This window comes from Podarcis pityusensis (genome assembly GCF_964106645.2).
Source record: "Podarcis pityusensis genome assembly, chromosome: 9".
NCBI classification, from domain to species: Eukaryota; Metazoa; Chordata; class Lepidosauria; order Squamata; family Lacertidae; genus Podarcis; species Podarcis pityusensis.
The window spans coordinates 3,866,780-3,938,663 of NC_138034.1; the positions used below are offsets into that span (position 1 = coordinate 3,866,780).

A 71,884-nucleotide genomic window follows, 5' to 3' on the forward strand; every position below is an offset into this window, starting at 1 on the left:
ATAATTTTAGTATTTATACCCTACGCATCTTACTAGGTTGCACCAGCCACTCTGGGCAGCTTCCAACACATATGAAAACACAACAAAACATTACACATTTTAAAAACTTCGCTTTACAGGATTGCCTTCAGACGGACCCAGGGTCGGATAACTCCATACCCTCCAACATTTCTCAAATGAAAATAAGGATGTCCTAAGGAAAAGCGGGACATTCGAGAATCAAATCAGAAACCGGGAAATCAGGGACGCCCCTGGAAAATAGGGACACTTGCAGGGTCTGTATTTCTCGGCCTCACGGGGGAATATCAACCGCGCATATAACTCAACTTGTTTCGGAAGATCAACCTTTTTAATCCGAGCAGACAGCCGAAACACTCGGTACCCAATGAGTTTGTATTTGGGGAAAAACAGCCCGTCCCAATACATAGACACAAATAGATATTGTGCGCCACCTAGAGGCATATGGCTATCACTGCCTTCTGAAGCGGAGTGGGGCGAAGGATAATAGAATCACAGAACTGTAGAGTTTGAAAGGACCCCAAGGGTCATCTAGTCCAACCTTCTGCAATGCGGAAATCTCAGCACACGGCCCCCCACGCAATTTGACCCTACTTAGCTTTTACAAAACATGCTAGCAGTTCTATTGCTGCACCACTAAGATGGGATATTACCTTGCAGCTGATAATTTCTATTTCAACAGCGTTTTAGCTATTAAATAAAGGACTGGGAAACTTAAATGTTCTTTTTCGTTCAACTGGCTGCTTAGTAGCAGAATCCTATCAGTGTCTGTCCCAGTGATGCTTACTCTCAATTAAGAGTCACAACTTCAGTCTCCTGAGGAAATAAATGTGATTTAGAAGTTCTTAAATTTAGCTGGATTGTGCGCTTATTAGTTGGATTTTTAAATAACTTATTGGACTGATTGGACAATGTCAGTTGCTTAATCATCTGCCCCGAAACAGGTTAATTTATCAATTAGATTTAAATACAGCTGCATATTCGTCAACACAACCTTCTTACACATTCTCTATTGCTGACCAGAGTAAGCTCAGTTCTTTGGTATTCCAGGGAGTTGGCAGCAATGAAGAAGTTGTGGGGACAATTGAATATCCAGCTTAATGTAGATTGTGGTTGGTTGTGGGGAAGACCTCAATACAAGTCTGGCTGAACATGGGCAAAGGCCCCTTGAAGGCAAGGCCAATCTGGTCATGATGACGACGACGGCAAAAAAGAATGCCAGTAAAGGCTTATGGTACCTCAAAGACTGCCAGATTTATTTATTTTTTAAAAATAACACATTTTGTTATGGCAGTTTATGTGGACAAGCATATACTTTATAAGATGCAAATAATGAAATTGGTATTTAAAGCGCCATGACATCTTTCGTTGTTTTTGCTGCAACAGACTAATGCAGCTACTGCTCTGGGAACTGTTAGCCAAAAAGAAATACATCACCGCCACTCCTGTGTCTGCTCTGTGCTGCCAAGTAGAGCTTTCCTGGATAGTGAGAAGTCTCCTATATTTAGAGTTCTTGGAGTGTGGTCTAGAACCCTTGGTAGCCTGCTGTGACTTGTTTGCTGAGCATTTTTCTAGAAATCACATCTGCTCTGACCTGGACTCTAGGTTAAATAGTAGCAATCCTTGTGGGTTGCCTGGAAGGAATGGGGGAGGCTGTATAGCTCAGCGGTTCCACTCTAAACTGTCAGATTGCTTCCATGGTGCTGGAGATTTTCAACACTGTGCTATGATGTTCTACAAGCTTCAGTTGTATCCATTATCCTTCATGCTTTTTAACATTTGTGTCAGGGGTCAGGAACCTTTGGTCTGCAGGCTCATCAATGGGTCCAATTTCACCCCAGTTCAAACCATGTTCATCTGCCCATCAGTTGACGTGAGGTTCAAAATTGTGTGGTGCACACCTGCTCCTTGCTTCCTAAAATGCTGAGCACAGGGCTGGTAATGCCCCCTGCACGGCAGCCCCCTTGCCATTGAAATGCTTTATAAATCCATCAAGGCTGTGTTCTGAGCAGGTACCTGGAGGCATTAACTGGATGGACAGGGACCAACAAATTTAAACTGGCTCCAGTGGAAGATGGAGGTACTGTTTGGTCCTCCATAAAGATTTGTTTTATTTTTAAGTATCAGCATGTTGGCCTCTGGGCCTTACAATATGGAAGCTGAAGGGTAACTAATGTTTCCAAGTAGTGGCATATTTCAATGGAGGCATTTGAACATTGTTGTCCTCATTTATATAAAGAACACATCATTGGTACATATATGAAAATGAATATTTATTCATTATCATTGTTTCCCCCCAAAATGAATACCATCATCTATATTTTACAAATAACAATAATAAATTACAAAAGAAAAAAACCCTGACATTCAAAGATGGAAAGTCAATTTTGAGGAATCCATATTGTTCATTCATATTCAGATAGTTGAGATGGCTTGTAGCTCAGGACGTCTAAATGTCCTTTGCTGGTGTGGGTAAGGGACCTGAAACATAAAAGTCCCGAAAGATTGCATAAAAATGTTCCACAGGTTCTTTTCCTTTATGACTCAGAGGTTGTGAGTTATTTTGTTGGCAATTGCTATGTACCAAACAAACATTTTTATACCATAATTCAATAAATATTTGTTTGTTCATCTTCTACTATACCTTAATTTTTCATCAATCACTATGGATCCAATTTGACTGCACCATAAATCCTTATTTAACTCCTCTAAATATTTCATTTTTCTTAATAGAACCATCCTAGCAGCTAACAACAGAGATAGAATCAATTCTCTATCCAATCTGCCTCCATTTGGCCCATCTAATATCCCCAGTAACACTAGTGAAGGGAACAGTATCAATGCTTGTTTTGTTGTTAAATTAATTTCTAGGAACACCATCTCCCAGAAAGCTGTAATTTAAATGATTTTTACCCTACTCTACAGGTGAAAAAGCAAGCAGAGTGGCTCAATTTAAAAAGTCTCTACTTTCAGGTTTACAGTCTGAAATATGCAAGACAAAAGGCAGAAGAGATGGAGGGAGAGAAAAAGCACCCATTTCATAGTTACAGCTACATTTCTTATAACAGTCCAGATGGAAGGGAAACACTCTGGGACTGAAATATTCAATAAAGGGTGGGTGGGTTATAAAACAAGCATCTCAGGTAGCCAGCCTACTAGAGTAGAATGACTGCTGGTGTGTAATATGACAGTCCAAAGAAGAACTGATGGAATATCTGCGTAAAACAGGACGAGGGTGGTTCCACTGTGGCTCAACTGATCTAAATACTGACCACCCATAAATCCCTTATTTTAAGAAAGACAGAGATGACTGAATCAGCCATGGATCTCAGCTGTCCAGAGTCAGAGCTCTTACCGTGCAGAAGCCGTAGAGAGAATCCTTCATTTTCTCCCACTGACACTAATGGCACTTGAAAGTACTGGATTGTTCCCTGTCTTTGAATGGTTAGAATATCAGGATTTCAATCTTTCTCTTCTTATTTTCCTTATTTTTTTAGGGAAAAGATCCATGTTCATTTAAGAGCTGGGGACTCAAATACAAACATTCTTTATAGAGGTTTACAACCTCAGGGAAATAAATGTCTGAATTTTGCTGACTGTGCTGGATAAAACTGTTTTGTCATCTTTAAAAGCTTAAAGCCACAGCTGCTGGGAAGCAAAATAAAAGACATTTTTGTAACCTCATATCTGGAGCTAAAGATTGGGTTCTGGCACTTAGGATACTGAAATATATCCCAGCCAGCCAGCCCTGTAATTCCGCTTTAACACTCTTCTTTTTCAGCTCCCTCTCCCCTTCCATTCTCTTCAACCGTTCCTACTGAAATCTGATTAAAGGAAGTTGCCTATAGATGGCCATTTGGATTAGAATAATAATAATAATAATACATTTTATTTATATCCCGCCCTCCCCAGCTGAAGCCGGGCTCAGGGCGGCTAACAACAATCAAATAATCAAATGATCAAATAATCCAACATTCTAAAGACATTTCATTATAAAAATTAATTAAAATCAAATTAATGGCAACCGTTAAGCAAAATTCTGTGCAGGTTGCCAGAGGCGGGAGTCAGGCTGCACCCTGACCAAAGGCCTGGTGGAACAGCTCTGTCTTGCAGGCCTTGCGGAAAGATGTCAGGTCCCGCAGGGCCCTGGTCTCTTGTGACAGAGTGTTCCACCAGATCGGAGCCACGTCCGAAAAAGCCCTGGCTCTAGTTGAGGCCAGCCTAACCTCTCTGAGGCCTGGGACCTTCAGGATGTTTTTATTTGCAGACCGTAGGTTCCTCTGTGGGGCATACCAGGAGAGTGGAGCACACATCATCATTGTCAGAAAGATGCATTTCCCAGAGGTGAATCATCAGCATCGTGGTGGTTTTCAACACCTTCATATTCTGAGTGTGTTTTCTATGTTTCATATGAAGCTACCATGCTTTGTGTCAGACGAGTCCATACAGTTTTGTCTCTTCTAGTTGGCAGTAGCCATTGGCCATGCTGCCAGGGCAGGGAATGCAGAAAGGCCTAGGTGAGGATGGAGGAGAGAGCAAGCAGGTAAGGACTGGGGAGGAGAACTTAGCAGCAAGCTAAGAGAGGTTGTAGCAGGGCAGTGGAGGCTGCCAGGAAATGAAATATGGGACTCAGCAGAAGGGAGCTTTCCAGAGGGAAATGACAGACGGAGGGAAGAGTCCAAGAAGGGGAAAGGGGGGCAGGGAGGAGGAGGAGGGGGAGAGAGACTGGTCAGAGAGAAAAGCAACACGCTGCAGAGGAGAGGCATCACATTCTGATTTCAGAAAAACAGCCCAAACTCGGTCTGTAGGGTTTCTTCGTAAAACATACAGTGGTACCTCGCAAGACGAATGCCTCGCAAGACGAAAAACGCGCAAGACAAAAGAGTTTTCCGTTTTTTGAGTCGTTCCGCAAGACGAATTTCCCTATGGGCTTGCTTCGCAAGACGAAACGTCTTGCAAGTTCTTGCGAGTTTGTTTCCTTTTTCTTAAAGCCGCTAAGCCGTTAATAGCCGCTAAGCCGCTAATAGCCGTGCTTCGCAAGACGAAAAAACCGCAAGACGAAGAGACTCGCAGAACGGATTAATTTCGTCTTGCGAGGCACCACTGTACTTCACTCAGTTTCCACACCCCGGCAGGGTGATAAAAGCAGGACAACCTACTTTCCTTGCCTGGACTCATATCACCCATGGGTGAGTGTGTGGGGCTCATGTCTCAGAATAATTTTTGTCACCAGCAAACAAGCCTTCCCCCCCCCCTTTTTTTTAAGGTTCAAATAACCAATTTAGTCTCATTACTGGGAGAACTGAATTAAATAAGGACTCTGTTACTCAAGCATTCTGCACTTGTGTTTATATTTAAAGACATCATTGTCTCAAAAGAAAATCTTCCAGCTTTCTGCTTTCTTGGGGCATTGAGCCAGAATTATTTTTTTTAGACTTGAAAATGGTGACAGACTATTACGCATGTGATTGTTAACCATTACCCCTTTCCTGTATTTCTTCTTCCTCACTCACATTAATGAGCTTTGACATTTAGAGAGAAATTATTGCATCACATGTGTGACAAGTCACAATAAAACTCAAAACCTAATTGATCTGGCATTCCCCTGTAGTGTTCAATTGCTTCCTGGCACCTGGGACTGAAAAAAAGAAAGAAGGAAATGTAGATTGCCTGCACTGTTTAAGTGATGCGATACATATGTCTGAGCTTGGATAACCAGTCCTTTCAACTAATTTTCTCAACGGTGTTGAAAGGCAGGTTCTGGCTAAACTGTTTCCTCTCCAGGATAGGTGCATGGGGTATAGAGAACCCAAGTCAAGATACTTCAAAGTAAGTCTGGTGATCTCTTTTTAAGTTGATCCGCCTTTTAACTGATTAGCCAATTAATTGAACTTCATGCAAAATGGTGGGCCATTAAAGTGATTTCCTAGTAGGCCTTGGTTGCTGCTTCTGTGGAATGTTCAAAACTGGAGGTGGAAACTCATCCCTGTCAGTAACTGTCTGAAGGCCTGCTCAGTTGCTGCTGACCTGGGAGTCAGTTACTTCCCTGAGTGTTGAGTTTCACCTGGCTCCACTTCTGCTATCCATGGCTCCTGCCAGGATGGCCCTCCTGACTCTTCTCCCAATTGTTTGTCAGCGGTGGATTCCCCAAAATGAACTTTGCCTGTTTACATGTTACCAAAAATTCAACTCAAGTGCCTTTTTGAGATAAGTAAGCAACACAATAACAGCAAAAAACTACCCCCTCATTGTTGGGGTGGGTGGGAGCTGGGTATTGTTAATGCTTTATTTTTCATTCTCCTTCACTGTAACACACCAGAGCCACAAAGGTATGTGTGCCTTTAAGTCACAGGTAAACCAGCAGAATCCCTAATCAGTTCATATTCCCCAGCACCAGTTACAGACACGCTAGATGCCCACTCAAGTGGACAGAAAGCCCGGAGAGAGATGAATTTCCCACAGACTACAGCAACTCCCAACCCCTCCAACCCTCAAGCCTGCTCTGATGAAGGACTGAGTAACCTGAGGAGGCACAACTGAGCAAGGCCAACCTTGTGGGAGATTGCAGTCAAACATAACTATGCAGGACTGCTAATTAGTGCATGAAGGGGTTAAGGACCACAGAGTTTATTGCTAGAAAGACTCAACTAAGTCATGTTCCCTCTCCTCCAGAGAGGGAGGAAGTGAAGCCTTTCTCATTCCTCTCTCACTTTCTGCATCATGTAATCCATCAAGGAGGACATGTGTAAGCTTGCTCCCAAGCTTAGAGCATGTGTCTGGAGCTATATACTGTATTTTTCTACCCAATAGAACTTTGCCTGTGTTTCTCCTTGCTACTAAATGACTGAGACTTTGAATCTGTAAGTAAAGCATTTTAAATGTACTTAACAGTGTGTGGCCTGCTCATTGCAAGAGGGGTAGAAAGAGGTCGGCTGCTGTGTGCAGCTGAACGGGATAAAGGTAAAGGGACCCCTGACCATTAGGTCCAGTCGTGACCGACTGGGGTTGCGGCGCTCATCTCGCTTTATTGGCCAAGGGAGCTGGTGTACAGCTTCCAGGTCATGTGGCCAGCATGACTAAGCCACTTCTGGAGAACCAGAGCAGCGCACAGAAACGCCGTTTACCTTCCCGCCAGAGGGGTACCTATTTATCTACTTGCACTTTGGGGTGCTTTTGAACTGCTAGGTTGGCAGGAGCAGGGACCGAGCAACAGGAGCTCACCCTGTCACACTGCTGACCTTCTGATCGGCAAGTCCTAGGCTCTGTGGTTTAACCCACAGAGCCACCTGCGTCCCACTGAATGGGATAGAAAGGTTTAATAACCTGCATTCTTAACACTTCACTGTACAGTGGTACCTCGGGTTAAGTACTTAATTCGTTCCTGAGGTCTGTTCTTAACCTGAAACTGTTCTTAACCTGAAGCACCACTTTAGCTAATGGGGCCTCTTGCTGCCGCCGCGCTGCCAGAGCACGATTTCTGTTCTCATCCTGAAGCAAAGTTCTTAACCTGAGGTACTATTTCTGGGTTAGCGGAGTCTGTAACCTGAAGTGTATATAACCCGAGGTACCACTGTACTGCTTATTTTTCTGCTACTGGGGCTCCCTGTGTGCAGGGACCCAGCCATTTTTTTTGTTCTCTCACACATGTGGGTCCACAGGGATTCATGTATTTAATTCCCCACAAATCCACCCTGCTTACCCACCCAGGTCTCAGTAACACTTACCAGGTCAGTCTCCTTAAAGGTAAAGGTACCCCTGCCTGTACAGGCCAGTCGTGTCCGACTCTGGGGTTGCGTGCTCATCTCGCTCTAGAGGCCGTGAGCCGGCGCCGTCCGAAGACACTTCTGGGTCACGTGGCCAGCGTGACGAAGCTGCTCCGGCGAACCGGCACCAGCGCAGCACACGGAAACGCCGTTTACCTTTCCCCTATTTATCTACTTGCACTTAAGAGTGCTTTCGAACTGCTAGGTGGGGAGGAGCTGGGACCGAACGACGGGAGCTCACCCCGCCGCAGGGATTCGAACCGCCGACCATACAATCAGCAAGTCCTAGGCACTGAGGTTTTACCCACAGCGCCACCCGCGTCCCTGTCAGTCTCCTTAACCACAATCAAATCATGAATCAGAGAGCTCTTATTTAAAACCAACCTGGCATTCAAAAGAAGTATCGTCAGGCCTGAGGGCTAATACATCAACCACAACTCCTCTGGCTAGCGGCCACATATGGCACAACCCCCAACTGTGCTGTGTGCCCCTTGCCGGGTTTGCCCCTCTCATACCATACAGCCTTTTACCCAGGACCACTGCATTTGCCCCCCCCCCCCCCGCTTTCTCTGGCTAATCCCATCCCAGAGGCAGAAAGCACTGCAGATGTAGGATAGGCAGCTGAGAAGGTGGAGGCTGAGGCTGCAATAGATTCACAGGAGCCTGCGGGTCATACTGTATTGATTCCCTCCTCCCTTGTCTCCAAGAAAACACAGGTCAGTGCATGTAGCAGAGCAAAGAGCACAGGGGCCTCCTCCCCAATGGAGCTCAAGACTGCTGGGGAAACAGCCGGCCGGGGAGGAGACTTAGGGGGAAGTGAGAGGCACAGATCGTCAGTTCTGGCAACTGCTTTACTGGGGTCAGTCTTGCCCGTAGGTTTCTCTGTTTGTATTTCCTTGAATAAAGAATCAACTTTACTGCTCGAGTCTCTGTGCTGACTTGCATCAGAACCAGCCCAAATCCTGCCATACAATGCAGCAATTGAGTGCCCTGACCCAAGAGACAGGAGCATGCAGCAGTTCTAGGTCATCTCTAAGAGGCCAAACAACTTAGGCACCTGGAGTTTCAGCAGAAGAACAAGAAACAGCAGGCCAGTAGGCAAGAGATGGTAAAGCTCACTTAGTGAAGCTCACCTGGGTAGGTGGGTGTGCTCATTTCCCCGTCTTACTGGGGGCAGGGTTACTTTGTGGCTTTGTACTTGCTTTGCATGTGCATGTATATGTCGGCACCAGGAAACAGTGCTCAGAAATATGCTGGGTCAGATCTTACTTCTCCCAAACTGGTGTGTGGAGGATCTCCTAGCATCTGAACCAATCAAAGGATTAGCAGGGGAGTGATAGATAAGGCCAAGCTGAAAACTGCAGGACTGTCTTAGTCTGAGACTGAGGATGAAACCTGTGGCTGCTCCCCGTAATGTCACTAATCATCTTTATCTGCCATTTTTTTTATTAACAGTGCCGAAGAATCTATGACCATGATGCTCTCTGTTCTTGTCTGTTTGTGCATTTTTACAATAATCTACACATTAAGGGCACAATCCATCCAACACTAAGTGCCACTGAGTCCCTGTGATTTCAACTGAGGAGGGAACACCTTGTGCTTCTCAATTTCCCAATTTTAAAGAGAGTTAAATGTCATTTGGATAGTGTCCTTTGAACATACTGTACTTTTCTCTCTATAACACACAGATTTTTTTCTCCTAAAAAGTAAGGGGAAATGTCTGCGCGTGTTATTGAGCGAATGTGTGGTCCCTGGAGTCGACTGGCCTGAGTGCAGGGGCAAAAATCCAATCGCGCGTCAGGGAGGAGGGACGCCTGAAGAGAGGAAGCTGTTGCTTTCCTGCATTCTGCCTCAGGGTCTTACTGCCCACCCACTTCTGTTTCGGTTGCTGTTAGCTCAAACGGAACAAACAGCAGGGAAATCCCCTCCCCTCCAGGCAAGCAGAGGGAAAAGGAAAGGATCGCGTCCTTCCTTCTAATTCCACTCCGTGCTCCGATGCTGCTGCGTCCAGGGAAGCATTTTAGGGACTCGCAGGCAGCCGGAAAACATTCAGGTGGGAGAGAGAGAGGGCTGGCTTGGGTGGGTGGGGGGAAACTTTTGCCTTCCTTTCCTCCCTCCCGTTAAATCCCTCTCCTGCATTCTTAGCCAGCTGCTTCTCTGCACACCCCTCTCGTGCTCCTTGTCCCTTCTGTGTTTTTCCGTGCTCCTTGTCCCTTCTGTGTTTTTCCTTCCCTCCCCACTTAAAACGTGGTTACAAAGCACGGATCCACATGGATACTCAGGATCGTTGCATTGGGTCACCCCAAATTCATCATCAGATCACATAGCATGTCCATGGCTACAGCCTGCACTAAAAAAATCACGCACCCACTGTTGCCTGGGGCCGCAATGGTGCAAAAACGTGGTTACAAAGCACAGATTCACAGGGATTCTCAGGATTTTTGCATTGGGTCACCCCAAATTCACCATCAGATCACATGTCTGTGGCCACAGCACGAGGCACAAAAATGATACATCCACTGTTTCATTCAGAATCCCCCCCCCCTTTGTTTTCCTCCTCTAAAAACGATGTGCGTGTTATGGTCAGGTGCGTGTTATAGAGCGAAAAATACGGGTAACAAAATTTTCTTACCCATTGAAAAAGTTAATCTAGCGACTTAAAAAAAATACAGGACTCTAGTTTTGGGAAACGTTTTATAATTTATATATAAAAATTCAGTAAGAAACAAAGTAGAATATTTGACAGAAAAAATCACATTACAACAATAAAAGTCCCCAAAACAAAAAGAAAACAAATTAAAAAACATAGAATGCTGAATTTGGTTATAAAACATGAATATGAACATTTTAAAATAATCTCAGGTTATTTGGCAACTTACCACATCTTTGCAAGAGACAAATTCTGATAATAATAAAAAAAACCCCCAAAACTTTACATGAAACCGAACTTGAAGATTTGTTTTTGTGAGAGTAAAATGTAAGTATACTAATGATTCTGGCAGCAGGGCCAGGCGCTACATTCTCTTTTAATACTAGCATATAAAGTGTGAGATAAATGGTGAAGATCTTTAAATCCTGAAGGTGATACTTTAATTTCAGTGTTTCAATTGAAAAAGAGAAATACTGAGAGAAAAACATTTAGAAGCTTCAAAATGAGACAGTTTCCACTGTTTCAGCTGAAGGGGTCTAGTTCTATCTGAATGAACTCTAACTACTTTGACGCTGGGATAAAATTTACAGATGATAATATATTTCCAAGTGAATAGGGTGCCTTTACTAAGCACTGTAAATGCAGTTTTAAAACTTTTACCATACAGAAAGCCACGAGTGTGAGGAAAGAAAGTAAAGTCTCCTCCTTATACTAATTCTACTTGACTTGAATACATGCAGGAAAGTACTTTGCCAGTTAATTAGAGATTTGTTGAGTTCACTGAAAAGGAGTCCCTTCCCGCGCCCTAGACAATGCTAATGATGGCTGCACAACATTTAAGAATCCAGTTAAAATGACCAACGTAAGATAACATCAGAACAGCCCGCAGAACAGTCCTTGCTGTTTGATTAAGTTCATACGCAGTAAAATACATTCTTCTTTAAAATATGTGGCTTATGTACAAAGGGTGTCATTAAGAGGCCACTGGTGATGAGCAGATTGGAAGCATCAGCGAGTCACTCTCGACCATCTCTACTTGAGGTTCAAAGTAAACTTTTGCAATGCTTATAGACTTCTGCATAAACAAATAGTGTATAAAGCTGTTTAAATATGTTACATAGGTAACATGTTATACCTTGGAAACAAGCGCATGCAAAGCCTCTTTGTTTTACAAAGAAGCAGAGGAGAGTTTGTTTGTTTTCCCTTCCCCATTTGTCTGGCGTGGGGCAAAACTATCGCTTGGACTTCTTCGCCTCAGGTTCATCGCCCCTCTGGTGACTTTTCTTAGGCGACACCATGGGACTGGCTTCTCTTTTGCGCTTGGTGGGCTGTAACCTTGAACTGAAAAACAAACCAAAAAGCACGGTGAAATTACTCTGGAGAAGACGGCGTAGAGATATTCACAAACTAGAAGTGGCTTTCATTTCCATACTTACTGTGCCCCAGGAGATTTATTGGATTTTGCAACGGCAGGTGACTGCTTTTTCCCTGCTAACTTTCGATGGTTTGGAGGAGGAACTGCGCCAGGGCTTTGATTTTTAGATGTGGCTCGTGTTGTGGGCTTGCTGGGCTGCTTTCTGAAAAAATGAGCAGATAAGCATATGTAAACAGGACGGGTTACCTAGCAAATATAATAAAGTAGCACAAAAATTAAAAATGAATCTGTGCTTTCAGAGACACTCTTACACTGGCCGTTCCAAAGCAAGTAGCAATACTCGGCAGTCTCATGTTGGGATTGAGGTATTCTGCTTTCTGAAGTTAAATGTGCCAGTCGGACTGCTAAGTCTCTGTTTCGATCACAAGCAAGGACCTGAATCCTAGCAGAGGGAGAAACAGCAGGGGTGGTGGTGGTGGTTTGGAGTGGGGAAGTGGCAGGCAGGCAGAGTTGAGCTTGCACAGCCCACTGCTTCTAAATTGGTCCCTTATGCTAACATAGGAAGCTGCCTTAAACAGATTCCGTCCACTAGTCCATTTAACTCAGTACAGGCACTGACTCTCTCAGGTCTGAGCTGAGCTGACCATCTTGGCTATAAGTCCTGGAAGACCGGATTCCTGCCTTGCTGGCCCTTTTGCCACCTGGCCTGGGAAGGCAGGGCCCGGACTGAGTCCAGCTGCAAAAGCTGAGTCTGCTGAACAGACTCTTGGGCTGGGGTATTGTTTAGGGGGCTTCTGTTGCTGTTATTGATATTATTTTTAGTATCTTTATTTTTAGACCTGATGATTTATGTGGAAATGGCTCAATTTTATTGTGTACTTTTTGATGTTTTTTTTTATGACTCCTTTTGTAACTGTAAATATTTTCATGTATTAAGCTGCCTTGAGCATGGTTTTAACTATAGAAAGATGGCATACAAATAAAATGATGATCGTGACTTTGTAAGCCTTGTTGCTAGAGATCCTTTTAATTGAAGCTGCTGGGGACTGAGCCTGAGACCTTCAGGTGCAAAAGATGTGATCTCCAGGCCTTTTCTTTTGACCTAACAGAACTGCCATCAGAGTTTTGTTATATACATTTCCTATTATACAACATGGTCCATTCCTACTGTGGAGTAGGAATGATTTTAATGTGGAACTGCTGATACTGGGCACCACAATTTAAGAAGGATATTGATAAGCTGGAATGTGTGCAGAGGAGAGCAACCAAGATGAACAGGGGTCTGGAAACCAAGCCTTAGGAGGAACGGTTGATGGAGCTGAGCATGTTTAGCCTTGATATATTTGAAGATGGCGATCATATCTCCTCTCAGTCTCCTCTAATCAAGGGCTGTCCCATAAAAGATGGAACAAAGCTTGTTTTCTCCTGCTCTGGAGGGTAGGCCCCCAAACAAATGGCTTCAAGTTATAAGAAAAGGAGATTCTAACTAAACATCAGGAAGAACTTTCTGACGGTAAGCACTGTTTGAAAGTGGAACGAACTCTCTCGGGAGGTGGTGGGCTCTCATTCACTGGAGGTTTTTAAGCAGAGATTGGATGGCCATCTGTTATGCATGCTTTGGTAGAGATTCCCGCATTGCAGGGGGTTGGACTAGATGACCCTTGGGTCCCTTAGCTACTGTATCCTCCAGTGTGTGCATCCACACATGGAAGTGAGACAGAGAGGTGGGGAAAGAGACACATTATTAGTCAAAAACTAATGATGTAGCAAAACCTCTCTGACTCCTACCCAGGGAGTCAGTTTCTGCAATAAAGTTTGGATTGCTAGACGTGAAGCCTTCATGGGTCTAGAATACATTTATTTATTTCAAAAAAATTATACACCACTTAACTGTAAAAATATATGCACCCAAGATGCTAAGAGATCACCAAGGGAGGGAAGGTTATAAGACAAATTTGCTTCCTGAAGAAGCAGGTTGGCTAGAGTAATTTAGCAATAAAATGAAAGTATGAATATGGAATATATAGAAAGTCTCATCATTTTTTCCATAAGCAACAGCTGAGCAAAAGTTTTGGTAGGTAGGGATCACAAACAAAATGCCTTTATTATATTTTTATACAGAAAGATGAGGCAGAACTGGATTTGGGATGGATTCATTAATGACTGGAGTCAGAGGCCAGGATTCAAAGAAGTACAAGGTTGTGTCTGCTCATCCACTGGCGCTCTGGACTTCTTCCATTCCCACCACAGCCCTCCATGCTTGGTGACGCATCTAGCCCACTGCCCAAGTCTCTGGTGAGCCAACGTTACCTTTGTGCTTCCAATCTTGAGGCTGACCGTGTTGTGGCCCCTGAATGTATTTCGTCAGCATCATCACTGTTGTCACTGTCCTCCCCTCCGTTATCGCCACTCTCCTTGTTTTCATCCTTTTCATCTTTGTCTTTTGTCTCCTCTTCAACAGCAAGTGTTAGTTTCTGACGTTTTTTGTCTGGCTCAAGTGTGTCCTTCCCTACAAAATTTTATAAACACACTCAAATTTCCACCCAAGCCTCCAGAAGGGATATGGATACTTACTTTAGAAGGTGAATTCTAAATGGACCCCGTGAGTGGAGTAAGTAATTTTCCATTTCCGTAGCATTTTAATGCATACTTGTTTAAAATCTCTCCAAAAACATTTACAATAGTTTACTTCTTTAGTTCACAGCCAGAATTCATAGAAAACCCAAGAGGTTGTAGGCAAGCAGCTGGGATGTACCATTCCTGACATGAGATTACAGCAATTTGCACATTTCCCCATAATATTTACTTTAGCCATAACCCAATGATTTTCCCCTCGATGAATAAAGGATAATAAAACTGATATTTGTATAAGCTAACATGCACCTTAAACAATAGAAAAAGTTAAGAGAAGCAGAACCTCCATGTTTTACCTGTTTCCTCTGGTGGAATTAGAGGTCGTTTGGGCTTCCTTCCCCTTCGACGCACAGCCACCTCTGCCTCCCCTTCTTTAGCTTCCTAAAAGTTGGAAGTAAAGGGGGAAACAGTAAAGAAATTGAAAGCATACAGGGCTTCTGGCTGAGAAAAAAAAGACAAGGGGAACTCATAAGAGGGCTTATAAATTTATTGACAGTACGGAGAGGAGAGGAACATATTGCAGCACACTCTATGTACTTGTTCACAAAATACATACGTCACTTAGGGGAAACATGCAACAAGATGCGGATTTTTAATTTTTTTTTAAAGAATTTGAAAAGCTTATAGATGACAAACTGCTGAATGACTGCTACCCATGATCAGGTGTATAGTAAGGCATACAGTGGTACCTTGGTACTCAAACGCCTTGGTTCCCAAATGTCAAAAACCCGGAAGTAAGCATTCTGGTTTGCAAACGTTTTTCGGAAGCCAAACATCTAATGCGGCTGTCAGCTATTGTTTCTGGGGCGCCTGCACCAATCAGAAGCTGCGCCTTGGTTTTCAAACATTTCACAAGTCAAACGCACTTCCAGACTGGATTAAATTTGGCGCTTTTGTTTTTGCTATTTGTTTTGAGTTTTGGTTTTTGAGGCTTTTTTGGTTAATTTGTTTTTGTGACTGTGTGGAACCCAGTTCAGCTACTGATCGATTGTGTGATTGTGGAAATGAATAAAAGCCCCCCCCCTCCAAACAATGACTATCATCAGTGCAGGTAAGAAAAAATTGTAATTTAAATTTTTATCATCTACAAAACTGTCTTATTTATTTTATAGTACAGTACATTGATTATTGCTTTCATTTTATGGATCCATGGTCTCGTTAAGATAGTAAAATTCATGTTAAATTGCTGTTTTAGGGGTTGTTTTAAAAGTCTGGAACAGATTAATCCATTTTGCATTACTTTATATGGGAAAGCTTGTCTTGGTTTTCGAACGGACTTCCGGAATGGATTAAGTTTGAGAACCAAGGTGCCACTGTATTGCAAAACCTAGGAACGAGCAAGATTTTATAGGAGCAAGGTAAAAGAAATGTTGTCTCCTGATCTCCAAGGAACCAAGACTCCATTTGCCTCATCTATATTTTTTCAGGTGTCAGTGTGAGCACTGATATTGCCAGCAACTTAATTTGAGCCTTTACATTCAGACGCAATGTATCAAGGATTGAAAAATTCTAAGGACTGAGGATGGAGGATGCCTTCCTTTTATGCCCTACTCATAAGCACCCAGAGGCATATTGTTTCATTATGCTGGAAGACAGAAACCTGGAAACGATGGACCTTGGTTTCATTCAGTAACTCAATTCCAATGAAACAGTTTTCATTAGAGAAATGACCCTAAGCTAAATTATACAACTCCACAAAAATCAAACATTTTTAGGATCAAAGTGGAAAACAATTTGCACTAAAAGATCTTGAACTTACTTTGTGTCTCTCATTCAATGAACCTTTGACTAAAAAAGGAAGAAAAAAATGTGTTAAGAACTCTACATAAACTGCAACTCTGAACACACAAACTGTTATAACCGTCACTTTTCGTATGAAGTTAAAATTAAACTTAAATGACCAAGGAACTTAAAAAAAAAAAAAAAAGGGATTTCTTTCTAAAATTCGCCACAGCATAATAAAGCAAAAATTAAGTTATTTCTCACAGAGATGTCAACCAATGGCAAACAGAAGGCAGCTCAGGATTGCAGAAATGCTTGATGTTAGTTGTAAATGCTAGTCTGGTAAAAAGGTGGATGCAATTGGTTACTTCCCATGCCAGCAGCCTGAGTAAATCATGCAGTTGCTTCATTTCAAAATCTTACTGGAACAGTGTATGAAGCAGTGAGTCACCATGGTTACTTTGCCATTTGACCCAAGCACCCTAAACTGCCCTACTCACAGAAGTGGGAAATCTCTGGCATCCATGTCAATGCCACTGAAATCAGTCCACTTGGAAGCTGGACAAAGTGTTTTACTCACCTTTGAAATAGACGGGGGAAGGTCTTTGCATGCACCATTGTTTTGTAGATCCACAAGAGTTTATACAGTGGTACCTCTGGTTACGAATGCTTCAGGTTATGCGGTCTGCTAACCCGGAAGTAGCTGCTCCTGGTTGCCAACTTTGCCCCAGGATATGAACGGAAATTGCGTGCTGGACGTACGCACGCAGCGGAAGGCCCCATTAGCGAAAGCGCGCCTCAGGATAAGAACGGTTTCAGTTTAAGAACGAACCTTTGGAACGAATTAAGTTTGTAACCAGAGGTACCACTGTATAAGGCTATATCTGAATTTTTGGAGCAGTAACTCTTTCAAGAAAAATGGCTGTGTTACAGATGCACCTCATCCTTTCCACTCTTTCTTCCTTTCCAAAGAGAATTTTTTTTTTGGAATAATTACCTTTTGGAGTAATCATCTCTCTACTGCTAGAACCTGAAGACCGCTGCATCTAATTAAAAACAAAAATAGCAGTATATTTCTATAGTGCAGGATTAGAAAAATTAAAACACTGCTTTCAGGCCCTGTTTAGGTCTTATCACTCAAAGAGGAAACACCCACTGAATGGGGTTGTGAGGACAGATCTCTCCCCCCCCCCCAAATGAAGCCACATGTCTCCCGACTCCTTCAGACATTGACAGTGCATTTCTGCAGCACAGAGCTTTGCAGATCTATGGAGGCTCCTTGCAAGAGTGGGAACCCTGGAAGATCAGGATTCCTAGTCCCATGAGTGGCCTCCGCAGATATGCAAGGCTCTCTACTGTGTGAAAGTGCCAAAAAACTCAGGTGCCTCTGGGTGGGGGCAGGGTGAATGGTGCGTATTTGAATTTAATCTCTACATGCGTTCTCTCTTAAGGTGATAAGTCCTGAAGAGGGCTATACTGTTTCTTCAGTTAATGCAAATAAAAATAAAATAATCTAATATGCACAAGCACATTCTTTGTTACGGTCCAAAGACCCGCAAAATTCTAATATGCAGTACATTTTACAACTCAAGACCATTTCTCAGATCACACAACAACAAACCTGGCTTTGCCATGAAATCTACAGTTGACTTTTCTGTAAGCTGGCAAACTACTGCTTTCAATGAAGCTCACACGTTCAGCTGCCAATCACTAAGTGCTGCAGTGATCCAGTATATGACATGTTCTGGGCCAATTCATACCCCCAGTTTAAAAGTTCTTTTATGCAGGAGCAGTTATGTTTCCTTCCACAGAGATTTCATGCCTTATGGCAAACAGGCAAACACCTTGTTGGTGCCTCCACTGGGGGCTGACCATGTCAGTGCCCATTTGTGGACTGCCCTGCCGAGTGAGGTTTCTCCTTCTCCCTCATTACTGGCTTTCAGGAGGAATTTAAAAACATTCCTGTTTTCCCAGCCATTTGGTGGATGAAAGATACTGGCAACCCTGAAATAATGGAGTGAGAGAACCTGATTGCTTTTCAACTGTTTTTAATGATATTGTTATTGATGTGTTGGGTGCCTTTGGGAGAAAGTGAGGGATAAAAAAATAATAGCATGAAGAAAATACAGGCAAGGTATTTCATCTAGTTATTTATATGCTGCCTTCCTGGCCTGACAACAGACCTCCAAGGCAGGTGACAAAAAAAAAGAAAATATGCACCAACCCACTGGAAATCTCGAGTTATCTGAATATCACAACTATTTTTGAAGGTGCCCTCCATTTAAAAAATAATCCGCTATAGTGTGGGAGAAAACAAGGGTAATGCCTTGAGCTCAGGGAACCAGCTTAATAGCCCATGGGATCCTGGCGATTGTTGTGTTATTGCAATTGAAAAAAATATAAAAGAGTGTTCCACAGAGAGCCAGCAATCCCACAATATGTGAGCATCCAAACAGAATATCCATCCAAATGCTTACATTTCCAGTTCTTGAGTCAGCTTCTGAAACTTGACCTGAAAGGAAAAATAAACCTCCTGAGTTTAATGAAATGCTGAAGTACATTTTCCATGGTGACGCAGCACTGTACTTACCAAGCAGTGCCATTATTTCAATAGGATATTTACGGGGTCTTCCTCTTTTCCGCTTAACTGGTACTTGCTTTTTTTCCTAAACAAAAGGACAAACAAATGTTGTTTAAGTCAACTCAAAGTGTCCACTAAGGCAACTGGATTATGAACAAAGAGTCTTGTGTTACATTAAAGGACTAACCAATTTATTGCTGTGTAAGCTTTCACTTACTAGTGCCCACAAAACTAACACAACATGTCCAGAAATAGTGATTCTTCACATTATAGTCGCATTATATGATAGCGTCTTTCCCAACCTCTCTCACACACCATAGATTAAGTCAAACATTTTCTTTTAAGTTTCGCTATTTCAGTGGAGAGTTACAAATCCGCTAAAGTCTCCTCTCCCATTGAAATCAAAACCATGGCTGGGATGGATTCTTAATAGCCAAGGAAAGTTAAACCATTTATAAGCTCTGGTGTGCACCAACGTTATTCACAATGATAATAATTACTTAGTATTTGTGTCAAGGTCAACCAGTGGAGCTATTCTGAGTGGTTTGCGGTTTATTACAGCCCCCAGTAGCCTGCTTGGACCAATTAGTGAGGCACTTTCCAGATAAAAGTGCTCACAACCATTCCAACATGCACTTCAGAATATATACAGAATACAGGATCAGTTCTGGTTGAAGCAACTCGACTTATTGGGTACTTCTCTCAGAATTCAGCAAATTCTCTCCTCCCTTTCTTCTCCCAGCCTCCCATCCTGGGAGATCTTCCCTTCCCTTCACCAGCCATCCATCAGGAAAGTATACTTTCAAATAACTATCAGAATAGGCCATGTTACTTGCCTCAACAGGATTTACACTGGATTTCTCATCTGACTTTTCACAAATATCCGCTTTGCCAACAATCTCATCTGCAGGGAAAAACGTTTTTTAATTTTTTTAAAAAACACAAATTAAATCCCCACCATCATTTTTGAGTAATTGCTTAAACCAGTGACTTCCTCTGAATTGTACATTGCCTGGTTTTCACTTGCAGCACACCCCATCACTTTGACTTCTTTGACAATCTAGATAAACATCAACGAATATGCAGCTGCTATAACCTATCCTACAGTTTGTTGCATCATGTATCACTGTATACACCTGTGCTTCTATGGCAGGGATCAGCAACCTTTTTCAGCCCTGGGCCAGTCCACTGTCCCTCAGACCATGTGGTGGGCTGGAATATATATATATATATATATATATTTTGGGGGGGGGAATGAACGAATTCCTATGCCCCACAAATAACCCAGAGATGCATTTTAAATAAAATGACACATTCTACTCATGTGAAAACACGCTGGTTCCCGAACCGTCCGGGGGCCGGATTGAGAAGGCAAATGGGCTGCATTCGGGCCCCGGGCCTTAGGTTGCCTACCCCTGTTCTATGGGGTAGGTATGCAAAGGAGCAGGATATTTGCTTAATACAGTGGAACCTCAGTTTTCCAACGTAATCCGTTCCGGAAGTCCATTCGACTTCCAAAACATTTGAAAACCGAGGCTCAAAGGGACGCCAGCAAGTTCAATGGGGAAAATTGAGAAACATGCCTTGGAAGCTGTTTGGCTTTTGAGGGGCATTAGAAAACGGAAGCATTCACTTCTGGGTTTTTGGTGTTTGGCTTCCAAAATGTTTGGCAGCCGAGATGTCCGAAAACCGAGGTTTGACTGTACACAGGAGCAGCAGTTCTACTTATTCACTAGACTGTGGTCCAGACATGGGTGGACTATTCTCCATCCAGCAGGAAGGAGGCTCTTTGGAGCTGGGGTTGTCTGTTTTCTGAAAAGGGAACTGCATAACAAGGTGGACCAGGAGATGTTTCTGGAGTCTGTAAAACTTGAGTACTGTTAATTAGAATGTTGCAAATGTGTAAAGACATATTGGGTAAAGTTATATTGGAAGAAATATGATTTAAAATTATGATTAATGATTTATATGGATTGATAAAGGAAGATTAACTCTATTTGATTAATTAGGAAAATAGTCAGAGGAAAGTTTAAGCAGGAATTGAACATGCACAGTCGATGGAAATAGGAATGGATGGGAAAGTATTAGAAATTAAGAAAAAGCATTTTACTGTGAGTAGCAAAAGAGAGAGGGAAAAGATGCCTTGAAAGGGGGGGATAGAGGTCAATTTTTACATTTGTGTCAAATTTGAATTAATTTGTTAAAAATTTGGAAAACTTATAAAAATTAATTGGCCAAAAAAGAGAAAAGAACTGGGGTTGCCAACCCAACACCAACAAAGGCTTTCATTGGTCCCTCCCCAAAAATGAAAGGTGTCTTCTAACCCTTTCAGGAAAATTCTGTAACTCTGATGTTACCTTTTCCTGCTACAGTTTCTGATGAAGGTTGCAGAGACTTGGCATCACCTTCAAGGGTATCTTCTGAGTCCCTGGAAGTTGTTTCCTATGAAATTATAAAACATGTTAAAATACTGCGTGCTGTAGTACTAACAGAACGGCATTGTGAACTACTACATTTAAAGGTTGCCACCACAACTAGTTACGTAAATTATTCTGACAGAAATAACTGATAAGCCGCTTCTGAGGAGGAGCCACATCTCCTTCCAAAAAGCTTCCAAAAGGTGTAATTAAGTGGTGACTTGACAGCAAAGTTTATCTGTCGTTCTTATCTCTGCATAACACATGCAACATGGGATTAATTCCTCCTACATGCTCTGGATGGATTGTTCGCTGATGTGGAATCGAGAAAGCCCATCAGATGGGTGAGCGACTGGAGTGGGAGAAACTATAGCTTGCCCAAGCACCATGGAAATTAATCTCTAGAGAAAATACCAGCTGCACTGTCTTTAATTATTTCTGAAACTACTATAAATCACGAAAGAATTTAAAGAAAATGCTCATCTGTCAGTAAATATGTCAATCCAAACTACGACCCTAAAGCTGGTTTGAAAAGAGACGTCACGGAAAAGGCTGAAGGTAAAACTGTCTTCTAGGAAGCTCATTTGCAGTTTACTTTGAGGAAAGCTACAACAAGGCAGCTGTCTATAAGGGACGAGAGATTCTCTGAGAAGTGCTTATGTTGTTGTTTTGTTACATTTTTGATCCTACGTTCCACGACTGATTGCATTGACAGTAATGAGAATTAATGGATGCTGCTGCACCCGTTATGGGGAATGTGGCTTTGAGCAAGCATTTCAAGCAGATATGTTGAGAAGTAATATATCTGTAAACAGATTTAAAGTATACCGTATTAGATTCTGCTCTGGCTTCAAAATACTGGCTTTCTTCAGCTTCTTCTCCCAAAATCTGACACACTGGACCATGACCTGCAAAATAAATTTAACCCTTTAAAAAAAAAATTCTGAAGACTTAGTCTTCAGTGCTGAGTGCTGAAACCTTGTACGTATTTTTTTCCTAAATCAGATTGGCCTGTAAACCATCCCATGCAAACTAGTCAAATGTTTGCCAGAGACAACAAGGCAGGAGTATTTATTTGTTAACTACCTGATTCACCCTCTTCGATACCAGGATGTCTGTCTGTTTCTGGCATGAAGCTCTCTTCCTTCTGATCAGGTATTTCTACCTGCAACTAAGAGGAGGAGAGGAAATAGATGAGAAAGTAAATATTTCCATGTTGGATCAAGACTGAAAGTGGAACTAGTCCAGCATTCTGTTCTGAACAGCAGCCAGCCGAGATGCGTCAGGGAAGATGCCAAGCAGATCATCAAAGTTACAGCTGTCCATGGTTGCTTGCCTCCATTGTCCGCTATTAAGAGCGATACTGCTCTGGAACAAGGCGGTTTCATTTAGCTATCCCAATATAGAAATCATGCCTTTGATAGACATGCTCCAAAAAAACTGTATTTTTTTAAAAAAAGAAAGAAAGAAAAAATCTTCAGTAAAGAAAAGTAAAACAAGAAAGAAATGCAAACCTCTAATGATTTCTCTCTAGAAACTTGGACTTCTACTGCTTCTGTTACGACTGAAGTGTCTGTTGTTTCAAGTGCTAAAAAACAAAAGCAGAAAGGCAGAAAAAAGGACTATTAAAAGCACTGAGCATTCCAAGTGCTTTACAAAGCAGTGTCTCAATGTGTATGCTCTTTGCAATAAGCACCCTCTGCTCACTCAGAGAGATATTTACAGTTCTTTATTTTACATATGTACAAGCAGCACATTACAATCATGCGTCCGAATTGTCTGGTTCAGATTCGGAGAGTGGTCTTCCCTGGCTTCTCCTCCAACAGAAAAGGTGGGGACGTCTCTGATCCCTGTGTTTTACCCCTCTCCTTTCCTGTGCAGAAGGCACAGGCACAGGCTCTCCATCTGTTCCTCAACTTCCTGTGAGGTGCTAGGGCTCTGCTTCAGCATCGGAGAGCCTTCCTGCCTCCGGGCTCTCTCCCTCTTCCCCATCCTTCAGTTCCTCTCTATCTCCCTCTGACTGTTCCCGCTCCTCAAAGGCGTTCCCTGGCAGCCCCGTGACACTCAATCATTTCATGAATCTGTAAGGTCAACCAATTATCTCTATATTGTAGATGCAGACCGCTTCCTAGAGACTTCTGGCAGATATGAGATTCCTGATTTATACTTACATTTCCTTAACAGTATGTTAATCACAAGCCCAAGATGGATTTTAAGAACTACTATGAAGTGCTCTCAGAACTATGCAAACAAGTTTCAGCTAGAACAGGGGTAGGCAACCTAAGGCCCGTGGGCCGGATGTGGCCCAATCGCCTTCTAAATCCGGCCCACAGACGGTCCGGGTATCAGCGTGTTTTCACATGAGTAGAATGTGTGTTTTTATTTAAAATGCATCTCTGGGTTCTTTGTGGGGCACAGGAATTCGTTCATATTTTTTCTTCAAAATATAGTCCGGCCCACCACATGGTCTGAGGGACGGTGGACCGGCCCACAGCTGAAAAAGGTTGCTGACCCCTGAGCTAGAAACTTGTACAGAAAAATAATATTTCTACACAAAGGCACAGGAAGCAGTCCTCAGGCAGACCTTACTACTCACCTCCCCACCCCAATCCATGGGCTTCAGTTCAGAGGTGCTGTGCCTACTGCAGGCATGGCCAAACTTGGCCCTCCAGATGTTCTGGGACTACAATTCTCATCATCCCTGATGACTGGTCCTGTTAGCTAGGGATGATGGGAGTTGTAGTCCCCAAACAGCCGGAGGGCCAAATTTGGCCATGCCTGGCCTACCGCATCCCAATGCATATGCATTTTATCCCCATTAGCTATAAATTTGCTCATGTGGATTTCAGCAGCAGTACTGAAATGCTCCCACTTAAAAAAAATCAAACCCCCATTATGCTATTATTTATAGGTTAGCCTTATTTCAGAGGAAACTTTTCTGGGATTATAGCAGCAACACTCTGTGCTCAGGAATCTGCTTTTTCTCCTGCTTTATAACAGTTTGCACCCCCAGCCAATATCCAAATTCTCATTGGCCACTTCACGGGCAACATCCCGTAGTACCAATTCTAATTCTTTCACACTGCAATACAGTAATGTGGACGATACCAACCAGGTTTCCTCTTCTGATGTCACTTGTCAGGAAAGGGATTCAAGTGTCAGATGTGCATAAGCCTCTAGCCTGTTCCCTGTCTTGACTCACTTTCCAGCAGTCAGGAGACAGTAAAAGGGCTCCTCAACCCCTCCTTTCCATCATGAGCAGCAGCAAGGCTTTCAAAGAGCCCTCTCTTTCTTATGCAGGTCAGCTGCTCGCTCCCAGGCACTGCAGAGAGAGGCCTCTTGGGGTTGAAGGATTATGCTGAGCAATAGGCAGGAAGCCTGTGCCTCCCAGTTGCTTATTCCAACTTTAAAATGTTTAAAATTCTGATTTACTGGAACTTCCTATTGTAAACGTAGACTATAGCTAGCTACTGGTATTAATCCAAGAACCCCTTCCAAAAACAATGCTCTTTCTCTAAACCACTGAAAACACGTACACGGTTCCTTTCATTGATACTTCATTAAACAACAAGAGAACATTTCAGTTGTTAAATATACTGTCAAACACAGAGTTGGATCTTAGTTTCTCAAACAGCAATGGGGTGTTTACATTCCTTGCAGTTTCAAACTATGAAATTCACTGTCTGCTGTGCACACTCAGCCCTGACAGAAGACATGATTATTTTATAAACAACTTCCTTTTACCTAGGTAGAATAATCTCAAACAAAGCAGAGGGAGTGCTCTAAAAATGTCTCTAATAAAAGTTTTGCAAATTTAACATTTGCCTTATATAACAAGAATTACATATCAAAGCAAAAGGACTCCCTTGTAAATATCTTAGAAATTGTGAAATACTTTACCAAGGCAGTAGTTCCATATGCACAGCAACACCCTGTACCCATGGCCTCTTTGCACCCTTCCCAAATTTGCACTTGAGGGTGGGGGGAAACACCCAGAACAGATTTAGGGGGCACACAGGGAGAGGGAGGGGACATTCCATTGCACAGCCGGAAGTCCCTGTACTGATGGAACTACTTCGCTGTATACAACCCTCACAAGGGTTAAATTTGAGTTACACTAAATTTACTTAAACTGAAAGGATGGGGGGGCCTCAACTGAAATGAGGATTTAAGATCTCTCTCTCTCCAATGCTGAAACAGCTAGTGCAGCGGAATAGTTTTTCAGACATTTACTTTTAGTTCAGTTTAGTACACTTAACACTATGGCAAGGGTGGGGAACCACTTTTGTTCAGCCTTCTGGGGGCTGCTTCTGACACCCACCTGTCAACTGCCTGACCTTGTATAACCTTTGATAGATCTGGACGGCAAATGGTGCAAGATGGCGGTGGGGCTGTTGCGGGTGGGGCTGGGCAGACCCCACGGCGGGGAGTCGCTGGTTCCAAGGCTGCCTCTCTGCACTGGACTGGTGAGTGAGCAGTCAGTGGCCTCCTGCTTGGGCTCCTGCCTGCAGCTTACCTGTATCCTGGACCAACCATGGACTACTCATTGGCTGCCACTCTCACACTCCATGGTCACTGGGGCCTTGGGCAAATAGTAACTGACTACGTCCATGGAGACAGGGACGCGGGTGGCGCTGTGGGTAAAACCTCAGTGCCTAGGGCTTGCCAATCACATGGTTGGCGGTTCGAATCCCCGCGGCGGGGTGAGCTCCCGTCTTTCGGTCCCAGCTCCTGCCCACCTAGCAGTTCGAAAGCACCCCCAAGTGCAAGTAGATAAATAGGTACCGCTTTATAGCGGGAAGGTAAACGGCGTTTCCGTGTGCTGCGCTGGTGCAGGCTCGCCAGAGCAGCTTCATCACACTGGCCACGTGACCCGGAAGTGTCTCCGGACAGCGCTGGCCCCCGGCCTCTTAAGTGAGATGGGCGCACAACCCTAGAGTCGGACACCTTTACCTTTACCTTACGTCCATGGAGAGACATCTATTAAACTGGCCAACACTGGCCTCTACCTGCTCTCAGCACTCACCTTTGCTGGCCTCTGCTACTTCTATTACCACGATGTGGGCATCTATAGGGCCGTGGCCATGCTGTGGAGCCTCTGAGGCACAATACGTCACCTACCAGCAACATTCAACGATTGTTCACTGCTGCCTCTGCTTCATTGTATGAGGGAGAAATAGCAACAGGGGCCCCCACGCGGCATATAGCAGAATGACTTGGGGAAAGAGGCATCCAAATATGGGTCAGCAGCCACAGCCATTCAACAAAATGTGGGGATCTCTCGTTGAGAAAAGAGCTAGGCTTGAGACAGGCTAGAGAGCTCACAAAGTTCTGATGTTAATGCAGAGGGCAAACTAGTAGTGATTGTAGTGGCAGCCTTTTTTTGTATGGCTGACCCCTTTCCTCTGTCAAATGGCAGCTTGGTTTCAACAGGTGCAGCAGAACTGGTCTTGAATTCCAGTCCCTTGGGGTTTTTTTTGGTCCTGATATTGCAATTAGTGGATTGTGTACACGGCATCTTGCATGGTGCTCAGGCTGGGCCCTAAGCAGTTGCTGTGCAAAAGGGAATTTTTCTTTTCTTTTTGCTTCACTGATGTACAATAAAGAATTTACAGAACCCTAAAAAAAAATAAAAAATCTGATCGATCTGCACCCACTTAAATTAAGCTGCACTAAATGGAAGTCTCACTCCCCAGGAACAACTGGGGCTGCATGACTAACCTCCTGATGTGGATCAGATGTTTTATGAAATGTAATATTTAATTCTATTGATAAATCCCGAAGATTATAACCTGCAACAGTTTATCACTGCCGTTAGAAACAGGAATTTACCTTTGGAAATCAATTCTGGTTGAATCTCTTCAGAGAGGTTTTCTTCTTCCATGCTTCTACATTGTGGGTCCTATGAAGCGAAGGGAAGGAAAATCTTTCAGGACTCCAAAAATTAGTAGTTAGGGCATGCTCAGTTTGTTAAATTACCCAGTACTTACACTAAAAGTGGATAATCATTATTTCACAGGCATGGAAATGTCTGTATGGAAAACCTGAATATTCTGGTAATAAAATCCAGAAAAGTTCCTTTGAGAGTCTGAAATTTGACATGCAGTATCAACATAAACAACTAAGGGGTGTTCTAAAAGTTAGAAAGCTATTTTCAACCTTCCATCCCTTTGATGAAAGTGCTGGCTGCAAAGTGAAACTGTGGGAAAAGAATAAGGTCTGGAGATAAGAAGACAGGAGACTCAAGCTTTTAAGGCAGAGACTATAAACCTTAAAGTGGAGAGTGAGTTGTCAATAAGACCAAGAACACTCAATATGGCAAAAACACTGTTGGACACCCCACTGACTGTTGGCATCATACAGCAATTACTGGATGAGCAACTAAAATAGATCTGAACTGAGATGGATAAGGTGGTGAATGAAAATGGTCAAGAGAAAGATGAGGTTAAAGACACAGAAGCTTTGGAGAAAAATATTGATTGCCAGAACAAGGCCTGCCAGAAGAGGAGAGTGGAATGATAAAGCTGGAGGCAGTAGATGATGGAATGGAGAGCACCTTTACACAGGTGCCTGGAGAAGTAAAATAGTCTTGCAGTGGAATTATGATGTTGGAGAAGTGGAATGGAACCATGGATGGAGAGATTACGGAATATTCTGAGCTGGCAGAGACAGAGCTGGGAGAGAAAGGATTCTGTGTACAATTTGGAGCGAATTTAGAGTGAAAAACTTTTTTTAAAAACCCTGCTTCTTTTTCTTCTTGTTTCTTTTTTTGAGTGGTTTCTACTCTGGATCACTGAGGAGACTGTACGCACATGATGGAGATGGCTGGCTGGTGAATGACCCTGCGTGAAAGGCTGGAAAGGGAAGATCTCCCAGAGTGGGAGAAGAAAGGGAAGCCCCTGGGTGAGAGCTGGGAGAGTCCAGCCCTTTCTGTGTAACGTTTGATTAAGATCTACCTCTGAAAGATGGCTTTGTATTTACTTTGCTTTCCCTTTCCTTTTTTATTTTTAGTTAGCTTGTTTTATATTGTACTGTAGGATGAAAAAGTTTCAATATAAATTTATTGGGATGGGGGAAAGAATTCAAATAAATTAACTTTTCTCCCTAGTTAAGTCCAGAAACTAAATCAAAGGAATAAAATCTTTTAAAACACCATAATACCTCAATAGCTGTCATCCTGGTCCTTTGTTCCAGCTCTTCAGCCACAACTGGGTGAATTTCTTTGCTGTCTAACAAAAGCAATTTAAATGTTTATATTCATTTGATTATACTCTTTGCAATGTTACTGCTGTCTTGCAATATTTGATGTCATCTATTAACTGCATTCCTTCATAGAGTCCTTTGTCTAGAACACCAAGCACCACTCTATTAATATATTATTTTAACAGCAAGCTCGGTATTCAGCATGTTCTTACAAGGCCCTAGCATATGAATCAACAGTGTCTCTATGCTTTGGGCTCTTTGACAGAAGCAGGCGCCCTCAAACTACATTCCTCTTGGGGGATGAAATGGGCATACAGTGTCCCTGTTGTGCCTTTGGCTCTCTTCAGTAAAGATTTTACAATTAAACTTACTTGCATGATTCCTTATTCTCTGTGGCATTTTATATCTAGGCAAAAGCAAGCTAATCTCTCTCCCCATTCAAGGCCATGCTACAAGATTATTAAAGATAGAAGCTTCTGGTGCAGGTAACTGTTCCTTTCTCTGTGTTTCATTAGGAACTGGTGGGTTTAAAATAACTAAGCCTTCCATGGCTTGGCTTCAGAGGATATCCCAGATAGAAAGTTAAACGTGAACTTTATTGTCTGTTCCACAAAACAGAACAGTTCTAGAAATTCCTAACTCTTCCAGATATTGCCAAATCCAGCACAACCCTAGTGACGAAAGAATGTAACATTTACACACCATGATTTCAAAGGTATAGGATTGTAAGACAATTTTCAGTTTTATAAAGGCTTTGATTCTTTGCACTACTTTATACTTTATACTGCAAGTTACTGCTTCATAGTACCCCACTATCTGAAGTCAGATGTGGCAGCTAAAGAGTGTGGGTGGTATTCAAGTACATTTTACTCGGTTTAAATTACCCATTGAAGTTATTATACCTGACTTAGTTATGTTCATTCATTTCAATGGGTAATGCCACATAAAACTTACCTGCCGGATACCTAAACCAGTATATTTCGGGCAGCAGGCAGAGAGACCTTTCGTTCCCCAAGAATTTTAACCTCAGGTGCATATTCTCTCTGCTGTGGTTTTAGCACCATGATTTACTGAATTTTATTCATCATTGCCACCTTTCTTGGAAATTTGATTTCAGGGGTTTCATAGAAATGTTGTAAATAAAACTGCTTAGAGTGGTATATAAATTTTGCTGAATAACAAAAAAAATGAAGGTTTCGTGCTAGCCAATAATCTAGCTGCTATCCTTAAAAGTCTAAAGTTGACCCTAATCCTGTTCTTAACTATATTAAATAGGAACATCTCAACTTTGTTTACTATATTATTTATTGTATACTTGATCAACTGCAGGCAGTTTGCTTATTTATGCTAACTGGCTCCTAACTTCCTACACACCCCAATCATTAAATTCTGAAGTCTCAAAATATTGCAGTACATAAGGATCTTACCAGACTGATATGCTACACTCCCTTGAGAAAACGCTTCCTCTTCATTCTGGCCATCTGCTTTAGCATCTATGTCAGCCAAGTGACTACCCTGAACTCTTCCTCCTCCAAGTGCTCCGTCCTTGGAATTTCCCCCCAATTCGACAAGTAATGAAGTCGAGCATTTCCTGTTGGGGAGATCCATTGTTTCACCCAGGTCAGTTTCTAATACTGGCTTGTGACTAATATCGTCTATTGCTAAATTTACATCCCCACTTTTCTGTTCCAGTGGCATACCAGATGGAACTTCGGTATGTTGCCCACTCTCTTGGGTTCTGCATTCATGCACGCGGTCTTCAGTGGATGTTCCATCACTGACAGAAGGGTTCAAAATTTCTGTGCCAAGGCTTTCTCCTATGCTATCAGATTGCACTGTATTTTCAGGCATTTCTGTGCTTGTGGTGTCATCTGTGGTTAATTCTTCCACAGCACCCTCAGGTTCCCCCTGATGGAATCTTTGGCTTTCTTTTTGAAGCACATGTTCATCTTCAACTTCTTTGCTTGAAAATTCAAGTGGAGTTTTCTCTGAGACAGCAACAGTAGAGACACTGTCACATTCTTCCACTATTCCGGCTGCTATACTATCCTCCGGCATGTCTGCACTCAAGGCAACCAAATCTTTGTCAGGTTTAGCAATGGCAACACTAAGTCCAAGAGCATCATACTCTCCTCTCTTCTGAACCAAAATTACAGCACTCTGGTTGTTTTTTTCAGAGTTTTGAACCACAAATTCAATCTCTTGGCTTGTGGCTTCCTGAACATGTTCTGCTCCCTCTGTGGAAACTCCAGCACCCATAGTTCTTTCTTTAGCTTCTACTGGCACAAATGCACCATGGATGGTTTTGTCACATCCTTCCGTAGTAGAGATAGTGGAAGTCTCAAACCTTCCTTGGGTTCTACAGACCTGATCAATCTCTTGTGCCTCAACAGGAGACACAGAAGTCTCAAACTGTTCCACTGAGCTTGTCGAGATCATAGCTGTGTCTGCAGTTTGTTCCAATCTTAAGGGGAAATGTTCATCTGCATCTTCAGTTCTTTCCTGGGAAATGGAAGTCTCTAACTCTTCAACTATGCTTGTGGAAATCACAGTGCATTCATCCCTTTCCTCTTTGCTATGAACTGTATTACCTTCATCAACACTTCCAGTTGACATACTAGGCATGGGAATAGCGTCCATTTCCACAGTTGTGGTCTTTTCTGCAGCTTGTATAGTAAGAAATGCACTTTTGCCATCTTCTATTGTTGCACTTGGCATAGGGGCTTCAAATTCTTCCAAGATACTTGTAGAAACGTTATTTTGTTTACTAGCAGTTCCATCCTGATTCATATAGTCAACAGCTGTGCTAGGCGTAGGGGTGTTGAAATCTTCTGTACTGATGAGGCTTGGGGTTTTCTCAAGGTTTTCAACTGTTTTTGCAACAAGTGGTGTTTGATCAATATGCTTAGCAGAAGACTGAGCTGAGGTAGGGCACACTTTGACCACACTTGTAGAGATGGTCTCACCTTCACTTCTCTCATCTTCATTAGCAGATGCTGAGAGAACAGCTACTTTCTTTGAGCCTATCCTAAATGGGCCTTCAGATTTCCTGATATCTATGAAAGATGTGGCATCCTCATTCTTCTCTTCCACAGCAGACTCTTGATCCACACCTTGCTTTGAGGTTGCACTAATCACGTCACATTCATAATTCTCAGTAAACTGAGACTCTTTTTTTGCACCAAATGCCATAACATTTTCACTGGCCACACCAACACTAGTGGTGCTACTTTCAACCACTCCCTTTGTACTGTTGTGGATATCATCAATTTTCAAGTCCTTCTCTAAGCCTGTCATGCTGTCAACAGCACCTTTATCAACATCTGAGGTCAGCTCACCCAAGTCAGTTCTAAGCTGGCCTGCAGCAAGGCAGATGGAGGAACTTCCACTTTCTTTGGCTCCAACACAAATCAGCACCCTTTCACTTTCTTCTGTTCCTGTACAGGTCAAAGTCTGTTCCGCTTCTTCGTTCCCTCTCCCTGTACTAGTAACAAAATTTTCACCTTCTTCATCGTCTTCTTTTGCACCAGTGCTAGTCACACAACCTTCATCATCATAGGAACCTTGACTGACATCAATGATGTTCGTTTCAGCTCTAGCTGCTGTACTGTCTGTGGCAAACTCGTATTTTTCTTGTGTGTCTGAAGCTGCTGCAAAACCTTCATTGCTGTCCTCCAAACCAGTGCACGCAGCTGCAGCTTCAGGGCCATCTTCTGCTGTTATGCCTGTGCTGGTGACGGCACTCTCACCATTCACAATGTCTTCACTCTTGTCAGCGTGCGGCCCAGTTGCCACATTGTTCACCGTCTGAGCACACACACCAGTCACAGCACGCTCACCTTGCGAGTCAGTACCAGTCACTGAACAGATGGCAGAGCCAGGACTTCCTCTTTCGGCAGCCGTACAAGTCACAGCACCCTCAGCAGCTTTAGCATGCTCACTTCCAGCTGCATTACTCCGAAATTCATCTGGATTTTCACTTGTCACAGGTCTATCCTTCGCTTCAGTACCCGCACTGGTAACAGCACCATCACTTTCTACTTCACTGAGGCAGGTAGTAGCACTGTCAAAGTTGCTTGTACCGCTACAGACGGAAGCCACACACCTTTCTTCAGAACCTGCACTGGTTACAGCATCATCTTTCTCTTCTGCTTCAACACTATTCACAGTCTGTTCAAGTTCTACCCTAGTTTCACTGATTAATTGTTTAGAATGCTCCTCTGCATAATTCACAATGCATTCTCCACTTTCTTCCTCCTTTGTACTGGTTGAGGAACTTTCACACACGGTAAGTCCTTGAGTGCCAACACCACTTTCTTCAGTCGCTGTGACAGGACATTCATCAAAGCACTTTTCTGATACAGAATGAGCACCTTCCTTATTTGGGGTCCAACATCCCACAGTGAAACCTTCATCTGCTTCTATACTTGTACAGCTCAAAGCAGTCTCACTTTTTTCTTCTGAGCAAGTAATAGTGGCATCGCCTTCTCTTTGCAAATGGATTGATGTACCTTCTTCACTTTGGCTTCCTCCAGTGCTAGTAGCTGTTACAGCACTCCCAGTAGTTCTCTCTGTGCTGGTCCCGATAACAGTCACATCAGTCTCCATGCTATTGCTGATGCTAACACAACTGCTGCTTCCTACACTGCTGCCTACTACATTGTTTTCATTTTTATCTTCAGCGACTCTTCTTAAATCACCTCCTTGTTTACTAGCCATCATGGACATTTCACCAATTTCTTCTGGAGTGTTCTTGGGTACTGACCCTGAAGACAACAATTCTATTACACCACTGACAGTATGGTTTTCATTTGTTTTGCCTTTGTTTGCACATACCTCTGTAAATACTATAGTTGGGCTGGTCATTTGATCACTCTTTATACTGCCAGTTAAAGCAAATCCAGTAATCTTCTGCATAGTACCTTCTTGAATGCATATAAAACCACTCGTTTTCTCTTCAGTCACTTCTTTACAACTTAGGTGCCCTTTGTCACCTGCGTTAGAAATTTCCATGTCAGTGATATCACTCTCTTTTATGTTACCATCAAATATAATGCTACCATGCTGTTCCGTTTTAGCAGTATGTGCTTCATTGTCTGAAATGGTATCTTTATTAGCTGGCCTATCCAAATTAAAAGATTTCTCCAGAGATACATCACTCAAAGGGTTTTTGACTTCTGCAACAGTCATATCCATAGATTTTTGATGGACAACACCTTCATTTGACAGCTGCTTGGTTGGAGAACTGCTTTCTTCACTTTTAAAGGTATCACTTGGCACATCCATTTCCTTCGTAGGAGTCTTTTCAAACCTTTGTTTGGGGTTACTGAAACCGGAAGGGGAAGATTTTGAGATTTCCTTTGTAGGCAAAGTTTTATTCAACTCATGCAATGAATTATGGTGCATTTGGTCTTTGGCATTGTTTTTAAATTTAGTTTCTTGTTGTGAATTATTACTGATTTCTTCTTTAGGTTGAGTTATTTGATGCTGTGCATTACTGTCCCTTTGTTCTGACTGTATGTCCATTGGCTCTTGGCATTCTTCAGAACGTAACATGTGCCCACTAGTCCAGACTGACATTTCTGCTGATGATTTTTCTTCTCCTTTATCCATTTCTTGGAATGAAAAACTTCCCTTTCTGCTTTCACTAGCTGATTTTTTAGTTGTTCTTTTATCTGTGAGCAGATTTTCTTGCAACTTTGCATGAGTCTCTACTTGTTTAACCCCTTTGTCATCTGGTTTGTTGTCATCTTCTCTCTTTTTCATGTCCTTACTATTATGCTTCAAACTTCTGCTCTTGTGACCTTCAGCTGACATTTTCCTTTCCAGTCTTGAACTACTCAAATCTTTATCACTTTTATTTCTCTCTTTTGCAGATGATTTTTCTACTGACTGTGACTTAACTCGATGACTAAAGTCTTTTTGAGAACTACTAACTGAATGTGCTCCACTGTCAGGGTCCAATTCTACAGAATTTTCTTCAAAACCTTTAATTTCAGTTTTGGATTTACACTGCTTATCTGGATCACTCTCTTCTGAATTAGGCCCGGATTTCTGTCCTGATTCCTGCTTGGAGGAACTTTCTTGTAGTTCCGGTTCAGGCATTTTGCCTTGCTTGCCGTGACTCTTGGACCTGGACTTTAACAGTAACTTCTCTTCCAAAGCATTCTTTGATTTTCGCCTGTCTTTGTGTATACTATCACCTTGCTTTAAAGTGTTATCAGAGTTTGTCGATTCTGCATCATGTTTGTCTTCTGAATAACCTTCCCCTTTCCTTGATGTTACAAAACTATGTTGCTTTGATGTACCCTGAGACTCTTTCTGTGGCCTTAAATCACTTGACAGCCTTTTAGACTTGTGGTCTGCTCTGGATTTCTCTATAGAACCCTGTCTGTCTTTTCTGTTTTCTTTACGTGAACTTTCTTCATTTTTTAAAGCATGTTCAGAAACACTTTTCAGATCTTTGCTGTTTGCTGATGTTTTCCTTTCACTTCTGTGCTTATTCTTCCGTTCAGCTTTGTCATCTGAAAAAGATTTTGTTAGCTGGCTATGCTTCTGAAGATTCTCCTCGCTTTTCAGCCCTTTCTCAGATGGCAAATTTTCAGCCTCATCACCTGTTTTATGAAACACATCTCCTTTACATTTATGCTTAATTAATAATTTATCTTCAGAAATACTTTTCTCTTTTTCATTTTTATCTTTTGATGATCTAGCCTCTTTCCTGGGTGCACTTCTAAAACTTTGGATTTCTGAATCATCCTTTTTAACATGCTTTTCATTTTTAAGTATGCTTTTCTGCTTCTGAGGTTCTTCTGAGCTGGTCTCTGCTCTATCAATCTGAGATTTGGGATCTCGGGGCTCAGTATCTTGCTGCATTCCTTCCACCTGGAGAGAAGTAGATGGTCTTCTTTTGTGTTCTTTTTCTACCTTGGAATCATTTCTGTTTTCATCAATTGAATGCACCGTCTCTGAAAGTCTTCTCACAAGTTTACTTGCTTCATTTTTGCCTTGACTGGCCTTCACTTCTTTTGGGGAGGGCTTTTCAACACCCTACAATATAAAAATGTAAGTATGATTTCTTTGTGCAAAAGGCTATTTTCACCTGAATTATGTCAAAGCCCATGCTCCTTGTCTGAACTGAAATCCTTGAATTTAATTGGAAGAATTAACTGCATTGTGCAGCATGTAATTTTGTGTATTAAATCATTTTTAAAAGGTTAATAGTAATCTAACTTAAATCTTAGTAGTTAAGATTTTCTTCATTATACTAATGGCTTAAAACCTATAAAACAGTACTGAAGTGCAGACAATACTAATTATATCTTTGAATTTTAAAGGTACAGATCAAGCTTACAGTCTTACAGAACAAGAACCAAAGTTTAAATTATGGACTTACTTCAGGAATCTTCTGAGGTTCTCCAGTATCCTTCTCAAGCTGCTCACATTTTTTCTTCTTGCCTTCTTCTTCATGCCTGAAAGAATAATAAAAAAAGAGATGTCATGGGCTATAACTCCCATCATCACCTATCAGTGCAGCCAATGGTCATTGTTTATGGGCCTCAAACCGTGGTTCCCAATGTGGGGTGCCCCACAGGGGGGCAATTTGATTTTTAAGGGAAGCAATTTGGAAGCTTGCATAGACCAAGTTAATGGCCTTTTAGGCTTCCTCCATGTGAACAGGAGTTCACTTTTTGACTAATAAGAATTACCGTATTTTTCGTTCTATAAGACACACTTTTTCCCTTCTAAAAAGTAAGGGAAAATGTGTGTGCGCAGCGCTCGGTCTCCCTGTTCTAGCTTGGGGTTAGCTGTGCAAAGCCTCCGCAGGACAGCAGGGTGAAGGCACCCCGCTGCCCTGCGGAGGCTTCACAGGCTGTCCCCGAAGCCAGAACAGCAAGAGGCTATCCCAGAAGCCAGATCCCTCTTGCTGTTCTGGCTTCTGGGGTTCAGAATTTTTTTCTTCTTGTTTCCTCCCCCCCAAACTAGGTGCATCTTATCGTCTGGTGCGTCCTATAGAGCAAAAAATACGGTATATGTCACGGGGGCGGGGGGAGGGCATCAGGATTTTAGAGATGCTTAGGTGGGGCATGGCCAAAAAAGGTTGGGAACCACTGGCCTAAAACATCTAGAGGACACCAGGCTGGGGGAGGCTGTAATGCCTAGTGCAAGTATGGACACAAGTCCCTGTAGCAGCTCTACAAATTTCTTCAAGCGGAGCTGTGCCCCCAAAGCTGCAGACGCAGCAGATACTCTAATAGTGTCCACCAGGATATACTTTAGAATTTCAACACTGCTGGTGGACTAAATGAGAGTAATATGCTCTAAGGAAAATATTGCTCCTGGACTCTTCCCCTTACCTGGAAGAGTATTTAAAGGTAATAACGAGGGCCTTATATTTTCACAAGGGCTTAATATGATCCAAAGAGAACTCAAGTGCACAACACACAAGAGCAAAATTGACTTGGATAAAGGGGAGACCAATTCCTGAAGTTAATGTATGGCTGAATATTAGGGATAAAAGATAGGTCTGGACAAAAAGAATGATCTATTTTTGAAATATACACAACTAAGTTTTGTTTTTTAAAAAAGATAAAGCTCCTATTTGCACTGGGGACTGCTACAATGGGGGGGGGGGGAGAGCAAATTAGAGCCTTAAATGGAAAGACCCCTGAAAACCCTGTGGAGACGCCTGGAGGGCGAGAGATGCACCAAGGTTGAAGGAAGCCGGCATGGAGGAACTTTCCTCACACTAATGGGTTTGCAGAAAAGATGCCTTCCCATACTTTCATTAATGCTAGAAAAGGGCTAAAACAGAATGCAGCCTGACATCTCAGTTGTCCTTCAAAAATAGTTAGACGTCATTAACTGAAGCTCTCTGGGATGAACTTTCCTGCAAGGTGCTCGGCTTAAAAGACTGCCGCCTGCTACTAATCTTATCTTGGATGGGTGAACTATGAACACCAGCCCAGGGGTCTGTGAACCTTAGAGGGGGTTCAAACTATTTCAAACTGTATCTATACTACTTTCAAAGGATTTGCACTTTGTAGTATGCAAAACGTACTAATTTTATGTCCTCTGCAAGTACCTTGACTCTCTCTTTCTTTTCCTGCTGAGGGCTACCTTCTTTTCTAAAAACCTTTGTTCTTTCAGCACATCCTTGATGCTGGCACTGCTGGCTTTCAATTCAAGTCCTCTGGCAGGAGTTTCTTCCAGGTTTTGAGTGTTTTTACCTAGAACGACACAGTAAAGTCTCAAGCTGCAATTTCTGATATTGTTATTTTGGATGCAAAATAAATTGTTTGGCGAGTACTAAATTAAGTATACACTCTCTTGTGCAAAAAAAGCAACTAACTCGCAACTAGAAAACAACACAAGATATGTTCATCTGAAGTACAGCTCAGCACCTTGATTTGCACTTTTCAGTGTTTTCGTTTTTTCTGCAGCTTTCTGTTTCCGCTTTTCTTCAAGTTTTTCTCTGTTAAGCCTTCTCCTTAACAGTCTCTCTTCTTTTTCTCTAGCCTGAAGATAAGAAAATGGGAGTTTATATGATGGGATCCAAAGCATGTTTTCACTACCCTGCTTCCAGCAGCAGAATCTATGTCTCCCCAGAAAGCTTCCCTGAAGGCTAGAAGAGTATCTTCAGTGACACTCAATGAGGTATGAAGGACTGCTGCAAGAAAGCAAAACCTGAAAACCCTATTCCTGTCATGCAAAGGCTTCTCTAGATGCTGGCCATAACTGTTTTTGTTTTATTGAAATAAACCCACAATATGTTTTTAAAAACCTAATAACCCTTTCGATTGTACTTTCTTGTCTGCAAAGTAAACCCCCTCCCCCCAGAAATTGTAATCAAGCAAATTAACTCAGTCTGGACACAGTACCAATCTATTCTGAAATGCAAAACAAAACCCTCTCCAATGGATCAATATGCCGGCAGTAATTTTGTGTATCAAACAGAAGTTCATCCGATAAAGAAATTAACGAGTTCCTCAAGACATGAAACCTTTATTAATATTCTTCAGTTTTCCCTCCATTAAGACTACTGGACATAAGCACACCAAGGCCAAGTCTCCAGAAATGCTTCTTGAAAAGACTGGAGGTCAGAAGAGCTATCATTAGGAATAGCTGACTGCCACATTAATTGATAAAAAGCAAGAGGCTTGAGAATGGCACAACACTAGTCCAAACTGTACTAGTTTGTGTTCCAAGCATTCCAAAATAGGTCAGAACAAAGGAGAGAAGCAGTTTCTTATCCCTGAAATGTCTACGCATGTACTGTGTTTGTAGTTTCGATTGTTTTCTTGTTCTCATTTCTTTGCTAAATATTTTTTTTAAAAAATAAATAAAATAAACCAAACTTACAACAGACTGGCGGCGTTGCTCCACAGTCCCTTCATCATCAGAATCACTATAATACTTGGAGTAGAGGTAAGGCTTATGGACGTAAGCGTGTCGTCCAGATTTTGTTTTTTTATTGCTGGCCCAATCAGCTTCTGGCTTTGTTTTAACCTGATTATGTTCTTCTTCGTCATCTAGAGAAACATAAGAGACAATGAAGGTTACTAGACAGCATGGATAAGGAATCTGGTGCCATGCAAGATGTCAATGAACTCCAACTCCCATCAGCAAAGGCGAAGTTCTGGGATAATAGGAACTGGAGCCCAACAAACATCTGGAAGGACACAAGTACCCCACCCCAACCTTAACGGAAAGATGTTTTTAAAAGCCAGATCTAGGTTGGGATGAAAGGGACAGGCAGAAAGTTCCATGTGAACAAAAGAACCTTTCTGCCTTCTTCCTACTGTAGCTCCTTGTGTTCCACCTCAAAATCTGATACTGGCAGTCAGGGGACCTACTGGAGCAGCGCTCCATGCAGAAGCTGGAAGTGAAAAATCAGCCACCCAAGGCAAGCTTCCCCACCGCCCCCTGGCCAGTTGACAAACATTCTGTGCTTGCACAGATCTCTTCAAATTCTTGCCTTGTTTTCCCACACATCTAAAACTAAGGGAGAGCTTAAATCCCCAAAATCTGTTGGGGTTAAAGTTAGTTAGTTAGTTAGTTTATTAATAAACAGCAACATAGAGCACTTAGTACACAGGTGCTACAAGGCAAGTTGGCAAGGATTCTGGAAATTGAAATATTGCAACAGTATTGTAGAATACCTAGCTGTCTCAGCAAGAATTTCTTGAAGGTATGCATTGGTTTCAATTTGTGACGTAGCACAGGCATATCCACTAAAATCAGAAAATGTATTAGCATTTGAATAGATGGCCTGATGAACCCTAGGCTGAGCCCTGGATTTAGATGAGGCCCAAGCCAAATGGGGCTTCTTTGGCGCACTCAGACAACTCGAGTACACAGCCATGAATTGCTCTGAGTCAGGTTGTCTTGGTCCAGACAAATTTGTTGCTGTCAGAGGATGGGACAGCAGGCAGAAGTAGAGGCAGATAAACTGGGCCAGACTGGGCCGGGCCAGAAAACTGTGCAATACCTCCAAGACTTACTTGGCTGGCAATGCCATGAGTCTCCTTCCTGCCTTGATGCCCCACAGAACTGATGCAACAGCTGTTGAGCAGAGGCACTGATTCCATGGGCAGTGGGTGCTGCACTGCAAGATCTCCCGCAGCAAAGCCACTTGCAAAGCAGCACCAGGCAGGATCCTATTCTGCACAGTTATGGTGCACCTCCATCCTTGATCATTTTAAAGCCCCATTTTAACTGAATATTAAAACGTGGTTTTAAAACCCATTAAAAATGGTACTCCAATCCCCCACTTGTTTGGGGGACAGCTCCAAGGTGGTCCCCAGGTGGCACAGGGCATATCAACCTGATCCACGGGCCACAGATTTCAGTCACAGGGTGGATTAGGGGCCTGTGTACAGCCCTAACTGAACACCCCATTTAGATTATACTACACTCTCAACTAACAGATTACATGGGATTAATGAGATGATAAAGACAAGCCTAGCATTTGGCTGCAGATTAATTTAAGAGTTTTGTGCCCACAGCTATGCAATTTTCAAACTGCACAGAACACAGCAAATTTAACCCTGTGATGAAAGTAGGTTGTCTATGTGAGGGCACGTAACATCTCTGCTACTGAACTGTATGCTCAATTCATTTTTGACCAATTTCAAAAAAATGGGTGATTTCATGTCAATACTGATGAAAAATATTTTTCCTGTGTTGTACCTAGGTATCAGTGTGTACGTTTGTGCGAGCTTGCATGAACGCTCCCATGTGTGCATTTAGGGCAGATAGTAGCAGGTGGCAAAGTGGTGTGGTTTCCTAATCAACTCACTATTGGTAGCTAAGAGGGGCGAATCAGCAGGGAGGTTCCTGCACTGCAGACCCAGCAAAGGAAGCATTTGATTGGCTCCACTGCAGCACCTGCATGAACCTCCCTCCTGCCTTGCCCCTGAACCTCATTATTACTGGTAGCAACACCCGTATTGAGAGGCCAGGGAAGTAACAGCACCCCCACCGCCAGCCACTACTGCAATCAGATGTTATCAACTTAAACTCTGTATCAACATCAGTATAACACATTATTTCTCAAACTTGGGTCCCCAGCTGTTGGGACAACTCCCAGCCTCCCTAGCTACTCCTTCCTGCCTTGACTAGTGGTCAAAGATGCATATTTGAAGACAAATGTTCACATTTTGCTTTCTCCTGGCTAGGGAATTAAATCCAGTGCAGCTTCAGGACTGTTACCTTACCATCAGAAACGATCTCTCCTTCTTCTGTGCTGTCTGAAAGTGCAACTTCCTCTTCACTTTGTTCTTCAAAGGAAGAAAGATCACTGGTGTGCACAGAGCTAACAGTGATATCACTGAGTATGTCAACATCAGAATCCTCCAAAACTAGTTCTGAAAGAAAGGAAGATCTTTTAAAACATGGGCCCAGAGTCCCACATGCAAGTGGAAATGGCTTACATGAATGCCTGGGGGAGGCTTGCCAATTTACATCCTTCAAACATCACATGGAAAGCTGCTTCTGGTCTCTTAAATTTTGCCATCAAATTGCAGATGAAAAAAAATGGGACTCTAAGTACACATAAGCAACAAAATGCTGTTGCAAATATTTGCTTTCTAACACTACAGAGCATCCTACAGAAATTAGAACTTTCTTATCAACCCCAATAGCCCCGCCCCACCCTCATATTGCATGGCAACCTGTGGTTTTTATACCTTCTTTTGTACTTTCAATTGCTTTGTGCTTACTACTGTTCTTCTCCAGAGCTGAATATTTGGCTGATTCTGCCTCTCTATCTTTCAGGGACTTCTCTTCTTTAGCCTTTAGATCCTCACCACTCTTTTTCAAGCGGTCCAACTTTTTCTCAGATTTTTCTTTCTTCTCCTTTTTCCTCTCTCCTTTCTCCATGCTCTCTATTTTCCTATCACTTTGGGCCATCAGTTTACTTTTCTGCTCATCACTTTCCTGTGCAGCTTCCTTGCTTGGGTTAACCAAACTGTTAATTTCTTTTGACAGACTTTTCCCTTCTTCACTTGAAGAAAATAAGTTATTTACATCTTCTGAGTTGGATACTGGTTCAGAGCTTTCTTCTGCAGAGTCACAAAGCAATTTCTCTCCATCTAGCAGATCTTCTGAATTCTCTACACCACCGTCTTTCTCTATACCACCATCTGTGCTCTGCTGAGACAGGAGTTTTTTCGGGACTCTGTCATTAGTCTTTGAATTTGTTGCTTCTGTGGATGCCCTGGCTGCACTTGCTTCTTGGTTTAGAGAAGTGATTGTTTCCAAAATGGACATAGCATCATTAGCTACATTTGTGCTTGGAGTGGAAGCAGGAACACCTTCAAAGGAGTTAAGTAAAGAACAAATGTCATCCATTAGTCTGAAAAATCTGCTCTTACATTTATGTCTCATATATTAAAGCAAAAAAGAAACCTGAAGAATTGGGGGGAGGGGATATTGCAGGTTTCACGCATACAGTCATACCTCATGTTACGTTTTTTTCAGATTGTGCATTTTCAGGTTGTGTCCTGCAGTAACCGGAAAGGGTTACTTCTGGGTTTCACCGCTCGTGCATGCACAGACGCGCAAAATGCCATCAAGCACATGTGCAGAAGCGGCGAATTGCAACCCGCGCGTGCAGACGCGGGGTGCGTTCTTTTCAGGTTGCGAACGGGCCTCCGGAATGGATCCCGTTCGCAACCAGAGGTACCACTGTATATTGTGAACGTCCAATGTGATCAAAGATTTTTCTGGGGCAGGGGGATCCTCCAGTTTGCATTTCTTAGCACAGAAAGTACTGATGTGTAGAGATCTTTCCTATTCTAATTAATTCAAGAGAAAATTAAAAAATTCCTTCCAGTAGCACCTTAGAGACCAGCTGAAGATCTGAAGAAGTGTGCATGCACACTAAAGCTCATACCAATAACTAACTTAGTTGGTCTCTAAGATGCTACTGGAAGGAATTTTTTTATTTTGTTTCGACTACGGCAGACCAACACGGCTACCTACCTGCAACTAATTCAAGAGAGTTGTGGAAGCTTCTCTGTGTGAAAGAAACACATGATGTTTGGGTTATTCCTTCAGAGCAGCTGAGTACAGCAGGCTTAAACTGATTCTGTTATCTTTTTCTGTCAAGGTCATGCTGACTCTAATAGCAAGGCCAGAAGGAACCAGGGTTTCACTCTCTTTTTCATCTCTCTTTCCATCTGTGTGGTGTTTTGTATATAGTATGTTTAGTGTTAAGGTTTAGTCTTATTATAAGTTATTGCAAGTTTGAGTTAAGTCTGCTGCAACTGGACTTCTTATGGACAGTGCCAATCGTGAATGTATTGGATTTGTGACCATTATGCTCAATTTTCTTCAGCAGCAGTAAAGCTCTGCTGGATGAAATACAATTGCCTCTGGTCTATTTTTTGGGGATCCTGCAACCTGTTTAAGTTTTTACTCTGCTAACTATACACTGGAGTTCTGCTCTGGATCAATATGAGTAGAATAAATGACAGAATCATCCTACATATAATTGATCCTTGGAGGAAATTATGATAATTAATTAGGACTCAACTCAATTTCAGACCAACTCCTATACTGGTAAGATTGCACCATGAACACTTACTAAGAAGTTGGGAGGCTAAACTTCAACTTCCCTTCCTTGATACCTTTCCATCTGCTTACATAGTCACCAAGCTCCAAATTAAGACTTCATAGCACATCAGTTCTGCCAGGAGCAATGGACATAAATACCTTGCATCAGAACAGAAGTGTCTGGTTTTTCCTCAGGTGCAGCTGCGATGGGACTGGCCTCCTCTTTGTGGCTTAATGTGGCTAAAAATTCATGGACAGCTTTCTCTACTTGCGGCCTGAATATGTGATTGATCTTTGGATCGACAACTTGAGAAATTATTCTGTCAATTCCAGATTCTAGCATTCCAGATCTGAAACAAAACAACAACATAAAATAGCATATTTTTGTCTAGGAAGTTCGCCTCATATTGGTCCTGCAATAACTCTGTACAGGAAGAAGATGACGACGATGATGATAACAATAGTCAGAGCTTATTTCAGTTGTGCAAAGACTTCATCACATATATTCTTGGGGTTCCCAACAGCCTAATAAGATACTCTAGATTCATCTGCATATTACAAAGCATGCATGTATTTGATAGTGACAGAGAGTCACTAGCCTAAACAACACATATGAAATTTACTGCAGCATTTGAAATTGGATCTTCCTGGTTCATAGGTCACACTTAGCCACTACCCTACCCCAGCTCTCTTATAATAATGCACTATAACAATAAAGCTTCAAACTTGTTTACGGGGAGGAGCAGGGGAAAAATACTTGGCTGCCCATTATGGGGATAACAGTGCTGAAGCACACGCAGTGAATACACTTGCTAAAAAGCAATACTTTGTTTTTGCTTCAAGCCAACAGAAATACTCTTTTTTATCTTGTAATTCAGTCAATCAAATTTTCACTGTTTGTAGACAATGGTCATTACAATACAGGCGCGCGCACACACACACACACACACACACACAGAATTAAAAAGTTAAAGTATTACCAATTTTCAAAATGCTTTTAGGTAAAAATGTAGCCCCAGTCCCCATTAAGGCTCCCCCACTAAACATTTCTTATGTTCTGCAAGTCTGGGGAGACGCCATAAGCCTGCTGATAACTCCCACTTGTAACTGGATGGTGCCATTTTGGCTACATAAGGCTCTACGCTCGGAGAATGAGTTTGGTATTAACTCATAGGACACTTAAAGCATGTAATGAACCTAAATTGTACCTTCTGAGACTGTATAAAAGCTCTATTTCCCTTTAATGCTTGGTTGGTAATCGTGGTAAACTGTACCCCAATGGTGCTGAAGACAGCAATAGTAAATATCTGGCTTTCAAAATAATATAATAACCTGATATGGAAATAAATATGAATTTATTTGTATTTAAACATAGCAAAGCCTACACCTGTAATATCCTCAAGTTGAAACATGGTAATCTATTAAACACTACTCCCTAAATTGTTCTTGAAACTAGTTAAGTGCTTTTTCTATGTTAAAAAAATGGAGTGGAGATCCAGTTTCTTAGGTTAAGCAGTATAAGTGATAAATACAATACATATGATTTCTTATATTTCTGTGAACTTCCTACTAAATTCAGAGACTAGTAAGTTGTCACAATGACTCAAACAGCAGTCTTCCCACTCCCACCCCTGTCAAACTGGTCTTGAAATGAAGGATGTTTTAATTTATGATGTGTCAGCAGCTATCTGAACACCACTAAAAAAGCTTTTGTTGGACCCCTGTACTGTTTTCTCCAATGCAACTACATTAGGCATTGCTGCATTTTAAGGAGTGAAACTTACTTGAGAACCTGTTGTCTAATATTGTTTCTCAGTTGGTTCTTGTTCAGGTGAGGACTCCATGTATGAGTTGCTAGATGGTTGGAAACAAAGTTGTCCACCCGCTGCCTCAAGTTCTGATAAGCAGGCTAAAAGGAAAAATGAGAAATGCTATGTGAAACTTCTTATTAGCATATCCTTGGCATTCATGAGATTGGACACAATGGAAGGTACTCAACTAAGTTTAACTCAGTGTAGACCCATTGAAATTAATGGGTTTAATTTATATTTACTAATCTCAATGGGTCTACTCTGAGTAAAACTTAGCTGAATACCACCCAAGCAATTTAAGATCTATGGGTGGGATCTCACTTATTCATACACAGTAGAAGTCTCACTGAAATCCATGGATTTAAGCTAGTCACTAACTAAGCCCATTGATTTTAACGTGTCTAGTCTATTAGTTTGATAACACACCATAGCTTAAAGTGACTCAATTAAAAAGGGGGAGGAAATACATAATACACACCAGCCTTCTCTAACTGGGGCAGAGGAACAAATGCTTTAATTTAAAGAACATTTCCCTGCCAACAGGTCTTAAGCCAGGAGTCGGTATCTCACTTGCTTAAGCCTTCCATATTGGCTGAAATTGGCCGCATTTACATATAACACCAACCATAGTTTTGACATTAAAATTCTACTCAGTATTGATCCAGAGCAGATTCCAATGTATAGTTAGCAGAGTAAAAACTTAAACACACTGCAGGATTCCCCCCAAAATAGACCAGAGGCAATTGTATTTCATTCAGCAGAGCTTTACTGCTACTTAAGAAAAATGAGCATAATGATCACAAATCCAATACATTCAGGATTGGCACTGTCCATAAGAAATCCAGTTGCAGCAGACTTAACTTAAACTTACAATAACTTATAATAAGACTAAACCTTAACACTAAAGCATGCTATGTACAGAACACCACACTAGAAGCAAAAGAGATAGAAAGAGAAAGTGAAACCAAGGCTCCTTCTGGCCTCTTATTATAGTGTAGTCAGCATAACCTTGAAGAAGAGAAGAGAATCAGTTTAAGCCAGCTGTACTCAGCTTCTCTGAAGGAATAACACAAACATCATGATCCTTCTGTTTCTTTCTTTCACACAGAGAAGCTTCCAGAACCCTCTTGAATTAAGCAGAACAGGAAAGATCTCTACACATCAGATTAATACTTTCTGCACTATGAAATCCAAACTGACAGGTTTAGCACTATGTTGAAAAGCCTGAATGAGTCCAATCTAACTGTCAGGCTTGCATGCAACACAGAAAAAGTTTTGTTTCAATCAAATCCCTGCTTGGTTTTATATTCAACCTGAGGATTCTGGTTTACACAAGGGTAATTTTAAGGAGCCAGACACGGCTTGAAGTTGGCTTGTTATGAAATTTAGCATAATTTGTTTTAAACCAAGATCTCATGGCTTTTTTTCAGGTGGGCGCCATTGTGAGAGAACAAGGGTGAGTTCCTACACCTCTGTCTGGAAAAACAGCACTGAGTACTCTGTTGCACTTGCAGTATAGATGCAGACACATCCTCACACACTACTGTTATTTGAAATTTTAGTTGCCTTTCAACAATAAATCTGCACTCAATGCATGCTACAATAGCCTAGTTCTCCTCAACATCTAATTCTGTACGCACAAAGCATGTTTTTGAATTGCAAATCATTCTATCATATGAGTCTGCACCTTCAGTCCGAAGTGGTACAGCCCCCCCACAAATTTCCTACCACAGTGAGATCTATGTCACTAAGATACTAGTCTAGGGAAGAGGAAAACAGATGAAGGAGTATTCACAATAGTGGTCGGGTGAGGGCAGAGCTTTGGTATCTTTCTCAATTGCCTGGCAACTAGGATTGCAAGGTCTTCTGTTTGACCTGACACCTCATGCTTTCGACTTTCACCTTAAAAATTCTGGTTAAGGAGCAAATTCACAGCACAAAGGTGGAGAATTAAAGGGAAAGAGCTGTTTTATACTTGTCTCTGTTTTCACTTTTAGGTAAAAACCCACATCCATTAAGCCACATGTCCCAAACCGCCAGGCACAGCCAGGCTCTGCCCAGTAGTCTGCCGGCTGCCCACCCCAACCCAAAGCTTCTACTCCACACCTCGAGCCACAGCAGCACAGGAAGCTGCCTCAAAACAAGTCTAGCTCCATATTGCTTGCACTGGCTGGCAGCAGGTTTGGGGCTTCACACAGAGGAGCCTTCTCAGGGGTGGCTGCTCCCAGGCAACTTTGGAATTTCTTACCTAGAGATGCTAGGCAGGCTCACTGTCCTTTCCAACAGGCCTTTAGGAACTGACTGCTTTTAATGGGAGGGGCTGGTGCCCTGCTGTTTTCCTTACTGTAATTATTTGCATGGTTTTAACAGATCTCTGTTTCTCAAACTCAGGTCTCCAAACTACAACGCCCATCACCCCTGCTAGTTAGGGATGAGTGTTGTAGTCTGACAACAGCTGGAGACCCAAGTTTGAGAAACACACACCAACTCTAGGGGGCAGAGGTGTCTCCGGCCCCTCAAAGTCTCTTGGATGGGACTGAGCTCCCAGAGTCCTGAGCCTCTGGTCATACCCTGCCCTATGACCAACAGGTCACTGCCTCTGCCGCACCTCCCAGTCCTGCCTCTGGGGCAGGCCCAGTGGGGACTACAAGTCCCATCATGACTGCCCCCTCTGCGTAGCTCACTTTGCCAACAGGGCCAGCCATGGAGAGGCCAGCGGCCAAGCACATTGCCATTCTGCACGGCTGGGCTCTGCGCTGGGCTTCCTCCTGATTCAAGAGTTGTGCGTGCAACTGCACAACGTCACATGGCCCTCGCCCCAATGTCAGGCGAAACGTGGCGCCTCTGATAGACAGATGGGCAGTTTTAAGTCTATTAAAGTTTCCTTCTTCTACGTTTCCAGCAGTTCTTATTCTCGTCCTTCACACGCCTCGAGTCGCTCTTGTAGGCGGGGGGAGAGAGGCAGGGCGTATGTGTGTGTAAATAAACCTAAAAGCAACAACGTTAATACCAAGGACAGGGCTCTGGTCCCTCCTGTGCGTGCAAGAAGCACAGGCTCCACCCCCGAGCTGCAGCCCTCGACGCCTCTGGCAGGCAGGCAGACAGGCAGGCAGGCACTCAACAGGAAGAGCTTCTGCTGTCCGACGGGGGGGCGTTTCCAGAAGCGCCTCCTGCTGCCGCTGCCGCCGCCGCCAGGGGCTGGTCCTGGTGTGGGCGTGGCGGAGGGCGCGAGTCTGTGGGCAAACGGGGCTCCGAAGGGCCCCCTCCCCGCCCCCCCTCACCTTGGTGTCCACGTCGGCCAGGCAGTCGCGGCGGAACTGGTCGAAGAGGCCTTGGCTCTTGAGGCGGTTGAGGATGAGGGAGACCAGCTCGGGCTCGGCGGCGGCCGAGGAGGTCCCGGGGAGCGGCGGCGGGGGCTGCGGCTGAGGCGGCGGCGGGGGAGGCGGAGGGGGCGGCGGCGGCGGCTGGGCGGGAGGCGAGGCTGTGGTCGCCGAGGCCGCCGCTGCTGGTGCTGCTGTTGCGGCGACGGCGCTGCCGCTGCTGGACATGGCGCTTCCTCACACGGCGGCTGGTTACCGAGGAAGCGGCAGCGGCAGCAGCAGCGGCGGCGCCCGCGACGCTCCACCCTCTCCGCCCCAACCCGGAAGCAGAAAAGGACGGCGCCGGAAGTGCGAGACAACGAAACGCACGGGGGGAAAGAGGGGCACCGTCGGCCCATAAGGCGAGCGGGGTGGCGGGGCTATTTCGCCCGCCAAAGTGCGCGTGCGCGCAGCAGCAGCGGGGCAAAACAAAACAGACGCGCGACGGCGGGTCTGCAGGCCACGCCCCCTTGCTCTTGGCTCCGCCCCTGGGAATGTGGCGCGGTCTGTGATTGGCTGCTCTTGTTTCTTTGCTGGAAGCCGCCTGGTTTCTGTTTGGGGAAAAGGCGGGGAATGAAATGGAATACAGTGGAATGGAATAGAACAGAACACAATGCAATAGAATGGAATGGAATAAAACAGAACAGAACAGAACAGAACAGAATAGAATAGAATAGACTGGAATATAGACGACGCACCATCTTGAGGCTTCTCTTATCTACGCTGACTTGGAGCCGGTGTCCCGGGTTTCAGGCATGATTCTTCCTCCATCCTACCTGGAGATGCCAAGAACTGAAGATGCGAACCTAATGAATGATAGGTTTGAACATGCAAAATGCGTTCTACTCAGTACTTTTTTCTAAAAAAAATGTTTAGGGGTACTCTCATTTTGACTCAAGAAAATCACCATTTTATAGTTCAAATTGGGAAAAATAAATACAGTAAATGGACCAAAGTGCAAAGATTCACAAAATGTTTAGGGGTATGCGTACCCCTGCATCCCCCAAGAAAAAAAGCACTGGTTCTACTATGTTTAGTACAGAACCTGCGTTTTCCTCCTTTGGCGGATAATAGAAGGGCCAGCCTGTTCGTGAGGTGGACAGAGGCAGCCTCCTTGGGCGGCAGAATCCCAAGGGATGGTGCCCCGCCTGTCCCTGCAGAAGTGAGGAGAAATGGCTGCAGCTTCTGCAGAGCTTCCCCAGAGCTGCTGTGGCTGCAGCCCAGCCCCCTGCCACTGGAGAAGACGTGGCCGCAGTGGCAACTTCTGAGTCACGGCAAGATCTTGTGGGGCTCTCATGAGATTTTGCGTGCTTTCTCTCTTGGCATTCCCTCACTTACTGGCACACAACTGCGTCTACGTGTGGCATCGAGAAATAATTAAGTAATTCAGTTCAAACCTGGAAATGGCAGGAGAGAGCATGACTCACAAGGAGACCCTTCCTGAAGCCGAAGAGGACATCAGGGCGGAGAAAGCCCCGAAGAGACCAGAGGCTTTTCAAAATGCTGCTCAGCCTCCCCACCTAGCAGCTCATGTGGAGGGTAGTGCTTATCCTAAGAATCCTCCAGTCTCTTGCCAGCCCCAGAGCTGCAATTCTAGTTGCGGATATTTTTGGATGCAGTATTTTTTGCATCTATAGAAGAGAAAGTGGCAGAGAGTTTTAAAGGGTGTTTAGATTGTTCTTCCTCACTTTATGTGCGCTGGGGTCCAGAATGTAATCCCTGCAGAAGTGAGGAGTCGCCTGCACATGAGTCAGAACACCCAGCCATGAATCTTGTACATCACATCTGATTTGCTCCTCATATGAGCAGCTTTTAAAGTACCAGGTGCTCAGATCCAAACATGAGCAAATACCGTGGGAGGCAGCAGGCCAGCTGGCTAAAAGCCCAGAGACAAGTGCCCTCACTGACAATTTACCCAGACCAAGGAAATTCAGCAGATTTCTTGTGTTTTTATAGCTCTTCAACGGCACATCGCTTCCTCCTTGATTACAGGCGATTATGTTAAAAGTCTCATCTGGAATTATCTGCATCTTCTTCCACCATCTCATCTCAGTGATTCTAGGGGACAGATGAAATTTAGCCCAAGCTTTGGGATTAGTTATCCGTTGCAGTGGGAGTGGAACTCTAATTGGGAGTGGATCGAAAGCAAATCTCACTCAGCCTGAACTCTGCCCCCCTCCCCCGGCCTCTGAATCTTGAGCCACAAGTTCTCACAGGCGAATGTTTGGCCCAGCACTACATAAATGGGGTCTGGGCTGCCATTCACATGTTGAATTCATTCTTTACCCTACTTTCAATTAAAAAATAGGCTCCACTTAAAATTGTTTGCGATTAGAGGTGTGCATGCATCATTTAGGGTAGAAAATTGGGTGAACCCCACACCAATTTTATTAATGTTCTGAAACTCAGAAACATATCAGTGAATGTGGACCACTATCCAAATGCCTGAAAAGTGGGGGCGGGAGATCAGTGTTAACCATGAATATCTTCAACACCAGGAAGAACTTTCTGACAGTAAGAGCTGTTTGACTGTGGAACAGTCTTCCTAGGGAGGTTGTGAACTCTGCTTCCTTGGGGGTTTTTAAGCAGAGGTTGGAAGGTATCTGTCATGGATGCTTTAGTTGAGATTCCTGAATTGCAGGGGGTTGGACTAGATGACCCTCGGGGTCCCTGTTATGTACTGAAGTTCTCACCCTGGGCCAGCAGGGGGATACTGTAGATAGTTATGCAAATAAGGAATCGAAAGTGATGTTCAGTGATTGGATAGTTTTAGAAAGTTGTTACAGTAACAAGGTACTGGAGCTCTATATAAGCAGGCTGATTGAACCCTTCAGTTCAGTTCTGTTCTGGCCTGTGAATAAACAAGAGCTGTTTGAAGAATCGCTGTGTCGTCTGATATGTTCACCCACAACTTAACAGTCCCTTCCAACTCTACAATTCTACGGTTCTATGATTCACTGGGCAATGTTTGGTGGGTGTTTTCAATATTCCCCACTGTACCTTTTTGGACAGTCACACAATTTATCTCAGTTTCTCAGTATTCCCCACTGAATGTCAATATTCCCCAAATTTAGGATAGTCAAATGTCATAGCATGACGGTGCATTGTGCGTACATGAGAACGGGTGCACAGTTCAGATGACCACAGGTATCCAGATATTCCTTTCTTGTGCTGCTTTATGCACCCTCTTTACATGCGGTCTGCCATATGGACCATGCATTCAGTGTTTGCCTGCAGAATGCCACATGTGAGGTGACAATTGGCTACAGCCTGCCACCCAAAGGGTCAAGAACCCCTGTCAGCTGCTGCATGTTGCTCACATCAGCTGCTTTGTATAAAAGAGTGATCCCCCCCCCAAATCACTGAATGGCGCTTTCAGTTTAGATGGGTTAGGCAAGACAAATAAAGCCTTTGTTCTATATTTGCTTATGTAAATCTTTGCTTGTTTACACATGCTGTTAAAACATTGTGCCAGCAGGTGGCAATGTCTTACCTTTAAAAACTCTGCTCCTTCATGGGGCGTTGGAGTCTTTGAGGCCAACCAGCAATGCCCACCACCAGCCTGCACCTTTTGAACTACATACAGTACTGCATGGACTATGCCTCCATGGCAAACAACTTGAGATCTCAGGCTAGAACTCATCTGTAATATTTAGATGCTTGCTTCAGCAGTTTGCTTTAAAAATAGGTTGTGGAAAGGACTCCCTCAGAAGGTGGCGGACTCTCCTTCCTTGCAGGTTTTTAAGCAGAGGCTAGATGGCCACCTGTCATGGATGCTCTGGCTGAGATTCCCGCATTGCAGAGGCTTGGACTAGATGACATTTGGAGTCTCTTCCAGCTCTACAATTCTGTGATATGGATGCATCTGTTGTATTGGAGGTTACTATACCAATTGTCTGCTGGTTTTAAAGAAACTCGTCATATGTACACATTTAAGTGCAGGGAATTAATGTGCTAAAATAAAACTTAGTTATATTTAATCTAAGCTTCCCACACAGCATGCAAGTGTATATGAATGAATGAAAGCCACCCTGGGGCATGACCCTTCTGCGTTTTATTGTTCAAGTGATCAACCCTACTTGGCTAGAATTGCTCATGCAATGCATTCAGGAAGTGATTGTCTCTTTAGGTTTTATTTCCCCTTAGTGATACCAGCATATAGATACACTGAATTGGCTTCATAGTGTCACCACACCCAGCATGTGAACCCTGACTGGCTGGATTTATTTGAGGAGGATAAAATAGAGAAAAATGGCTAACAGTGCAGCTGCACATTGAGAGGAAATAGTATTGTGAACAACAGCTGTTTCTTTAAAAAACAAAAACTAACAAAGTGAAAAGCCATATAAGTAAGATAAAGGTCTTTGGGGATGAGGTACCCATCACCACGTGGCAATCAAATCTGGAGAAGATGTTATGCTGCTAAAGAATAATCCTAAATGTCGATGCTATGAACCATTTAGCTCGTCTCCCAGAAAATCCACATTAAAGGTATCCCCCAACCTATCTGTTTGGCAGGCTTCTTACCTGGGGCAAATCTCTTCAACAGTAGGAGATGCTGATTTCTTTTTTTCCCATCTCAAAACTGGAACAGCTCTTCCACAGCAGCCATCCATATGAGATTGGGCAGGATTCATGTGCTCCCAAGGCCTTGCCTGCAAACTTCATCCACTTCTACCCCCAAATAAAATAACTTTATTTGTTTTGATGTTCTTCAGAATAACAATCTAGGGCCCCAAATGTATTTGATTTAGTTCAAGAAGTGACCCAGGCTAGCTTATTTTGGACCTAGAAGAGGTTGAGGTTCCCAGCCAAACATTTACCTATGTCCATTGATCTCTGGGAGAGCTGATTGAATGGTGGCGGCACAGCACATGTGTCTAGGCATGTCACGGTGTCCCGTTGCATCAGAAGCGGTTTAGTCATTCTGGCCACATGACCCGGAAAGCCGTCTGTGGACAAATGCTGGCTCCCTTGGCCTGAAGCAAGATGAGCGCCGCACCCCCATAGTTGCCTTTGACTGGACTCAACCGCCCACAGGTCCTTTACCTTTCTCCTTTACCATTCAGAAGCAAGTCCTATAGAATTCCATGGGTCTCCCTCCCAAGGAAGTGGGATTAGGATTGCAGCCAGCCTGCAGCTCCATGTTTTTCCACTTCGTTTCCTTTTACCTGTACCTGAATGCTCATACATTCCATTCTTATGAAACATTTGTGTGATCGGATTTGCTTTTTGTTTTTCTGAATTAAACGGTCTAAACTTTTGTCAGATAAATAAACACATTTCCCAAGAGTGTGATACTTTTAGATACAGATATGACTCCCCATTTGTGCAATGATCTCCCTGGTGAGGTCTGCCTGATGCCTTCTCTGACATCTTTTTGGTGCCAGGTAAACACATATCTCTCTCCCTGCTCCCACAAACCCGGCTTTTATGGACTGAGCAGATTTTCTTCTGCCGTTAGTGTGCTGCCAAAGTTTCCTATGGTTGCTGTTGGGTGGGATGAGGGGAGTTGCTTTTGTATATGCATGATTATTTGAACTGCAGGCCTTGGTATAAGAATGTTAGATTTTTATATGAATTTTTAGTGGTATGATGTATTTATGTTTACAGACACTCCAAGTGTCCCTATTTTTCAGGGACAGTCCTGGATTTACAGAAGCTGCCTGGTTTCTGATTTGATCCTGGAATGTTCCACTTTTTATTAGGACGTCCCTATTTTCATTAGAGAAATGTTGGAGGGTATGAAGTTATGTGACTCCTGAACCAAGGAGATAAATGACTATACAATGTCTAGAAGACATCTGAAGACAGTCCTCTATAGGGAAGTATATTTTTTGCTGTATGTTGGAAGCCTCCCAGAGAAGCTGGGGCAATCCCTATCGTGTTTTATGACTTCCCTATAATGTTTTATGATTGTATGCGAACTGGAACTGGTCTGTGACTGAAATAATAAAGTCATTCATTCAAATTATTATTAATATTATGGAATAGGACCTCCCTATTTTCATCAGAGAAAAGTTGGAGGGTATGTGTTTATGTTTTAAACACAAATTGCTTGGGGACTTTGATAACAAGTCAGTAATAAATATAATAAAATGACAACAGCAATACCTTTCCTGGAATATTTTTTTCTTTTAAAACCTAACCATCAAACATAGCCTCAACCTGCAATGACTTCATTTTGTAAAAAGAAAACCCAAACAGCAAACTGGGATAGCATATATACTTTATTTCACCGTAAAGCTCAAAAAGAAGTTTGAACTGCACAACGTTAATAACAAAGTGTGCTGAAGTATACTGTTGACCTGAGATTGCCATAAACCCTGCAATATCTCTGCAGTTACGGCATCAGGAATTGCAAGGAGCAGGTTGTAATGTAGTACAGCTCCTGGGAACTATTGTCAGAATTTAATGAGTCTGCATTTATGGCTCAAGGACAGGCATGCATGGAATAATGTCTTATGTTACTGCAGTCCTCTCAAGCTATATACAGTGTCCCAACACAGTTCCTGGTTGCAGCAACCAGCTGGGAAGTGTTACCTTTTAATTTTTAGACCTTCTTCACAAGCAGAGTGGGCAAGAGTGTAAGGAACCTTGCAGACATGCTAATGGATGCATATAGCATTCTTCATGAGATGTCCTGTTGTGGCCATGAACAGGAGCCCGTGGACTAAAAGGGGGTCCAGAGAGGTAGACTTAGTGGCAGGTAGTCAAAAGGATGGTCAATATATCTGTGCTATTGACCTAGATAAGACCACCCAATCTCACTGGGACCCCAAGGCATAATATGAGAAAGCATAACCACCACAAGGTAGTTCAAACAGCCCATCCGCCTACTGTACTATCAAATCTCTATCAAATCATAACCACAATATTATAATTGAATCATTTCTGTTGCTCATAGATAAAATCCTATTAGCAAGTTCATCATACTATAATATTTCTTTAAATAGTCCAAAAAGGCACCCATTCTTCCCCAAAGCACTTTTCATTAGATTCTCTTAATTTTGCTGTTAATTTTGCCGGTTCTGCATAGTCCCATTATCTTACTGATCCAATCTTCTTGGGTTGGAACTTCTTCCTTCCATTTCTGCACATATAAAATCCTAGATGCTCTTGCTTGGGGGGATTTCTGCCCCTGTAATCCCTAACAGAAACGTTTTGGGCTTTTTGATATACACATTCTAAACATGTTTTTTATCTTGTCATGTATCATTTCCCAAAATACCCCCTCTTTCTTGCAAGTCCCATCACATACCGGAAAAAAAATCATCTGTTTACACTTTCCTCACTGTTTCATAAATTCATGGCACACAGTGTTTCTTTTAAATGTGTGACACTGAACTTGCAATAAAAAAAAATACTTTATCATCTCTGACAGCTAGGAACTTCCCTTCTAGAAAAGCCCCATAAAACGCCTTAAGCAGACCAGGGCTGCTGTGCCCAGGTTTCCAGATGGCAGCATGCTATCTTGACCTCAGAGTATGTGCTGCATCTACTTTCTGCTGAATGGCAAGTGGGGACTGAGTGATTGGTGGGAAGGTCTGCATTTGCGGGGTGGGCTGTGGCCTTTTTTGCTCATGTTTTATTTGTTTTGGAATGTGTGTAGGTGTTTTGTCTGGTTTGGGGAGGTGGTTGTGAGCACTGGCAGTCCCTGCCTGCTGCAAGATGTGTATTTTGTGGGGCCGAAGATGATTCTTTGGAACTCTAAATGTGCCCCAAAGTAGTATATAATTGTTATGTACTGAGATTGGATCCTAGAACAATAGGCAAGTAGGATCCTAGAAGGCAGCATCCTGATTGGTCTGCAGGAGCTGCCCAATCAGGCTCCAGGAGGGGAGTTAAATCAGCCAATCACGCGGGACCCATTGTGTAAATAATGTCTATATAGCCAGAGGTTTTTGGGAAGACTGACTTCCTGTTTGCCATGAGCTGAAATAAAGAGCGTGAAATCCACACTTGACTCTTGAGTATATTTCAATAATCATGACTGTTCTTTAATGAACCTGCGTTCCTAAATGCTTTGAGCTGTGACCAGTTGTCATGGTCCTGTGCTGCCAGTCACGGCAGAGCTCGATGGAGGGAGAAGCCAGCCAACCAGCCAAGTCTCAGGGGGGTACTTGCCTGGAGGCAGAGTCCATATACAAGGTCCAGTCCAGTCCTAAGGTCAGCAGTATCTCAGTTCACGTAGTCAGATGATCCGGGGGTCAAGAAAGCTGAGGGTCCAAGGTCACAAGAAGCAAGAAGCAGCAAGGTCTGATCAGGAACGACAAATGTTCCCAGCTGGAAGCCCTGCTTAAGAAAGCTGGAGCCAGCCAGTTCTCACCAGGGGCAAGAAGGCTGATCAGCAGCAGGTGGAATCACTTCGCCTTCTGCTCCTTCAGGCTGCTGCTCAACAGGTGAAGCTGACTACTGGCCCATGACACATAGTTGGCACTATGAGGAACAAGTTTCTCCTTTTTGTATTCTTTCTCGTTTTGGTGCTTCCATCCTGGCTTATTTCTGGTTTACCTTATGTGCCACTGACAGGGCCGGTGCTGCCATGAAGTGGAGGAACGAGGTTGCTGCCTTAGGCGACAGGAAGAAACGGCAAGGTGTTAAAGAACAGAGCTACGTTTGCCACACAACCTGCTCTTTACCCCTAAGCTAGTATGCTCCACTCAGGGAGGGTGGAAGTCTGTTCTGTCATTAGTGTTGTAGATGAAATTCCCAGTCTACTTACCTTCTGTACATGGAACAAGGCGTGCCATTCTGTCGTCCATGGGAAAATGTCTTGGGCCAGTCCTGACCACCCCTAAGCTCCAGTGTGCTCAGCCAGACTTGTACAGTGATGATACTGAAGCAAGTGACATGGCAAGACTTTCCAGGCCAGCTGGTACCCAGCCCTAGTGCCCACAATGCCTTGCTTTGTTCCCACTCCATGTTGCGTTTACCTCATGTCAACAGCCCCGCAGTGCACCCACCCCTCCCTTGCTTCCAGGACCTTGCATAAGCTAAGCCTGGTCCTCATATCAAATCTCTGGAAGATCTTTATGGTTATTTTCTTCCATCTGGATCTCTGGGGATACAGCATCATATGGTGTTTTGGGTGTCATCCAGTTCTCTATAAAAATGGTGGACTAACCATCTTGTGGATGAGTAGATGGGGAGGAGCAAAGGTTTCGCTTCTCCACTGATGTGCATGCAAAGGAAAGGAAAAGCAAGACTGGGCACAAATGACAGAAGATGTTCACTGTGCTTCCCGCTGACTCTTCGCCAAGCCTCATTCACTTGCTTCCTGGAGAATCGCACCCAGATCTTTTGTGCTCTCTGAAATAGCCAGACGAGCACTTTTACATAGCTGGATAACTTCACAGCCAAGGTGAAAACTTACTTTCAAGGACAGCAGTAAAACTCCAAAAAGCCTCTTGGACTCATCAGAGTGTGGCTGGATTCCAAATTCCCTTTTCTTTCTTCCCTACCTAGTGAGCTTTCTCTCCTGGATGACTTCCAACCTTCTAAAAGTTTTATACATAATACGTTTCTTTACATCCTGGTTTCTCAACTAATCTTATTTATTGGTGTATCATTTTTCAAGAGACGACTCTGCTCTTTTATAGAGCTATCTTGCAGTTCTATATAATATATTAGCTACCTGGTGGAAGAGCTGTTAACTCCAAAATGCTGTTGTTTGCTTGGTTAGTTGGAACAATGTTTTTTCCTCCTCTGCCATCTTTCAGTCTATAATACGATTGAAACTAGCAGTGTGTATGTGCCTAAATCCCCAGTGCTCGGTGCAGATACAGCTGTCTCTAAAAATGTACAGTGGTACCTTGGGTTACAGATGCTTCAGGTTACAGACGTTTCAGGTTACAGACTCCGCTAACCCAGAAATAGTACCTCGGGTTAAGAACTTTGCTTCAGGATGAGAACAGAAATTGTGCTCTGGCGGCGCGGAGGCAGCAGGAGGCCCCATTAGCTAAAGTGGTGCTTCAGGTTAAGAACAGTTTCAGGTTAAGAACAGACCTCCGGAAAAAGTTCTTAACCCGAGGTACCACTGTACTATTTTCTGTGTTCTGGAAAATAAGAGCAATTCCCATCCACCATTTGGATGGGGATGGAAGTCTGACTGCAGTAAAAGCATTAGGAATAATAGCTAATGCTATTCCAGGCTGCACCCAAAGCAGTCTAGTGTCCATATCAAGGAACGTATAGGCGCCAACTCCTAGGGGCCCAGATCCCTTCGCCCCACATAAAATATTTGGGCCCCCTCCCCCAAGCTGATGGGCATCATTGTCTTCCTTTTCCTTGTTTGGACTTCATTTTCCAACGAGCCCTGTAAAGGAACTTGTAGAAGGGTTCCTGGATGGCAAGGGAGATGGGATTGGGCAAACACCTCTGACTTCATTTCTTATGGTCCTTGTGGTTGGAGCTGGAAGGCCTGGGGGGGGGGGAGTGAGCAGAGGAAATCCTCAACTTCAAAACAAGAAGAAACTGATATTTGCATTCCCTGGCTCCTTCTGCAAAGTGTGTGTGTGTGTTGCACAGTCTGTCTGCCACATGCACTTCTAACAGCAAGTGAAGCTCCCATTGACAGTCCCAGTCCTCTCAGTTAACTCCCTCACAGAATCACTATTTCAACCACATAAGACACGCTGTAAGAGCCAGGGGTGGAGGGAGAGGGGGAGGAGGGACACTGCTCATAGCTTCACCATTTACTTTCAAGTTTCTTTTCTGCATTCCCTTCTTTCTCCTGCCCCCCATCCCATATCACTGTCCTTGTCTAGTACCCCCCCCCATTTCCCTTAAGTTGGTGCCTCTGAAGGGAAGTACCATTCAATTTTGCCTTGGTCAGACCACACCTGGAATCCTGTGTCCAGTTCTGGGTGCCACTGTTTAAGAAGGATGTTGACAAGCTGGAATGTGTGCAGATGATAAAGTGCCCGGAAACCGAGCCTTATGAGGAATGGTTGAAGGAGCTGGGTATGCTTAACCTGGGAAAGAGGCAACTGAGAGGAAATATGATTCCACTGCCAATTTGCAAAATACCCAGCCAGAGAGCATAAATTCATTTACAGATATTACAGGGATAATTATTATATTATATTATATTATATTATATTATATTATATTATATTATATTACAATACAATACAATACAATACAATACAATACATTATATTATATTATATTATATTATATTATATTATATTATATTATATTATATTATATTATATTATATTATATTATATTATATTATTAGCTTGCTATGGATGGGCTGGTGGCAGGGATGCCAACAAGATTTTCTGGGCCTCGTACACTGTATGTGGATTGGGCCCCTGCATCCTGCCTCTACCCCACCTCAACCTATTGACAAGAATGGCTACTTATGTACACATATTAACTTAGGCTAGCCTACCTCACATCATTGCCAAAACAAGATGACACCTGATTGGCTCTCTAAACACTCCTTTTTCTGGTTATTTGGCTATAACCTTTGATAGAATGCAGATAACTGAACAAACATTGTTGCATTACATTCTTCATTAGATTATCTTTCCATCGATATATACTTTTATGGTATTACTCCAAAACAAAGTGGTGTTATGAGCTATTAAACCTCGGAAATACACTTTCTCCAAAAGGTTTCCACAATTTTGGCCACTAGTGTACCCCTGTAAACAAAAGGGCTAGAATTATCACCATTTAAAAATAGGAAGCTGGAACATTCAGCAAAGTGACCTAGAATGTACCTGAGGGACGCAGGCTTCCACAATGGTGCCTCCCTGTCCGCTTCATGCCTATGGTGTTGGGGCATGGGCGTAGCCAGGATTTTTGTGTGTGGGGGGGGGGGGGGGAAGGCTTTCGCCATGCAGGCCTGATTTGGAAAGAGGCAACAGCGAGTGCTGCAAAAGGAAACACTTGATTTTTTTCTTTATGAAGCCTGAAAGTGAATGAGAATGCCAGTCTCCATAAGATTCCCTCACCCCACACAGCTATTCTTCTGAAGGCTAATTTACAACCATTGCTGCCTGATAAAAACCAATTCTTCACAAAGAGGCATTCTTTGAACGGCCTGCCTTGAGCCCTCAGGGGCTGGCTACTTCCCAGTCGGTTGCCGGACTCACAAGTAGCAGCAGCCTCACATTCTGCAGCTGCAAGTACAGTATACATTGTGCTCCTGTTGGAACAATGCTCAAAGGGGCACACATCTGGCAGGCTGGTTAGCCAACACAGTATTTAAACGATCTGGTTGGAAACATGGACCCATATGCTCAAACATTTCTCCGATGAAAATAGGAATGTCCTATTCCATCATCATCATAACAATATTTTTTTATTTATAACTTTCCCCTCTGGCTGGGTTGGTCCAGCCAACATATATAAAAACATAATAAAACTTCCCTATTCAGGGCTTTCTTCAGAGGTCTTCTAAAGGTTGTATAGTTATTAATCTCCTTGGCTTGGGGGTCACATAGCTCCACATCCTCCAACATTTCTCCGATGAAAATAGGGATGTCCTAAGAGAAAGTGAGACATTTCGGGATGAAATCAGAAACTGCGACAGCTTCTGTAAATCTGGGAATGTCCCTGGAAAAGAGGGACACTTGGAGGGTCTGTGAACGTTTTAGCATTCCCAACACCAAAACTACTTATTTCATAAATAATTAGCTTAATTTGCCTCTGTGTGTGCAAAAGTCGGGGCAGGGATATCCCATTCTTTTTCTAATTGTTCGCACAAAAGATGGAGCTGGCATTTTCGTTTGGTTAACCACCTACTTTTTTTGCCAGCTAAGTAATCAAACATAAACACAAAGAGGTCTGCCCCTCGCCTACAACCTCACAGATTAACATTTTTTTTTCTCACTGGGCGGTGCTTTTGCACCAGAAGGGTATGATACAAATGTTACGATGAATAAAAATAAAATTTCCTCCCACCAATTAACCAGCTAAGATATTATAAAGTTACACCATCAATAAGATTTTAACGTCAATATTGCTTAGGACAAATTTCAATGGAATGTCATTTGTTTGTTTTAACATATTTCCATATCAAATGCACAGAATTATACATTGAAATCTATCAGACAATGCAGAGCCGCAGAAATAAATGATGTAGGAAGAAGGATAGCTTTCTGGCCTAGAATGAATCAATGGGAGGATGACCCTGTTAAACTGATGTATTGGTGCAATGTTAAGTTTCCATGTTGATATTGTTGGGAGTTTGGGTGCGGGGGGAGGGGGTGGAAAGTCAACCGTGTGCCGACTGTGTGCAGAATGCAAGTCTTAGGCATTTTTAGCAACCTCACAGAATAAGAAGCAAAGTCAAAGCACATCAATAAATATTGAATTAGAGTTCCAGTCTCTCCTTTTTTTTATCTAATTACGGAGTGTTTGGAGACGTATGGTAATTAAGCAGTTAAGAGGACTATATTGAACACTGGGTAGTTATCCTCATAATCACCTTGCAAACTTCAAAGTGATCTGGCCCTCTCAATAAAAGCAGAAATAGATACATCCCTACTGGATGGATGATTTTATTTCTAAAGCTTGAAGGCAAATCTGGGCAAGTCCACTGACTTCACTGAATGTATTACCATGGATAGAAATTTGTTGGCATTTTAAATGTGGGTGGATGTTCCTCCAGGAGTCTGTTATCTATTACTCCCAGAATGGCAGCCTATGAGTTTCTGATTAGTGTAATTGACACAGAGCAGACAACAACAAAACCCCAGAGTGGCTGTGCAGCTGCTGTGAAAGGTAAATTCAATGATGGCATTAAACAGATTAATTCATTTAGGATGTATAATTTACAATGGTAATGAGGATTGTCTGGGGACTGCTATCGTATCATCCATCAACACTTTCAATCTTAAGGCTAGTAATCTGTTAGCAATTTCAATATTGTTTATCCAACTGATATATATATTTTCTCCCTCTTCCTTGCAGGTTGGCCCACACTCTCAAGATGTCTAGCCAGTGGTTCACTTGGTTCAGCTAGTAGTACAGTGGTGCCTCGCAAGACGAAATTAATTCGTTCCGCGAGTTTTTTCGTCTAGCTTCAAAAATCACCAAAAACCTCAAAAAAGGCTACCACACCGCATTCTATGAGTTGCTCCTCGAAGTCAAGTCACAACTGTATTAACAATGTTAAGAAAAAGGAAACAAAATTGCAAAAAACGCAAGACGTTTTCGTCTTGCGAAGCAAGCCCATAGGGAAATTCGTCTTGCGAAGCAAGCCCATAGGGAAATTCGTCTTGCGCAGCAGCTCAAAAACCGCAAAACCCTTTTGTCTAGCGAGTTTTTCGTCTTGCGAGGCATTCGTCTTGCGGGGCACCACTGTACCATGCTCTGCCAGGTAACCAGAATCAATACCTGAAGGTCTGGCAAACTCCCCATTCATCATTCCTAATTTGTTCCATCCTGGGCCCCTAAGATTCTACCCAGACTCCTGTCCTGTTTTCTAGGTTCTTCTGGGCTCTGCTTATGACCAGCCAGATTTCTGTCTTCCATTAATGGCATTTATGCTAGGATACAGAACCCTTGATTCTCTGACCCAACCCAACGGTGAGATTATACTCCTTCCATCTTATGTGCAAGGCAACTGACCACGACAACAGAGAAGGTTTCTGCAGCTACTGGTTGGGGCCAGGATGGCATCCCCTTTAATGACACGCTCTTCCTGGGAGGAAGACGGTATGGCCTCCCCAAATCCCTTGGCTCAGATACTCTTTCCTCTTTCCTTCTCTCCTTCACAACCACTGGCTACTAAGCAGCTCCAATAGGATTCCCCCGCCCCCCTCAAGTAGTCAGCTTTCACATCCTATTTTGCTTCTTTTATTCTGACCTAGTCCCAGCTTTGTCAAGTAATAGTTTTGCAGCCTTCCAAAATCAGTCAGATTTTGGCATTCTTGCCTGTTTGTTCTACAGCTGAATGCAGTCTGCTGAGAAGGCTCAGCTCCTGGTTTTGGCAAGCTTTGCTTCTTCTTTTCTGCACTCTTTGCATTCTTTGTGCAGATGTGTAGCTCAAGCTGAAAAGCAAAGGTAGCAAGATAGTAACGTGAAAGTGGATGATAGGATGAAAAGACATCTCTCCAGCCTCTGCACCAAGTAGCAGTTTCCTGAAGCATATAGTGGGATTATCTTTATTTGCACTTACCGCTGTGAATGCTGTTCTTTCTGAAAGCTATGTAGCCTGGCTGCCCAAGAACTTTTAACTCACCTCTTGCAGCAGTGAACTTCATATTACATGCTGCTTCAAGTTGTCATTTCCTCAGTCAGCTGATCAGCAGTGCCTGCAACCTCTGAGCTCCATCTTGTACAGCGTATCACTTGCAGGGCACATGGTCATGGCTTTGCTGAAAAAACCTTGTGGGCCAAGTGGGAGATTCTCCATGCCCACAATAATTTAAATAAACTGTGGTTTAATGTGTACAAGCAGTATACCAGTGCACATTACTGAAATCACATGTGCTATCTATTACTTTTTGTAATAGATTAAGCAGTGCTTTTTTCCTGGGGGGGACACAGGGGTACGCATACCCCTAAACATTTTGTGAATCTAATTTGGCCTCATTGAGGCACAGTATTTCAATCTGAGTAGGAAAATGAGAGTACCCCTAAGTATTTTTTTAAGAAAAAAAGCACTGAGATTAAGACATGCAGTGGAAAAGGTTTGGTTAAAAACACTGTGGAGGTGAGGATGGGAAGTCAACTTATGAAACAATGTAATTATTTGATAGGAAGAATATTGGGGAAATGCTTGAAAATGTTAATGAAAAAAATTGCAAAATTATTTAAATCAGCTTTCAGGTTACTGGCACACGATTAGGAAAACATGTGGATTTTCTCTGCTGCAGTTGATCTGCACCCAAAGAGGAAGGTATCTGCAGGCTTGGGGGAATCCCAGGTTGTGCAGAAGTGCAAATTTAAGGTGAGTGGGTGGAATTGATTGACAGGCAGGCTGGAAACCTGAACCAAAGCAACACCGGCCAGACTGAGTAAGAGTATCGAGCTGGGCTCTGGATCTGTGAAGTCCAGTGTGACATATTTGTGCATCTGTGCTTTCCGAAGGATGACTCAGGGACCTAGACCCAGTGCTCTTCTCCTACACATGTATTTCAGAGCACTATCTTTATCTTAGAATGCAGACTAAGTGGGAGAGGGTGACATGCACTTTTATCTCCTTGGAAAGCAAAAGCTGAGTATGAGAAGAACCAGCAGCCGCATGACTGGCTGCATACCTAGTTAAAAGTCACGAGCTATGAAAAGTGGGCCATCTGGACCGTGGAACGTGGATGTCTGCAGCACTTCACAAACCAGTTTAGGTGGAAACTGTTAGTTATTAAAAAATAATATTCTAAAAATCCAGCCATTGCATTAGCGATGCAAATTGGCCTTAAACTTTCTAAATAGAATATTAAACGGTAACTGCACAGTCAAAAGAGTATTTATTAGTAGTGACAGTGTTATAAATCACAATCCACACAGAAGGCAAGCTACAAAATCCTGCCATGCTTAATGAGAGGTTGAATTAAGAGGAAGTGAAGTTACCTTGCCTTATCGAAGTGGGAGGCTGCATGCCCTTTTGATGTTCTCCTTTTGGTCCACACAGAAAAGGTTTTCACCTTAGCCTAATTAACTTTTTTATCATTAGAAGTTAGAAATATTGAATTGTGTCAGACATAGGTCAGTGTAATGATAATTTAATGGATATGTATTACTCTGCAAGTAAAGCTTTGAATATGTGCTATATGCATCACATTACCATTGACCTATGCAAATTTCCATCCTGGCGTCTTTCATTCTTTGCCGCTGCTGCATTAATGCCTCTTCTCTTCCCTCTCATCTCTTTAAACAATGATTTCCTCATTTTCATATTAATTGCATCAGTTAACCGAGATAATGCTCTGACTGAAAATGAGCAGCAGGATAAATTGGGGAAATGGCACACTCATTCTTTTTGCTCAATCAATTTCACAAGACCCACAAAACGACGCCTTAATTTGACTTCCTATAATTGCTGATCATTAGGCACAGGATCCCTGTGAAACACCTTTGTTTATTCCCGTCTCAGCGCTGATTGATGGAGTCACAGTCACTCACCTATCGGAGGGACACAGATTTTTCTGCCACTAGGCAGCCGGCTTTGCAGATACCCTGGAGAACTTCAAAACAAGCAAATGCTAATGCATTTGGAAAATGAATTGCATAGGTAAATAAAACCACTTTGGCTAATGGCGCCCAGGAGTTCCTGTACAGCAAGCATGATGTCACAAAATGCTCTGAACCTCCTAAATTTCACATCTGAAAGGCACAGGCAGCCATGTTTCTCCCCCCGCCCCCAATGATTTTTAACTAGTCACACTATTATTGTGTATCTACATATTTTGTAATTTGCATGTACACATAGATATATTGAGGTCCCATACTGAGAAACCATCTATGAGACTCAGAATGGAGATAGATATCAATTTCAATTTTTAAAATGTTCATGCTTGATATTTAGTCAGAATAATACAATGATTATGTTTTATGTTTTTAAGGCAAAAGCAGGAAGTTATTTACAGAATAAATTCCTTTTGGATTGTGGTGTGTGTGTGTGTGTGTGTGTGTGTGTGTGTGTGAAAACCTGGGAGAAAGGGTTACTGTACAATGGTGAAGCAGTGTGCATAAATTAGAGAGAAAGAGAGAGATAGAGAGAGAGAGAGAAGAATTTGCATATGTGAGGCCCTAAATTCAGCCTAAAGCAACTCCAGCACTAAACACTTTAGCTGTACCTTGTTGCAGGAAAATTCCATCACTAGATAAGGCTGCCAACTTTAACCATAGGAGAGAACCTTTCCAATTGGTCATCTGCATAATTACGTGATCTGAGGCAAACAAAGAAACAGGCAGAATGTATTATTTTAAATGTATTTGCTAATTTCTCCCTCTGAACTTTCCTCTGTAAGCTTTAGTATTACATGCAAATTACATGCTTTTATTTCTCTCTTTCTCTCTGCTTTGCTCAAGCCACAGCAAAACTTTGAGGAGGAAGGGCATGCAAGGAAGGTTTTAATAAGGGAAAGCTTTTCATACCTCACACTCTCTTCTAAAGTATTGATAAAACATCAAAGATGAACATTTTTTAAAAATATGAAATGAGTTGAGAAGTTATCTCTGGCCTCCTAATACACTTTAAAAAGCATTTTGTGTGTGTGTGTGTTCAAATATGGAAAATTGCAAAGGGGCCCCACAAGGAAACCAGGAGTGTGTGTTGTTTTGTGCAGTGAAATGACTGTGGGCTAGGGCCAGCCCATCCATGAGGCAAGGTGAGATGGCCACTTCAGGTGGCAGGATCCACAGGGACAGCAGATCCGGCCTCCAGGGAAGGCTTTGCCTGCTGCTGCAATGGCAACAACAACAGCAGTGCCCTACTTGGAGGCCCCCTTGACGGTCTCTCTTATAGTGCCGGTCTCCTCTCACCCTTGTTCTCGATGGAGATGTTTGTTCCCCTCTTGTTCCTGATGTGGATCTTCACTCACATTTGTTCCCTGGCCAGAGGGCTGGATGCCAGTTTGTGATTTGCCTCAGGTGCCAAAATGTCTCAGGCTGGCCCTGCTGTGGCTCAGTCTTAAACACAGTGGCCCAATTAAGCTAAAGTTAATCATGACTAAAACCAGGGGCAGACTTGGGTCTTTCAAATTTCAGCGGCACTCTGTGCGAACCCAAAATTTGGCACCCCTCTGCCTTTTGCCTTCTGCTGCCTCAATATTTACACCAGCCTATGGCACCCACTAGGCTCAGTGCCCAGTATGGGGGAACTGGTCGCACTGCCCTAAATCCACCTCTGCTAAAAACAGATTGCTTTCAATGAATGGGTAAGTTATCTGAGACTTAACCTGCTTCATGGGTTTCTATGGGTTTAAATCATGACTTACTTCAACTGGAAGTAAAAAAAAATAAATTAGTTGGATTTAGACCAAATTAGTTGAACTTAGGTCCTAGTGAAATCAATGGGGCAGGTTTGTAATGTCTAGTTGGAAGGTATTCAACAAATTTTTACTCAGAGCAGACCCATTGAAATGAATGGACCTAACTTTCCTGTTGATTAATTTAAATGGGTCTACTCTGTGTAAAAGGGATGTGGGTGGTGCTGTGAATTAAACCACAGAGCCTTGGGCTTGCCGATCAGAAGGACAGCGGTTCAAATCCCCGCGACGGGGTGAGCTCCTGTTGTTTGCTCCCTGCTCCTGCCAACGTAGCAGTTCAAAAGCACGTCAAAGTGCAAGTAGATAAATAGGTACCGCTCCAGCAGGAAGGTAAACGGCGTTTCCATGCGCTGCTCTGGTTTGCCAGAAGCGGCTTAGTCATGCTGACCACATGACCCAGAAGCTGTACGGCCAATAAAGCGAGATGAGCGTTGCAACCCCAGAGTTGGTCACAACTGGACCTAATGGTCAGGGGTCCCTTTACCTTTACTCTGTGTAAAAATTAGTTGAATACCACCAATTGATTCCAAAGGCAATTAAATTCAACTAGTATTCGGGATACAACACATTGATTGATCTAATGCCACAAATTGCATTGCACCCAAAGAACTGAATGAATTGAAAATAATTGCTAGCAACTGTATTGTAATTGCTTGCACAAACTAGTGGACTAAAGGCTCGTTCACACTTCCACTTGTCCCGCACGATGGGGGCTGGCCCATGCCCTTGCTCCACCCCAAAGTGCTGCCCCCAATTGGACAGCTCCCTTGGTCCTGCCAGGGGTGGCCCCGACCCCAGAGCAGGGAGTCTTTACAGAGCTGCCCCAGCAACTGGTGCAGCCTAGCTGGGGCAGCAGATGTTTCCAATGCTGCCTGTCCACCCAGGGTCGTGGTCCCTGCCATACTTGCCCAGCTGCAGGCAGGTCCTGCTCTGAGCGATACATCAGTCAATTCTTACAGCAGGTCTCTGAAAAGAACAGCTGTAACTTTGCAGACAGCATGAAACACTCCACGTAAACTTCCTTAAAAACTGTACACAAATAGGGCATTCCTTACTTAGGAGTCATTGACATGCCTTTCACAAATGCCGCAGTCCAGATTTACCACACAGTAATAGATTAGTAGACTGTACCAACACTTTCATTTGCTGTTCTAATAATTTATGAAATTGTGCTGGATCCTGCTTGCAACATTTCAATCAGGCTTTCTCACACTACGCTGAAGTTTGATTGAGCGGTTATTATAGGTGCAACTGGAATTTCAAGGTGAAGGGGAGGCAATGAGGGGGAAAGAATTGTGCAGATATGCTTGTTTGTAGACATTTTGGAATAAAACAAGCAACCATATGGTAGCTGAGCTATAAAGCAAACTGCTAGGCTGGTACAGCAATTACAGAATGCACCAATGAGGCTGTTGCTTGGAGTGTATTACACCATTGCTGTACCAGCTGCACTGACTCCTGGTTCATTTCTGAGCAACATTTGAGGAGATGGCTACTTGTAAAGCCTAAAATGGCTTAAGGATCCTTAAAGGAATGGATCCTACCAAATGAGATCGCAGCATCCCAAAACATGTGTTTTTGGATGCCATGCGCTTGCGTGGGTCACATGACTCACACAGGAGCGCGCTCCAGAAGACACGTGGCCTAGTTTTGCACTGGGACATGTTGGAGGGTACGGTGGCACCACTCGCATAACAAAAACTACCACAGAGATATCAAAGTTTCCAAAAGCAGGGGGTCTGAGCAAGCTCATTCTCGTTTCTGCCACGCACCCCAGGGTTCTTTTTCTCAGCTAACACCTCAACATTTCATAAACTCCTGGAAACTCAAAGGTTCTTCTGGTTTTCAGACATTATGTTCTTTTACTTTACAAAGTTGCATACTTCTAAACATCTAGGGAGTTCCTTGAGTATGGAGGAACATCTAACTGTCTTTTTGGGGTGTCCATTTTTTGGTGCCAAACTGGCACTCTTATCAGTCAGATTCACTATTAGAAGGAATTGTAGCTTTTGACAGATCTATCTTTCATGAATTAGTATAACCTTTTAAAACGAAGCAATCTAACCTTGTAGTGGAAATCCAATTCTGCATTCTTATGAAAAATGATAATAGTTTAATGCTTTTATTTTGATAATTGCGTTTCACCACTCTACAGAGGGTCAGAATGATTATATAAACCATTATATATAATGCTACTTTAAATCTCACATCACCAGCAGCAGGGAGGTCATTGTCAGTCCCCTTCACACAGGCAAAGCTAACCTTTTGCTTATATTCTTTCCGACAAATTTATTAATGACAGAAATGGGTCATCAGCACAAGGAAAATTTATTCATAGGCATCACGACCAAATCCTACAGCGGGTTTTACTGTGGTTGTGGTTGTTTTTAATGAACAGCTATGCATACTCCTCCTCACTTGAGAAAAAAGTCCTCTTAATCTTACTTTCTGCTCCTTGTTGTTTAACCAGTACTAATTCATGAGAGGGCTTGTCCTTTTATCCTAGACACTTACTCAGGAGACCTTGGTGACAGCCCTTGCCCCAAACCTTTCAGAAGCCCCAGTATATAATACACACTGATTCACCCCTATCTCCACTTGTTGACACAGTCAATTCCAAAAGTCTGGCGAGGCAGAGCAAGGCTTAGAATTATAGAATCATAGAATGGTCGAGTTGGAAGGGACCCTGAGGGTCATCTAGTCCAGCCCCTGCAATGCAGGAATATCAACTAAAGGATTCAAGACAGATGCCACCCAACCTCTGGTGAAAGACCTCATTCTTAATAAACCTTTAATATTGCTTTACCACCAAGTAGATGTTAGTGTAACTGGCTTGTAATTCCTTGGTTCTCTTTGGGATCACGCAAAATCCAAAACTAATTGCACAGATACTCTATAATCCATTTAAGGATAATATATTCTCACTGGGACGTGGGTTAAACCACAGAGCCTAGGGCTTGCCGATCAGAAAGTTGGCAGTTCGAATCCCCGCAACAGTGTGAGCTCCCGTTGCTCGGTCCCTGCTCCTGCCAACCTAGCAGTTTGAAAGCATGCAGTGCAAGTAGATACATAGGTACCGCTCCGACGGGAAGGTAAACTGCGTTTCCATGTGCTCCTCTGGTTTCGCCAGAAGCGGCTTAATCATGCTGGCCACATGACCCGGAAGCTGTACGCCGGCTCCCTTGGCCGATAAAATGAGATGAGCGCCGCAACCCCAGAGTCGGCCACGACTGGACCTAACAGTCAGGGGTCCCTTTACCTTTTATTCTCACTGCCAGGGCCCAACCTAGCAACAAAAATACTTCAGTTTAATCCCACTTCCAGCTATTCAAGGGCCAAATGATATGTGCCATTAAACACGTGATTTATCATCACACGTATCTTTTTCAAATTCCAGACAGCTGCCAGAGCTAATTGATAAACTATCCAGAATCAGGACTTCAGCAGAATACAATCCTCCCATGCCGTTGTTCTGATGAAAACCACCCCTCTAAACCTCAAGGGGGGGGGGGATTCCTATTGATATCAGTGGTCTGCCTGGCCGGTCTGTCTTTTGGCATTATCAACTAAAAACATTGCAAGGCAAAATCAATCAACCCATCTGCATTGCATCTTCCTCTCACTAATTAACATGGCGCACAAGCTATCATGAAGCTCTCCTGGGGAAGCCAATTTGAAATGAGCTGCACAACAGCAAACAGTGGACCAGATTCCTTTGTCCCTTTTGCTCTTAATGGTATCTAAAACCTGCCACAGGAGATGGTAAGCTGACCTTGCCTTATAGATCTTGCCATGCTAAGAAACGACCAGATTCTTAGCATTTTGTGCATTTAAAATTTGCTCCGTTTACAAAACTAAGCTCAGGTGACAAAATTACCCACACAACAAAAATGTAAATCCACACCAGGGGTTCAAAAAGAGGAGAGAATCATGATGAGAAGGAAGCACTTTGTTATTTTACTGCTAATCATCATACATATTGATGCAGAAAGAGAAGGTAATATGAGAACCAGGCATGAAGCCTGCTGACAGAACACAAGGCATTGTTGACTAAGTGCCAGTTCATGTCTTGTGATACTGAACACTGAGGTTTCTATTCAGTCATGTTGATTGAAGGCTGTGGGGGGAGAACAAGGAAAATCAAGACAGAAGAGATAATGTTTGCAATCAGTACTCTGCAATTGCTATTCTCTACACTCAGCATCCTCAGATGAGAAATTAATTTCCATGAATTCCTCTTTTTTGAAAATTGCAGTTTATACATTGCATGGTCAGATGTGATCCTGTAATCCCTCTTAGAGAAAGCAAGGCAAACAGAAACATGCAGAGAGAGAT

At 43.1% G+C, this 71,884-nt stretch overlaps 2 protein-coding genes and 1 long non-coding RNA gene across 3 annotated transcripts in view; 1 reads left to right on the forward strand and 2 right to left on the reverse strand.

The window, feature by feature from the left end:
- Window positions 1-10,461: 10,461 nt before the first annotated feature.
- Window positions 10,462-48,863, reverse strand: BOD1L1 (biorientation of chromosomes in cell division 1 like 1). Its single transcript, XM_081021485.1, has 25 exons — window positions 48,516-48,863; window positions 45,208-45,332; window positions 43,583-43,773; window positions 41,554-42,180; window positions 41,083-41,232; window positions 38,726-38,895; window positions 37,768-37,882; window positions 37,449-37,593; window positions 35,760-35,835; window positions 29,791-35,413; window positions 28,322-28,389; window positions 26,993-27,062; window positions 22,675-22,748; window positions 22,247-22,331; window positions 21,989-22,068; window positions 21,101-21,185; window positions 19,580-19,647; window positions 18,753-18,828; window positions 18,640-18,674; window positions 17,160-17,208; window positions 16,200-16,228; window positions 14,737-14,821; window positions 14,117-14,315; window positions 11,868-12,008; window positions 10,462-11,772 (listed from the first exon to the last, which is right to left on the reverse strand). The coding sequence occupies exons 1-25, from the start codon at window positions 48,780-48,782 to the stop codon at window positions 11,664-11,666; spliced, it is 8,742 nt and encodes a 2,913-aa protein (XP_080877611.1). The 5' UTR covers window positions 48,783-48,863; the 3' UTR covers window positions 10,462-11,663.
- Window positions 22,771-26,777, forward strand: SDHD (succinate dehydrogenase complex subunit D). The gene is given in 3 exon segments (XM_081021476.1): window positions 22,771-25,631; window positions 25,635-25,796; window positions 26,119-26,777. Coding segments are annotated over 3 exon segments (408 nt in total). The 5' UTR covers window positions 22,771-25,529; the 3' UTR covers window positions 26,263-26,777.
- A 22,453-nt stretch (window positions 48,864-71,316) lies between the features above and the next one.
- The window catches only part of LOC308485596, an 8,766-nt gene continuing 8,198 nt past the window's right edge, over window positions 71,317-71,884 (reverse strand). The window contains exon 3 of the long non-coding RNA XR_013990643.1: window positions 71,317-71,666. This is a non-coding gene — a long non-coding RNA (uncharacterized lncRNA). The remainder of the gene's footprint in view (window positions 71,667-71,884) is intronic.

What these genes read in the sequence shown, in the direction of transcription:
- BOD1L1 (XM_081021485.1), bottom strand. Translation starts at nt 48,782, where the DNA reads ATGTCCAGCAGCGGCAGCGCCGTCGCCGCAACAGCAGCACCAGCAGCG. An exon ending in GAGTGTAGCATATCAGTCTG is followed by an intron (nt 28,390 to 29,790) that starts GTAAGATCCTTA and finishes TGCTTTTGTTAG; the next exon opens with ACAGCAAAGAAATTCACCCA. An exon ending in CCAGAGCAGAATCTAATACG is followed by an intron (nt 21,186 to 21,988) that starts GTATACTTTAAA and finishes ATAATTTCATAG; the next exon opens with GAAACAACTTCCAGGGACTC.